Source organism: Mauremys reevesii, linkage group 8 (genome assembly GCF_016161935.1).
Source record: "Mauremys reevesii isolate NIE-2019 linkage group 8, ASM1616193v1, whole genome shotgun sequence".
NCBI classification, from domain to species: domain Eukaryota; kingdom Metazoa; phylum Chordata; order Testudines; family Geoemydidae; genus Mauremys; species Mauremys reevesii.
Genome location: NC_052630.1, coordinates 21,357,006 through 21,429,094, shown reverse-complemented (window position 1 = coordinate 21,429,094; position 72,089 = coordinate 21,357,006). Strand labels below are relative to the sequence as shown.

At 41.3% G+C, this 72,089-nt stretch overlaps 2 protein-coding genes across 6 annotated transcripts in view; both read left to right on the top strand.

Annotated features, from left to right (window-relative positions):
• LOC120369761 (toll-like receptor 13) overlaps positions 1-839 on the top strand; it is a 4,824-nt gene extending 3,985 nt beyond the window's left edge. The window contains exon 1 of the mRNA XM_039483415.1: positions 1-839. This exon is cut by the window's left edge and continues 3,985 nt beyond it. The gene's annotated coding sequence lies outside the window, so the exon portion shown is untranslated.
• A 12,278-nt stretch (positions 840-13,117) lies between these two features.
• On the top strand, positions 13,118-63,338 carry CSNK1A1 (casein kinase 1 alpha 1). Of its 5 annotated transcripts, none has more exons than XM_039483629.1 (11): positions 13,118-13,693; positions 14,480-14,586; positions 32,126-32,252; positions 34,163-34,261; positions 36,791-36,874; positions 42,084-42,223; positions 46,310-46,388; positions 47,399-47,473; positions 48,906-49,012; positions 50,305-50,453; positions 57,005-58,980. In XM_039483629.1, the coding sequence occupies exons 1-11, from the start codon at positions 13,571-13,573 to the stop codon at positions 57,031-57,033; spliced, it is 1,119 nt and encodes a 372-aa protein (XP_039339563.1). In that variant the 5' UTR covers positions 13,118-13,570; the 3' UTR covers positions 57,034-58,980. The 5 variants fall into 5 exon arrangements, with proteins under 5 accessions (XP_039339563.1, XP_039339565.1, XP_039339566.1 ...); XM_039483632.1 differs by lacking the exon at positions 57,005-58,980 and adding an exon at positions 61,389-63,338 and having other exon boundaries at positions 13,120-13,693; positions 50,305-50,417; XM_039483630.1 differs by lacking the exon at positions 57,005-58,980 and adding an exon at positions 61,389-63,338 and having other exon boundaries at positions 13,121-13,693.
• The last annotated feature ends 8,751 nt before the right edge of the window (positions 63,339-72,089 follow it).

The window sequence follows — 72,089 nt, the reverse complement described above, 5'->3', positions numbered from 1 at the left end:
GTACCACTTTAGTTATAGTGATATCATTAAAATGGTACAACTTTTGTGTGTACATAAGACCTAAGGCTTAAATGCAGTAAAGCATTTAAGCACATGCTTAATTTTAAACAAGTGTTCAGATACTGTGGTGATGAGCGAGGTCTGAGAACCAATATAGAATAGAATAGAAGCATGTGACTAGTCCCACTGAACTAGAGCTGGATTTTCAACAAAACAGTTTAGTTGGAAAATGCCAATTTGTTGAACTTGAAATATTTCACGAAAACATGAACAACACCAGCTTGGGGGCCTGCAGCTCTGAGCAGTCTCACTATGCGGACTGCCCTATGGTTTCAAGGTCTCTGCTCTGGACCCAAGAGCCTGAAAGGCTTTAGGGGCTCTCAAGACTTCCAGGCCCCCAGCCACAGAACTGGAAGACTGGGAGCCCTGGCTCCTAACCAGCCTGATGGGGAGTCAGGATCCTAAAAGCCCTGGGAACCACAGTTGAGCTGGAAGCTCAGGCTCAATTTCACGTAGAAATGTTTGATACAAAATGTTTCGATTATTTCAAACTGATTTTTTCCCCAGATTTTCCCTTTTGCAGGGAATTTCAAAATTCCATTTGCATTTCCAAAAGGAACTTTAATTTTTTATTTTGGAATTTCCCACAGAATGAAAATTCCGACTTTCAAGCAGCTCTAGTCTTAATGGCTTTGCTAGATTGGGCCCTTACTTCTTACTCTGGCATAAGCAAATGGATTGTGAGGGATTCTCTGTTGTTACAAGAAGACACCTTGTGATAAATGAAGGGGGAGTGGAGCTCCCTTTTCTGGACACCCAGCCAGCCAGTAGCTATAAAATCCCTCTTAGCAGCTGTTCTCCTATTGCTCTACCTGTAAAGGGTTAAAAAGTCTCACTACTATGCATAGGTAAAAGAAAGTAAGTGGGCACCTGGCCAAAAGAGCCAATGGGAAGGCTAGAACTTTTTAAAATTGAAACAAGACTCCCCTTTTGTCTGTCTGTTGTTCTCCCAGGGAGAGGCAAACAGGACAGAGCTATGATGTAAGAGCTTGGGCCAGGTATGAAAAAATCATCAGTATCATACCTAGAAACTACTCATTTAAAATCCCAGATATGTAAGTAGATCAGGAAATGTCTAGGAAGACGCAATTAGGTTTATTCCTTGTATTTCATTATGGCTTGTGGATTCCTCTGTGCTAACCCCAGGTCCTTTTGTTTTGCTCGTAACCTTTAAGCTGGACCTCAACAAAGTTATTCTTGATGCTTAATCCTTGTAGTTGTTTTTCTTTTTAAATCTAGCAAATGCCTAAATTCCCAGATGTATTTTCTTTCCTTTCTTTTTATTAATAAAATGTACCTTTTTTAAGAATAGAATTGGATTTTTGTGTCTTAAGAGGTTTGTGCACATGTTGTTTAATTAGCTGGTGACAACAGCAGATTTCTTTTTTTTTTTCCTTTCTTTCTCAGCTCTTCCCAGAGGGGGTGTGTGTGTGTGAAAGGGCTTGTGGGTACCCAACAGGAGGGAATTACCACGTGTGCCTTCCTGGGTTATCAAAGGGGTTCTGCACTTGGGTGGTGGCAGCATCTACCAATCCAAGGTCAGAGAGAAGCCGTACCCAGTGGGAATGGCCAGTATTGGGAGTGGCCAGTATTGATTTTTAGAATCCTTGCGGGCCCCCACCTTCTGCACTTGAAGTGCCAGAGTGGGGAATCAGCCTTGACACACCTAGACAGTGTGAGTTAACTGGATGGTTTTGGTAGTCTAATTTGGTGATATACAGTAGTGGAGTCTGTGGATATTCTCGCTATAGCTCAGCATTTAAGAGTCACTACAGGATGTTTTAAATGAGCCCATTCTGTTGCATTTTGCTGAGTATGTTTAGTAGCTGCTGTCTTAATTCTTTAGCATATGTTAGAAGGGAATCTTTTAGTAAAACAAGGTGAATGATGCAGTATTTATGAAAAGATGAATGAAGGACACTCTGGGTCACATCCACCACTGCAGTGACTTCAGTGGAGCTGTTCCCGTACTCTAATACTCTGCCAATGTCTAATACTTGGCTCTTGGCCTCAGTGATCTGTTGTGACAGTGAGATCCACAGATCACTGTGGGTTGTGTAAAATGATTTTCTTGTACTAGTTTTAAGTTTGCTGCCTTTTCCTTCCATTGACCATCGCTTTGTTTTTATATTGAGAGGGCATCAAATTTGCCTTCTCCAGATCAGTCCTTATTTTGATGCTCCTTCTTCTTTGTTTCCTCTCAAAAATAGTCCCAGTCTTGTCAATTTCTTTTCTTACTGAAGCCTCTCCAGGCATCTAGTTACTACTCCCTGACTCTGAACCTGCTCTATTTCTGACATATCTTTTTTAAGATGGGCTGATCAGAACTGAACACGCTATTCCAGCCAGGGGAAGGTGTACCCTGGATTTATCCAATGGCATTAGAATATCTCGAGCAGTATTTCCTGTCCCCTTCCTTATGCACCCTGATACTTTTTTTTTTTTTTTTACTGCCATTTCACATTGGCAGAGGCTTTCATTGAGCTGTTCACAATGATACCCAGACCTTTTTCCTGGTTCATTAGGGTCTGATTCTTCCACCTTTACTCATGCTGAGTAGCTCCTCACACCATGAATAGGACCACTGGAAACCACCATCCCAGTGGCACCAGTTGACACTTTTGCTGACAGTCCAGCAGAGAGCCCAGTGACTGAATGGGCCACAGGTACTGAATTCCCCTTACTTTAGGAGGGATCTGTTGTATGAATCTCTGTTGCGTTGCATGCGGGCCGGATAAAGCACAACAACCAATATGATTGCAAGCTAAATCATTTATTGTGTACAATGCATCATATTATATAGGCTTCTCCATATTAGCAAACGTCAGACACACCAACATCACATTGCTGCTGATTGGTTCTTTATCCGATACACACGCTTTTCACATGCATGGCCCTTTGCTCACTGATTCCCCATTTCCCATGCAATCCATCTGATTATGGTCTTGTTTATCACCTTGAAACCGATCCCAGCTAGGCCACCTGGCGTCTGCCTCCTCCGGGCTAGCTCCCAACTTTCTCACAACAACTTTATCTAATCCCTCTGTTCTTGATGTGCTGCTGCTGTAACTTTCCACCAAGGCAGCATAGGGATGATAAATCCCCACAAATCTCCAGGTCAGGGTTGAGGCACATGGACCAGAAGCAGAATTTGGCCTATTGAATGTAACAGCCATTGTATGGGGGGCAACTGCTGAACTCTACATCCTGTCAATAACTTCAGCAGCCTGGTATTCTGGGCGTCTGAGTGGCTATCAGAGCAATAATGCGACCTCCGGTTATGTCCCGGTGCCTTGCCCTTGGCTGATGTGTGTCTGATTTGGCCCCTAGCAGTGCAAGATTCTTGTCTACAGCAGCAGCCCAAAAAGCTGAGAGCAGCTCTAAAAATAGATCAGTAAACAGCCTACTCTCTGCTGTAAAAAGCCCCCAGCTGACGCCATAGAAAAGCTACAGACCTGGCCACCCTGCTCAGAAGGAAAGCCACAAGGAAGCTGTGTCCTTGTCTCAAGGACATGCTCCTGACATAACAGCATGGGCCGTCGGGAAAGCGCTGAGATACTGAGGCAGAATGGTGTCTTGAAATGAATATCCCAGTGAGTCTGCAAAACCATTCATCCAGATCTAATCTGATGCATAAATATTGTGGCAGTGCCAATAACACAGGCGCTGGCCCGTCTCTAATGCAGAAGCACGTAGATGTTAGCCGTGTTCCTGCTCTTGTATTAACAACCTTTCCTAACTGCATCAGACAGGTTGTACTGCCTATGACTGGGTGTATGCTATTTCATAGGTCTCTGCAATCCGATATTTAACCCACCAGTCAGATGGAGAGGCAGTGTTGTTTAATAACTAGACCAAAGTACTTGAAGTCAGGTGATCTGAGATTTATTCCCAACTTTGCCAATGACTTCCTGGGTGACTTTGGGCAAATCACTTAAGGCTTAGGCTTCCTTTGTGCCTTTGAAAATCTTTCCCCACAAATGCAGGGGCCCTCAGTTTCTGTGAAATGAGGTATTGCTACTTGTCTACTTCACTGGGTTGTTGTGGAATTAAATTCATGAAAAGTTGTAATGTGATTGGAGATCCTCAAATGGCAGGATCAATACAAGGACAAAAGGGCGGATCCTGATCTCATTTACATCAGTGTAAACTTTGAGTAATTCACTGGACTTGTGTCAGGTTAACGGACGCTGACATACCTGAGATCAGATTCTGTCCCAAAGTCTTTGTAAGTGTTATGCTATTTGTGAAGTGCTCCACCCTAACTCTGATGTTAAACAGTAGTCCAGCAAAATTGAATCTAGGCTCTCCTCTCTGACACTATAGTATCAGAGGGGTAGCCATGTTAGTCTGGATCTGTAAAAGCAACAAAGAATCCTGTGGCACCTTATAGACTAACAGACGTTCTGCAGCATGAGCTTTCGTGGGTGAATACCCACTTCTTCAGATGCAAGTGACACTGGGTCCCAGCCCCCTATTGCCAACAACAGCAAGGAGAGTGAATCCCAGCAGGGGGCTCAGAAATAATTATTTTAATTAAACACCCAATCATCAGCACTCACAGGCCACCCATGAGGAGACGCTTGACACTCTCTGACCTTTCAGATCACTGCATGGTGTAGCTTGTCATTGGAGGGCTTCCCTCCAGTGCTGCTTGGCAAGAGCAGGGGGTATCCCTGCTGCTCAGAAGGACGATCTGGTCCCTCTCTCTCTCTCTGATTTCATAGTGACAGATTCACTGGCATTATTGCAAGTATGCTGCTGGATCTGTACTGTATAGAACAGCTGTTTCATTATGGTGTGCACAGCCCCCCTCCCTACCCTGGGATCAAATTAAAAGCTTTGGGGACATTCAGTTGAATAGAAAGAACGACTGAAGTGTGAGCAGTGCTGGGATCAAAGTGATATTGAGCTAATTGTATGAGAAAGGTTCTCAACAAAGCAGGAAGTTCAGTGTATCTAATGGAGAGAGAAGAAAGGGGATTTATTCCTTTTGCTTTATCTGGTGATATAGATATAAACATCTCTTCCGTGCTTCATTGCCCCCTGCAAAACAATGAAATACATGAGATTAATAAAGCATTTCAGAGCCTTTAGACAGAGAAAATATTAAAGGGCTGAGGCTAGAAAGTGTGGCGTATTGAAAGTGTGTTAAAATTATAGTCTATCATTTTAAATTCTCAGTGGTTTACCTTACCGGTGCTGCTTGCTGGCGAGGGTATTCTCTCGGGAAGCGTGCAGTAGTAGTCAGTCTGCAAAGATCCAGCCTACAGCAAGATGAAATGACTTGCAGAAGGTGAGGTCACTGCTTAAATTGCAGCAAGGGAGGTTTAGGTTGGACATTAGGAAAAACTTCCTGTCAGGGTGGTTAAGCACTGGAATAAATTGCCTAGGGAGGTTGTGGAATCTCCATCATTGGAGGTTTTTAAGAGCATGTCAGATAAACACTTGTCAGGGATGGTCTAGATAATACTTAGTCCTGCCTTGAGTGCAGGTGACTGGACTTGAAGACTTCTCAAGGTCCTTTCCAGTTCTACATTTCTATGATTCCATCAGATTGATTTGTCTCAGGCAATTTTTTTATTATATTTTGTTGATGGTGGTGTGTAGGCTGATAGTTCCCAATTTTAAGTTTGAATTAAGCAATTACTTTTTTTCTCTCAGTTGTTTGCAAAACCACCTTTGAAGCTGGGAACGCACGCTTTTTTGCTGATCGGATTTGTCCATCTTCCTCTGACACACAATACAAATCCCCTTGCAACTCATATTTACAATGCCATTAATGCTCCCTGTGGCTTACATCTTTTAAAAAAGAAACTCAAAGTCAGAAGTGTTCATCAATTCATTTTTCAGAGTAGCAGCCGGGTTAGTCTGTATCCGCAAAAAGAACAGGAATACTTGTGGCACCTTAGAGACTAACAAATTTATATGAGCATAAGCTTTCATGGGCTACAGCCCACTTCTTCGGATGCATAGAATGGAACATATATTGAGGAGATATATATACACATACAGAAAGCATGAAAAGGTGGGAGTTATCTTACCAACTCTGAGAGGCCAATTAAGTAAGAGAAAATAAATTTTGAAGTGATAATCAAGATAGCCCAGTACAGACAGTTTGATAAGAAATGTGAGAATACTTATAAGGGGAGATAGATTCAATGTTTGTAATGGCTCAGCCATTCCCAGTCCCTATTCAAGCCTAAGTTGACTGTATCTAGTTTGCATATCAATTCCAGCTCAGCAGTTTCTCGTTGGAGTCTGTTTTTGAAGCTTTTCTGTTGCAAAATTGCCACCGCAGGTCTGTCATTGAATGACCAGACAGGTTAAAGTGTTCTCCTACTGGTTTTTGAGTGTTCATTTTGTTTCTGATACTGACAGGCTGTGAAAATGTTAACATCTGTGTAACTTGTGTTTTTTCTGAAAGTCTCAGAGTGAGAACATGGATTTTCTGAAAGGCCTGGATGGCTTTTGGACTGTCAATATTATTCACAGCTCTTTAAGCTAAAGACCAAACTCCACAGTGTAGACCATGTTTATCCATGGGAAAGCTAGAAAGTTATTTCTCCTATAGGGCACGACAGCTGGAAAGGTGCATTATGAAGAGTGTTCATCTTCCTCTGAGGTATCAGATATTGGTCACTACTGGAAGCAGGATTGCAAAGTAGATGGATCTATGTGTCTAATCCAGTATGGCAGATGGTAGGGTACTATACTAGACATACCTGTGGATCTGATCTTATATGGCAAGGGGCAGAATACCAGCTTAGGCCTTTGAGTCTGATACATTGTGCCAGAGCTGGAAACAGGACTGGATGGACCTACAGATCTGATCTGATATGGGTAAGGCATGGGATACCTGAATGGATAGCGCTCTGATGTTCATTCAGATCCTATGTCCTTACTAATGCCATTCACTTAATGTGTTTAACTCCTGCCCATCCAGAAATTCATTTCTTGTACTTGAGAAAAATATTACCTTCTTGCTATTGTAGAAAGATACATACACGAGTACAGCTCATATATTGCCAAGACCCAAATCTTAAAACTGGCATTTATAATGTGGACAGAACAGTAGTAGAAACAGGAAATGAGCCGAGGTCATTTCAGTATCATACATCTAGACTTGGAAGAATTAGATTTTTTTTTATAATTTTGATGGATAATATGGATTTTTAAGCATTTTTTTTCAATTTGTATCAATTTAAATCTTCAGTTGTGCAAAATTATGGGATTTAAGCATTTTATTTTTTTACATTTTCACGGTCGTAGGAAAGTTGGGGGGGAATCAGAAATGATTTAATGATAGTAGACATTGAGATTTCAAAGGTTAAAGCTTTATAACTGTTAAAAATTGTCAGCATCATGCGTCAAAATATACAATGTAAATATCCTTCAATCGAATTCTAATAAGTTCTCAGGCAGCATTTTTCTTACTTTGCCTATTTGTAAATTTCAGTTATTATCTATGGAAATATTTTTGCAGAGGTTTGTGTGTGTGCAGTGAAATTGACATACACTGATAAAAGTTGAATCCTTCCAAGCCTACATACAGTCTATGATATTCCTTGAGCCTCATGCAGATGGATGGCATGGTGGAATTGTCCCTGTGATCTTGTGTGCACGCATGCATGGAAAGTGTATGTGAGTGCATGTGTATGTTTAAATAGTGGGCAATGCAGGTGTTTGTGTGTGTGCATGCACATGAACACATGTGTGCTCAGGAGTAGGAATCAAAGGGTTACCTGAGGGGATGATTGTATTGATGCTGATGCCTTTGCTAACTAGAAGCATAGATAGCTAGATAGATCTCTTTTCTTTCTGTCCAGACAGCCAAAACTCCCATCCAGCTTTCATCATCTCCCATTTTCGCTACTGTGGCCTCCCTAACACTCATATCACCATACAAAATGCAGCTGTTAAGATCATCTTCTGTGTTTTGACCAAGTCCCTTTGAATCTCCTCACTGGCTCCCTCGGTTTCATGGCATCAAGTTTAACCTTCTTGTCCTCACTTTCAAGGCCTTTCAGAACTCTACTCTCTAAATGTATCAGCTCTTGTCTCTTCTTGTATTACTCTTCCTCCATTCCAGCATGTTCGTCAGCTTCTCACACACATTTCTGTGCCTTCTTACTGGCTGCCCTCTATGCCCAGAACATCCTTCCTGAACTGATCCTCTTTCAAATCTTTCAAAACCCATCTCTGCTGTGATGCCTGTAAGAAGTTAGCTAATTAGTAATGGCTTGAGGACAGATGGGGATAACTGGCATTGACCTTATATATTTAAAATTATCAAGAGAAAAAATAACAAATGTCTATATGTATATTATAAATTGTGTATATTTGATCATATCCCCCTTCATATGATACTTGTCTTCTTAGATTGTAAGCTCTTCAGGGCAGAAACAGTGTCTTCATGGGATTCCAATCCTGATTGGAGTCTCTGGGTGTCATTGTAATATAATATTCAGGGGTGCTGGAACAATTTTTATAGTGAGGGTCCTGAGAGCCATTGAACCAAACTGAAACTCTGTATATAATGGAAACCACTTTGAGCTAGGGGCTGTGGCAGCAACCCTAGTTCCAGCCCCTATGAAAGTATTAGTTTTATACAGTAATAATAGCAGTAACTTTTCAGCCATCAGATGGCAGCATTGCACAATTTTGCAAATCTAGAGCAGAGCGGACAGCAGCACTCAGATACACCCATATATGGTCTATTTATCGGACAACCTGTTTTTCCAGCTCTTTCAGATAAATGTGACTCAAGTCAAACAGCTTCCCAACTGCTCAAATCCCTTCAAGAGCAGCTATTAAAAATCCCGTAGAGCTTTAAGTGCTTCTCAGTCCCTGAGCTGTTTGCACATCACGATCAACAGTAACAACACCGGCAATTGGGGACACAAAGCTCCTTATTTAGAAATGAGTTGAGGGAGTTGTTCTGAGACATCTCAAGTGCCCTTGAAAGTCCAGTTCCCTTCTCCTGTGATATGTATCCATACTCCTTGGTACAAGATCAACATTCACTTTCAGTGAGAGACCAGTGCAGATATTCTTACTTATGCAAAGAATCAATTACAGAATTTACATGGGAATGAATTTTGGGATGACTCTAACTTTGGGCATCCTTATTGATTCTCAGGTATGTGGATTAGTCCAGAATGTGATCAGTGTTGATTCAGATCAGTTTTATTTTCATTGTAGGGAGAGATGGGACCAAAGCAAAACTCAGATCCAAATGCCCTGAAGCACAAGGAAGTTTGGATTTGAACTTTGCAGTTCAGGATCATTGCTAACTGCAAGCTTTATCCCTTACTTGGACTTCCTCATCCTTCTTGGTTTCCTGCTTTGCAGCCACCTTATAGATAACAAGTGGAGACCAAATGAATTTAGGCAAGTCTCAGAGTTATCACATAGTCACAGCCAAGACTTGGGGCTTGTTGACAGAGATTTCTTCTACCACTAGACCTAAAGCCATTTAGAAACTAATATATAAAACAGTACAGTCCCTAGTATGGTTGTAGATATATCAGGGGAATAAGCTGTACTGGTATAAGCACCTTTATACTGGTATAATTGCATTCAGGGCTGGCTTTAGCAAGTGCGGGGCCCGATTCATACTCACTCAGCGGCGCTCCGGGTCTTCGGCGGCACTCAAGGACCCGCCGCCAAAATGCCGCCAAAGACCCAGAGTGAGTGAAGGGCCCGCCGCCAAAATGCCGCCGAAGACCCGAAGCACCGCCGGATGAGTAAAAATTAAAAAGGCACAGGCGCGGAATCGGGCGAATCGGCCTAAAGTCGGCCCTGATTGCATTCACACTAGAGGTTGTACGCTTTAACCATATCAGTATAAAGTCACAGTCCTAAACAAAGTAGTTAAATCGGTACATAAACTGTGTGTTGACTAGGCCTTAAATTAGGCTCCTCATCATTCATAAGCATGTGGTTAGCAACCCCACCAGCTGAGCTGAAAGGGAGCTTCTGTGGCTGATCCAGTTAGCAAGAGACAGGCCAAGTTGGCATCTAATCATTCATTCATGCCCGTCACCCCAACCGGGGCATGGGCCGCCAACAACAGATCTCCATAGTCTTCTATCCTGGGCCATTCGCTCTAGCTGGTTCCAGGTATAGCCCATTTTTTTGCTATCAACCTGAAGGTCGCGTCGCCAGGTATTTCTTGGGCGGCCTCTTTTCCGCTTGCCTTGGGGGTTCCACTGCAGTGCCTGTCTGGTGATGTTGGTTGGCTGCTTGCGTAGTGTATGTCCTATCCAGCCCCACCTTCTCCTTCTAATTTCTTCCTCTGCTGGGAGTTGATGGGTCCTCTCCAAGAGGTGGATGTTACTGATGGTGTCTGGCCAGCGGATCTGGAGAATCCTTCTGAGGCAGCTATTAATGAAGGTCTGGATCTTCCTGGTGGTTGTTTTGGTTGTCCTCCAGGTTTCAGCTCCATACAGTAAGACTGATTTCACGTTGGAGTTGAACAGTCGAATCTTTATTGCCAAAGACAGCTCTCTGGAGCTCCAGATGTTCTTGAGCTGTAAGAAGGCTGCTCTTGCCTTACCAATCCTTACTTTGATGTCTGCGTCTGTGCCACCCTGCTGGTCGATGATGCTACCTAGGTAGGTAAAGGACTGCACTTCTTCCAGGGGGCTTCCATTCAGTGTGACTGGGTCGTTGCTGATGGAATTGATCCTAAGGATCTTGGTCTTGTCCTTGTGGATGTTGAGGCCAACCTGTGATGACGTGGCTGCCACTACGTTGGTCTTCTCTTGCATCTGCTGTTTACTGTGCGAAAGGAGTGCAAGGTCGTCGGCAAAGTCCAGGTCATCAAGCTGGGTCCACAATGACCATTGGATTCCATTCCTACGCTTGTAAGTGGATGTCTTCATATGGCATCTAATGGATGCTGCTTTTATAATTTGGCTGCATTTCTTTAGGTACTTTCTCAACAGGGCTGGAGGCCTAAATCTTCTCCCAAATTTAGTCTTGCGCGGTGGAGCCCATCCTGACAGTGAGTAATAATGAGTCACAAGGAATTCTCAGTTTCATGCTCTTGCAAAAGAACAATGCCGAGAACGGATTGAGAGGACAAAGAAGGAAAGAACATTTAAAAAGGCAGAAAGAAACAGCAGACCCAGAATATATCTAGCTGACACAAAGCAGCTGCTTAAAGAACTCCCAGCAGAAATTTGCAAGGCATCTCCAAGAATTAGTGCTACACAATTTACAATCCAAAAAGACTCGTAGCTGAACCAAGGTTAGGAGGTAAATCAAATCATGTCAGACCTACCAAAGAAGGATGATAAAATAGAGCTTGCACAAAAGCACAGGAGAGCTCCACTCCATTCTTAATTCACCCCTATTGTGCTTCTGGGCCTGAGATACTGCAGCAGGCATCTCAGAATAGCAGGAGGACCTTAGGTGCCACATGTTACTCTGAATTTATTTTTTTATACAATGAAGTCAAGCACTTAACATTAATGTTTCAAAGGTTTTCGGATTTGATTTGGGATCTGATAAGTTGTCAGCAGAGCTTGGCTACCATCCACTTTGGGCCATACTCAGAGCTGATGTAAAAGGTGATGTGAATTACAGGTCATGTGTGTACTGGTCAGAAAGATGGTGTACATGGGTGTAACTGACACACTGAAGATCAAGAAGGGGGTATGTAGCAGGAAAAGTGACTAAGAGGATGGGTACAAGAATCAGATCTATGAATACTGCATTTAAGCACAATGTAACATTACTACCTATTTTACTCAATGTGACCTCAAAGTATTAATTTATTATTTATAAAGCACCTAAGTCAGGTGCCTGCTCCAAAGAGGTTCTAGAGGAAATCCATTCACTTATAAAAAGGTAAGCTGTTGCAACTCCTTTGACTTCAGTGGGAGTGGACCCATTTACACCTGGTCTGACTTTTAGGCCCTTTATATCTTCAAAGTATTCTTCACCTAGGGTCCCGTCAGCCACTTTACAAAGAGCCAAACAACCGCAACATTTAGCAGATTGGTTTGTGGGATGGACAAAAAGCAGCTGTGCATGCGCAGCCAAATTTTCAGAAGTGGCCACTGATTTTTGGATACATCTGGTTTTGGGTACCCACGTGTTGCCAGCTCTCATGACATTTGGTGTTTTTCTAAAGTCCCAGCACCCAGAGTCACATGATTAATTGAGGATCTCAGCTTCGTTAAAAAATTGTCTCTATCCTTCATGTCTGCAGAGAAAACTTGAAAAAATTAACCTTAGAGGCTCAAAAACAGATGCCAAACAAAAAAACTCCAAATTTAGACTTTTAAAAATCTCATAATTTTTAAGCCATGCTCATGATTTTTCTGGGGCTTGACTCATGATTTTTGAATACTCAGCATGAGCAATACTGCCAGCTAGACACATTGTGGGCTCGATTTTCCAGTGCTGAGTGTTGAGCACCAAATGAGCAGCTCTCACTAACTGCACTGAATGCTGCAACAGATGCTGAAGATCTCTGAAAATCAGGCTCTGGCTGTTACAAGCTGGGCACCAAAAACGGAAGCACCCGCAATCAGATGGCCCCCATCTGAAGGTGACTGACTGACTGATCCGATTGCTAGCCCAGGGCCCTGGCTCTGCTTCCCCCAAAGCAAGGCTGGCTGCCAGAAACAGAGATCTGAGTCTCTGGGGTGACTTGGGGGGGCTCAGCTGCCCTGGAGCAGGGCCTAACCCGCTGCGTGTGCTCTTGCTGCAAAGCCCGCGTGCCCCTCCCTGGCCCCATTCCCACCAAGCTGGCCATGTCAAGTGACAGAGGCCCCTGGTGATTTTGAAAGGCCACTGGCCCTTTAAGGATGTGTGGGACGGAAACAGGTGAAGAAGGACGGGCGGGCATGCGCCCTTTCTTTTCACCCTTCCCCTTGGATTCCGAATAGGGTAGTGCGCATGTGCATTTGCGGAAGCTGACGCTGCGTGAAGAGCCAAGCTAGTCATTGACTTTGATTTAACTCCGTCTACACATGCGCGCTGGCCCAACGTCCTCGCCTGCCCTCTTAGCTTGCACATGCGCGTTTTGTGTCCTGTCGCACATGCACAGTAGCTGCCCCGCCCCGTTCCCAGAGTGCCCTGCGCGGTGAAGAAGCGGCGGCCGCAGAGTGGAGGCATTTTGTGTCCGTGATAGCAGCCGCGCGATATACAAGATGGCGGCGGCTGCTGAGTGAAGGACCAGCGGCGGCCGGGATCCGGCGGTGCCAGCTGCGCTCGGATCCCCAGAGTCTCCCGGTGCCACTCCCGTATCTCTGGAGCGGGCAGAGAGTGTAGTGGCGCCCGGCCGGGGAGTAGGGCAGAGCCGCGGAGGAGGACGCCCGCCGCAGGGGCCCGGCCTAAGCTGAGCGGCGGGGACCAGATTCCTCCTCCGCTGCCGCTTCCCACTCCTCCTCCCGGGCGGCGCAGAGCCCTCCCCCCCAGGCTCCTTGCTTCAGCGTAGGACCCCCACCTCCCTTCCCCTCAGCGCCGGGAGGGCCGCGAGCCGCCCCTCACCATGGCGAGCAGCAGCGGCTCCAAGGCCGAGTTCATCGTCGGGGGTAAATACAAGCTGGTGCGGAAGATCGGGTCGGGCTCGTTCGGGGACATCTATCTGGCCATCAACATCACCAACGGGGAGGTAAGGGCGCCACGTAGCCCCGCAGGGAGCCCCGGGACTCATCCCTTCAGGGAGTCCCCGCCCCGGGGCACCTACCCAGTGACCCTCATCGAGCCGGGGTCCTGTCAGCACAGGGAGCCCAGGCCCCTGCGCTTGGTTTCACCAGGAGATTGGGCGATCAGCGTACCCGCCGGGGTGGTTAGTCCGCTACCAGAGGGAGGCTGGCCCTTCGCAGGAGAAACTGACCTGGTGATAGTACATCGATTCGGGGGATCTCCACTTACCCTGGGGATGGGTGGTAGAGTTAGGCACACCCTTCAAAAAAAGGGGGGATATGTCCCTTGCCTTCAGCAGCGCAGGGGTTTGTCTTCCCCTCCCCCAGTCATCCATCCCTTTCCACTTTGAGGGAGCACACACTTACCTGGCACTCAACATATGGGGAGAAACACAGAAGACCCCCTACTCTTCGGTTTTCTTCTTTTTCCTCTCTCCATCCCACATTTTTCCGAGCCACGAAGGAACAACTCCCATCTCGATTAGTCGTATGGATCTGAAGACTAAACATCTCTAGTCCTATTTCCCTCCCAGGATGGATATTTATGCACAAATCAGCACCGTGTGGATTTTATTTGCAGAGCCTGCTGCTCCTCCATATTGTGGATACTGAGCTAGTGTTGTGAGCTCTAGAAAATTTTCCCATATTCCCAAAATCTACTGCAGTAGAGCTCTGAATGGGAGTGGAGTGCTGTGTCCTCCTAAACCCCTGTGCTTGGTGGATGCTCTGATCCCTGTTCCCTCTCACTGCAGGAAGTGGCCGTGAAGTTGGAGTCTCAGAAGGCCAGGCATCCCCAGCTGCTGTACGAGAGCAAACTGTACAAGATTCTGCAAGGCGGAGTTGGCATCCCACACATAAGGTAAGAGTCAAACAGGCTGTGGGACATCAGTATGGACTCTTGTCCAGTGCATCGTGTGATGGGGCTCCATAGTTAGAGAAGGGTTGAGTGTTTTTACTCAGGATTGATTTAGGAGGTGGAATAGTGTGTGTATGGTAGAATTAGCAGGATCTCTCCAACCCAGCCTTCCCCATTTCCCTTACTGCCCTGTAGATTGTAGCCGTTTATGCAGCAATCCCTGAGGAGGTGGAATTCCTGCAGGATTTGTGTTTGGGAGTGTAGGCTGGCTTCCGGGGAGGCAGCATTGGAAATGGCTGCTCTCTTTTGTTGTGTTTTTGTTCCAACATGTCTTCCTTCTCTGCTCAGAAAATGGCGGATGGACGTGACTAACCCTTCCCCCATCTTCTGTTGGGACATGGACATGCTCTGGCATGTACCTCTCTTCCTTCCAGCACATTTGTGTGTCCGGAAGGCTCAGGTCTGTAGAGAACCTCCAGGGGGAATGAAATGGCAACCCCCTTCTGTTGCCCACAACAGATGCGTCACTGAGCCCTCTAGAGATACAGTGCCAAGATTATTCTCCTCCCCCCCCCCTTCCCTTGTTATGCAGCTTCCTTGTTTCATGCTAGTTATGAAAACTTGTTTTAATACATCGGGGAGGCTTAGTCAGAACTATTTTTAAATTTTCTTAGTAGTGAAGCAGACTTGAGAATTGGATTATTGTACTAATACTGGTAGGTCAGCCAGGTGAGCAAGAATAAATAAACTGGTGGGTTCCCCTTACCTCAGTAAGAGATGAGCTGAAATTTAACTATCTTTATACAACTTTTTATAAGAGTTGTCACTTTTCAAGAGCCTTCATTAGAAGCGTATCACATTTAAAATTCTGTGAATTGTATTTAGCATCTGTTTTGTGGTCAGTGTGAAGAAAATCAAAGCTATGTTATTGGAGTCAATGGCTACATAAACAGAACTTAGTGGTTTGCAAAGGGTAGGGTACTAGCAATAGTTAGGATTGGAAGGATTAGTTTTTTATCGGTAAATCTTGATAAACATCTATTTCACCATGTACACACAAACCAATGAAAAAACATTTCCATCAATAATAGAAATTTACAAATAGGCAAAGTGAGAAAAGTGCTGCTTGAGAGCATAGTTTGATTTAAATTTTGAGGTGATGTTGACAGTTTGTGCTTTAATGATTTTGAAGCTTTAACTTTTTGAATCTCAACATCTGCTGTCATTAGATTACTGTTGTCGGATCCCCCCCAAAATTCCCTTCAACTGTCAAAATTTAAATTGATAAATATAGAAAACATTTAAAAATCAATATTAGCCATCAGTTGTTAAAAATATATTAAAATTGAACTGACAAGCCTAGCTATAGTACATGCTTTGTACCCCTTCTTTTTCTTGTTTAATGTACGTAAAGGATATAACCCCACAGATTTTGTAGGACATTTTGACTGGACTCTGTTATTGTAGGACATGTTATTTTGTAAACCTTATTGAATACTAATTAGTTTAATGCTTTCAAATAAGGACACTTGTGTGTGCCTCCAGTTATGAGCAGTAATATCTCCTGCACATATACCATAACTATGTTGCCATAGGCTGTGTTGTCCTTTGCAATGCAAAATCAGTATAGCCTTATGTAAGGGTAGAACAAATATAACTGTATGAAGCAAAAAAGCTCTAGCTTTAAGTGTGAAACCAGACCTGCATACACTATGCAATTTCAGCATCCTTTTCACAGTTTAAAAAAATGAATGAAATTATCTATTGAAATGCCACTACTGAAATAGTTGCACATTAAAACGATGCTAACTTGGAAAAACTGCCAAAGCGAACAGATATTATTTAATAATTCATGACCAGTCTGAAAAAGCAGGTATTTTTAGGTAAATGTAAATTGTTTTTCACTTAAAGAATAACATACCTATTATTCTACCACCAAGTCCATACATAACATAGTATTGTTTCCATGTAGCAAAAGCGAATTACAGTTCAAAGAAATGTCCTCAGGCTTAATAGTAATAAACTTACTTATTACTGTTTTTTCCAAGCTGATATGCTAAACGTCAACTTAAGTAATATTCTTGTATAAAACGTACCTACTCTTTGAAACTAACTAGATTGATATCACTGAAAGAAAAAACTTGTTTTTAGTATCTTTTTTTTTCTTTGTGCATTGGACAGTATTTTTATATATCCCATTTCACTGTGTATTGTCAGCATTTTCCCCTTTATTTATTTAAAGTTTTTTTTCCACACAACAATATGGGAATGAACAACTGTTTTAAAGAATAGGAAATGGTGGGTAATACCACAAAAAATTGGTTGGGAGATTTGGCAACTGATAAGGTCTCTGAAACTACTCAACTCACTCTTTTAAACTGACAAGAGTTCAGGTTAAGCAATCCCTTAGATAACCCTGACTGACACAGAGTCTGGTCAATTTCACTTTCAGATTCTCACAGTGCTAGTCCTAACAGTCTGTGTTCTGCAAAATGCTGCCTTTCAGAACATCTGCCCTAATTTGAAATCCTTCCACAGCACTTCTGCTGGGTTTAAATCTTGGTGGTGGTGGGGAGTATACTCTACCAAAATTTGAATTGACAGTCTCTAACCACATATTTCTACTTTTGGCTGGCATCTATCTTGATGATATCTGGTGACAGTTGCAGTGGGAAAACCTAAATTAAAGGCTTCTTATTTTCTTATTTTGTTTCCTACTTTAACATCAGAGAAGGGCAATAACAATTTGTACAATAAAGTTCTTGTCTACAAATATTAAGTATGATGGAATTTGATTTGGGCCAAATACTTGTGTTGCTGTGAATGAAGATGAATAACCTGACTTACAACATGGACTGTGTCACTAGAACACCCATCAAGGATATGTACATTGTACAAAGAATTAATTTGTGACCTTGATCCTGATGATGTCCATACATTGTGCATATTGTGCTTGATTTTTTCCAGTATGTCTCTTTAGATGCATGTGATCTGGTACTCTTTAACTGCACTCTTGTCGGGAAAATGTTTGGCTTTTATATTTAGCTCAGTTTTCAGTTAAATATTCTGACAGTACACCATGTCAATACTACGACAGAATGTGTGTAATATGAACAGTTCAAATAGAATTGAGTTGTGCTCTGCTGGAGGAGAATATTAAGGAAAATTTAATCCTTTTTTCTTCATAAGTCAGGCAAGCTTTAAAACTGTTATAAAACCTTACAGCTGCACTCTATTAAAGTAGTCATAGCAGGAGGTATTGTGATCCAGTGGATAGGACACTTGACAGGGAATTGAGAGCTCATTCTTGGCTTTGCCACTGGCTTGTTGTATAACCTTGAAAAAGTCACTGTGTCTTTCTGTACTTCAGTTTCCCCATCTGTAAAACCGAGGTAATGCTTTACAAAAGAGTTCGACAAACGGAGGAAAATTTTAGACAACGTGATCTATGAGAAAACATTGAAAAAAATGGGGATGGTACATCTGGAGAAGAGAACATTTGGCGGGGGGGGGAACATAAGTCTTCAGGTATGTAGAAGGTTGTTACAAAGAGGAGGGAGATAAATTGTTCTCCTTACCCACTGAGGACAGGGCAAGAAATGATGAGCTTAAATTGCAGCAAGGGAGATTTAGGTTAGACATTAGGAAAAACTATCTAACTGTAAGGGTAGTCAAGCACTGGAACAAATTATGTAGGGAGGTTGTGGTATCTCTGGTAGTTGGAGGCTTTTAAGACCAGATTAGTCAAACGTATCGGTTGGGCAAACTATAGTCCGGGAGCCACATCTGGGCCTTCAGATGTTTTAATCTGGCCCTTGAGCTCCTGCTGAGTAGCAGGATCCAGGGTTTGCCCCAGTCCGCTTGTGCTGTGGCTCCGCGCAGCTCCCAGAAGTAGCAGCATGTTCCCCCTCTGCCCCTTACTCATAGGGGCAGCCAGGGGGCTCTGCATGCTGCCCCTGCCCCAAGCGCCGCCCCCACAGTTCCCATTGGTCGGCAACCACAGCCAATGGGAGCTGCAGGGGTTGCTCCTGTGGACGGGGCAGCACGCAGAGCTGCCTGTCCGTTCCTCTGAATAGGAGCCAGAGGGGGGATGTGCTGCTGCGTCCGGGAGCTGCTTGAGGCAAGCACTGTCTGGAGCCTGCACCTCTGACCCCCTCCAGGACCCCTACCCTAGCACTGATCCCCCTTCCCACCCTCCGAACCCCTCGGTCCCACTGTCCTGCACCCCAGAGCCCACACCGTCAGCTTGAGCCCTCACCTCCTCCCCTGCACCCCAACCTCCTGCTCCAGCCTGGAGCTCCCTCCCACATCCTGAACTCTTCGTTTTTGGCCCCACCCCAGGGCCCACACCCCAACACCCAATTTCATGAGCATTCGTGCCCTGCTATATAATTTTCATGCCCAGATGTGGCCCTCGGGCCAAAAAGTTTGCCCACCCCTCGTCTAGATAATACTTGGTCCTGCCTCAGTGTAGGGGACTGGACTTGATAACCTATCGAGGTTCCTTCCAGTCTTATATTTCTATGATTCACTGTTGAGACCTGTGTATAAAAACCACTAGATAACACCTTTGTTATGCTGTATTTATACAAGAAATAAAATGGTACGCCTGAGTTACTAATGTAAAGATTATGCAGGCTAGCTTTTAAAAAACATGTTGGGCCTTCTTAGGCCTGGTCTGCACTAGAAAATTTGGTTGATTTTAAGTGTGTCCATTTGGGTGAAAAAATCCACACCCCGGAGTTGCATTGTTAAGCCAACCTATGTGCCTGTGTAGACAGTGGTAGGTTGGTGGAAAAATTCCTCTGTTCACCTAGTTACCACCTGGGGAGGTGGACTACCTGTGTTGACAGGAGAACCCTTCCTGTTGCCATAGGTAATGTTACACTGAAGTGCTACACTTAAGTGTAGACATACCCTACACATATCAAAGCAGTAAACACGGAAGTGCAATTACTAATACTTTTGCAATAAGAGAGAGTCTCTGTTGAATACTCAGCTCTCTTCCCCCTTAGATGCAAGCGCAAAAACACGCTTAGATACGTCTAGTCTAGTTATCTTGGTTTTACTGGATCTTCCAGATATGTTAAGATAAATTAGCCAAAAAAACCCTTACATGTGTTCATAATGTATAAAGAAGCAAAAGCGCAAAATCCAATTTTAAAATACATTTTTTGAATGTCACCTCAAAGAGCTGAGAAAGCTGACAGTACATGAATCCTCAGCCTTCACTGTAAACAGGACAGGTTGGAGACTTTGCAATCCTTATGTTTAAGATAAAAAATACAAACAGTCAGATTTAGGCAGGAAAGGTTTTGCTTTATGGTGTAAAAAAAATCTTGAAAAAAGGGCACAGCTATTATTCCATACCCCCACCATGCAGACCCCTTTAGATGATTAAGAATTTGAAAATAGTTCTGAGTACAAGGAACTATTTGAATGCACTAGTAGTTAAACAATGTAATGTGTGTTCTTGACATGTACATTTATTGTGCAACATGAATTTCATTTTTGGTTTGACAGAAAACTTGAATCAAGGTTACACTTCTTTAACTGATTTTGTGCCCTAAGGCAGCTCTGATGGACTGAATGAAAAGTCCACATTCTTCTGGCAGATTTATTCTGATGGTTCTAGGGCATTATGTCAGTCCCCTTCTTGTACTGGCAATGCATTTTCATCTGTTACTTTCTTGTTTAATTGATCACATTAATTTGGGGTATTTGAGTTTGTACCAGATTCCTTGGTTCTGGCTGGCAGTATATTTGGCTGGTGGCTTGTTCTGAATTTTATTTCTTGTATTAATTTATTGTAACTTAAATGTCTTTCAAGATGCACTTTCTACATATTTTTAAGTAGGTTTTCTTTGGGTAGAGATTTTTCTTGAGGATTAGCTGTTCAGAAGAATTGCCAGGATCTGGCCGTATTTGGAATGAGTGATGTATCTGCTCCTTGGTTACAGCTAATCATGTGTAACATATTAAATGTTGCATTTATTTGGGGGCAGAACTAAGGCTGGGGCTACATGAGGAAGCCATTGCTCTTGTGTAGACACGGCATAATAACACATACACTGGTAGGTGATAATGGCACTAAAAATATACCATTGATTCTTTGAGTTCCAAGGCTACTGAAAACATATGTATTGTGTATATCATAGTTTTCTTTCCTCCAGGCTTAATGTTCAAATCTGTTGTATATTGTACAGGTGTGGAGGCATGTTTATGCCAATTTTCATATTCCTTATTGCAGGGGGAGTGGAGGGAGAAGGGTGAAGCTTCTTACTGCTTCCCACCATCATCTTGGGAAGCAAAGTCTAGAAGACTTATTAATCTTATTCTCCTGATATGACCTACAAGGTTTAAAGCAGTCTGCCCTGTGTTCTCACTGTAGGAGTCTTAATACCCCACTAAGCATATGAAGCTGACTAAAGTGCCATTTTAATTTAGTTGTGAGTAGAATCACGCCATTGTATGGAGCTATTCAAATTTAACAGTTAACATGGGTCCTTCCTAACTTCCAAAATGAGTAAAGCCTACTCTAGCATTAAGCGTCAGGAGTGCAATATGTGCAGTTAGATGAGTAGTGATGTAAAGGACACTTGAAATTTATTAATTTAAAACCATTCAAATTTATAAATATTATAGCTTGTGATAAAGCACCCTTCAAACAGTGTCCTGAAATATCTTAAAATGTTAAAAGGGTCTTTTGGCTTTACTGTTCACTAGTATCTCCAATAATAATGGACTATTCAGGGAAACGGTGAAGCTGAGTTACACAGAGTGCTGCAGGAAGCACAAAGTAAATTGAAAAAATAGGTACTTAATAGTAATCCTAGGATTTTGTTAGTAACAATAGATTAATAATTTTCAGACTTCATTTCAAGTGAATGTCCCTTTAAGCAGTGTTTTATACAAGTTAAATATTTTAACTGGTGAGATGCATTCTCAGCTTCGAACTGCTTATTCAAGATCATAAGACAGGGCTTGAAAAACAGACCTGCTAGCCAGATACTAATATGAGACATGGAGAGGGCACAACTGTAACTTCCATCGGCAGCGCTCTGGGAAGTTGCCGGAACCAGAGAGGGTCCTGTCAATGGATTGTTTCATATTTGTAGGTGTGTGAGACTCCCCTGCCACTTCTTTTCCCAAATCTCTTCTGTTGAATAGGGATAGCTTCAATCTTTTCCAGATCTTCTCCTATACTTGGTTCTGTCTACCTCTGCTCACAGCTTTATCTAGCGGAAGCAGATACCAAGGTAGCCACCAGTTTTGTCCGTTTCAGTATATGTGGCATCCTGTATGCAGTAGTTAAACTGACCAGTTTTTTTCGGGTTTTTTTATGCTGCTTGGGAAAGCTGAGCCGCACTAGAGCAATCTAAAGACTTGGGATGAAAGCACTCCCTGGGTTCCTCCTTATATTGGAGGATTACCTTTGCAATCAGAAAGGCAGGAAGACTTAATTTCTATAGAAACATGTAGAAACAATTTACCAGATTTAGATTTTCTGCCTTAAGCAATTAGTAAAATAGTAAGTCAATCACTTAGAAGTGCATATGCAGCATAGAGAGTTCTAGTCAATTTAAATGATCAGGCTGCATGTCATTTATGGGAATGAGTTGCACTAACATACTTTTATATATTAGTTTGAAATCTGTTTTAGCTGTACAAAACAGTCACAATATTTTATTTATAGTCGGGTGTTCACCCACAAAAGCTCATACTCCAATATGTATGTTAGTCTATAAGGTGCCACAGAACTCTTTGCCGCTTTTACAGATCCAGACTAACATGGCTACCCCTCTGATACTTGATTTTATTTCTGGTAACTCTAACTTTCTTATAGAAAGTGTTTAGTTGTCGATGGTTAATTTAGTACTTGGGTGGCCTAATTTATAACTAACGTTAGTTTCCACAGTGAGTGACCTCTGCTAAATATTTCACTTGACTATACCAGTTATCCCATATTATGTTAATTGCATTTGTATTCCTGACTCCTAGTTGGTCTACAATTAATTGTTTTTCCAGCTTTATGGCAGAGAACACACAAGTCAATATGGAGAAGCTAACACATATGTAAATTGTAAAATATGTAGGCAATTCAGTCTCAAATATCTCATGGTGACAGGCTCTATTTTTTTAGATATATACTCTGTGCATTACATTATCTCTGCCTCTGGAGGGGTTGAATTAGCAAATGTAAAGAATCTAAACTCTTGGTGCATAGGCATACTTGTTTGCCATGAAATTTTCCTCCATCTTTAATAGTTGAAAGGTGACTGCCATAATGAAACTGTATATTTGAAACAGAAAGATATTAAGGAACCAGTTACTTGGTGCCAATTAGAATAATTGTAGGCTAGAGCAGTACAGGATATTGAAAAAACATAGGGAACCAAGAAGAATAAATGTGTGTAATGTCCCAGGTAGACGTATGAAATCCATATGTGCAGGTTGTGCTGGTGTCAATAAGTTATCACTGATATTTTCAAATAGTCCATTTTGTTAGATGTAGTCTGAGATAAAACGCATTTCTAGTTGAGTAAACGAGATCTAAAGCTGTAGTGATATGTTTGAACCAATAACAGCTTTGTCTGCATTTCCTCATAGACTTAAATGCACAGGTGTGTTTCCCGTGTCTAAGACTGCTACCATGGCTACTTTCTGCTTCAGTTTTATTGTATTTAGTAACATGATGTACTTTGTAACTGTCACTAGAGTGCCTTTTATATTGCTTTGAGATTATTCCTTTGAATCGTTTTTGCCAGTGTTTGGGTTTTACGTTTGTGCCCCAGTTAAGGTGGATCTGTATGTTTGGGAACTCTTAGATAGGTATTTATCTGAAGATGTAATGGTGTTTTCTGCTCGCAGTTATGTGACTGCTGTTTATACTTGCCTGATGATTTGGAATTAAGCTCTTAACTGCGATTTTGTGGAACAGTGAAAGTGGTGCAACATAGTCTGAAATCAGGCCTAGAATCTCACTGGCTGTTGGGCTAACATAGAAACAAGTGGTCTCATCTACTTCTGCTCCTACACGTGGCTTTCTTCCTTCTCCCTCTGTTAAATACTCTAGTGAGTCCTTCCTTATACAAGATTGAATGTACAGTCTACTTTAGGAAGTAACATTTGACCATAAAGTTACTGCTTCGATAATTGAACAAAATTAGTCTTTTGTTAGTAAACTTGCTATTGTTAGTCTAGTTTCTGAAGATGTTCTATATATTAATTTGTCACTGGCCATATTCTTGTAACATGTATTCACTAACATCAAGGTTTTGAAATTGAAAAGTTTGAAAAAATGTATGTTATAGCTATAGCCTTACCAAATTCTCTGTCGTGAAAAACACATCACTGACTGTGAAATCTGGTCTTTTGTGTGCTTTTACCCTATATTATACAGAATTCATGGGAGAGACCGGCGTTTCTCAAACTCGGGGTCCTGACCTGGAATGTGTGTGTGTGGTGGGGGAGGTTTTGCAAGGTTATTGTAAAGGGGTTGTGGTATTGCCACCCTTACTTCCGTGCTGTCTTCAGAGCTGGCTTGCCAGAGAGCAGCAGCTGCTAGCCAAGGGCCCAGCTCCTGAAGGCAGGGCAGAAGTAAGGACGGCAGTACTGTGACCCCCTTACAATAACCTTGCAACCCTCCACCCCCATTTTGGGTAAGGACTCCTACAGTTACAACACTGTGAGGTTTCAGATATTAAATACCTGAAATAATGAAATTTACAATTTTTAAAATCCCATCACTGTGAAATTGGCCAAAATGGACCATGAATTTGGTAGGGCCCTAGCTCTAGCCAACTTAAAAGCAGTTGCTGTTTAGAGGATGATGCCTTGGTGGAACTAAGTACAGTAATTGTGCACCTAGCACTGCAGTATCAACACTTTCATTTGCTTTCCTCAAGGTTAGTCATTAAAGAAATAAAAACCATGGGTTTGCTGAGTAAACACTAAGGTGAATCATGTGACTTGGCAGAATGCCTGCTTGCCCATCTGGGAGCTGCAAACCAAATGTTTCTCACACCACATGACTTAATTCCCCAGCATAGTGACACAGACATTGAAATGCAGGCGGTTACAAACAAGTTTTCCAACTCTGCCTATGTATGTCACACTGCTTTACTGCAGTAAAAATGTGCTAATGTGCACATATGACTGGAAGGTTTGTCTATTTTTGCATGTCTTTGATGCCATGTAAGATTTTTTTAATTTGAAAGTCTATGTCCTTATCTTAAGACCTTTAGAATAGTTCATTTTAATTAACATGAAATTTTTAGCCCATTGGAAAGCAGGGATGCATATAGTTGTAAATCTAATTGCCTACTGCCCCAACTCTGCAGGCCTAAAACTGTGAAGGCTACCTCAATTTCTGATCTCCCAGATTTCTTACCCCTATAAACAAGGAGTACTTTACTAACTTGAGTGTGGCCTATATCTAGGCTTGGCAGAATTTGATTTTTTCTTTTTTGATTATTTCAACTGCTATCAATATCTGTTTTTAAGTATTTTAGATTTTTATCAATTTAAATTTTCAGTTGTGGGAAACTGCGGGACCAGAAAATGGGGAGGTCAGACAGTAACTGTTTAATGACAGTAGATGTTGATTCAAAAAGTTAAAGCTTTATAACTGTTAAAATGCAAATTGTCAACATCATGTCAAAATATACAATGTAAATATCCTTAAAGCAATCTAAGTTCTCAAGCATCATTTTTCTTTCTTTGCCTGTCTGTAAACTTTGATTATCATTGATGAACATATACTTTCATTAGTTTGTGTGCATACGGTGACATCGCCATTTATTGACACTGATTAAAAATCTGATCATTCCAAGACTCCCTGTAAATCCTTAGCCATGTCCTGAAGTAATGGCTGTTTAGCTCAGAATGCAAGTTATTTCACAATCAAGAAGCATCGAGTTACCTTTTTACGCAATAGTATGTTTGCTAGTAATTTCGCAACCTCTGAGATATGACAAACACCATGGTATGATGAAAAAATTAACATGTTTGTGGATTAATGAGCAAGGATGAGTGAGCATCTGATGTGCCAAAAACCAGAACATGCACATCAAATTTTTAGGCCACATAAAAAATAAATATCTTGTGTGAGGCTGAGTAATCTCTATGAGGACGTTATATAATATGAATTTTTACAGGCTAGGGATCTCAAAGGACTTGCGTATGTATATTCCATCTTTCTTATTAGTGTGTGTATAGTGTGAGTGGCTAATAGTATCTTAAAACAAAGTATTAACTTCTTGACTTTGTTCATCATAAACTTTTTGCCTTGCCTTACTTCAACACATCCAAAATGTATTGATGCTTCTTAACAGTAAACCTCAATCTGAGATTTAAACAAACAGTGTAATTTCCTGCACTTCCACATCCAAGGCAAAATCAGCAGTTAATCTCCAATAGATAGCTGGAGAATTTATAATCTGAGATGCTCAAATAGCATCTGATATCTGGCTAGATCTTTAAATATCCTTAATTCACCCCAAAACATAAAATTTGGTGTGTATTGTTTAATTCTGCCAGCTGCTGTGGAGCTGGGCCTTTGAGAGAAATCATGGATAGAGGAGGGGAGAGTTTGTGGGAGGGGTCCCCTAGGTAAGAGAGATTTCTTTTTTGTAAAAATCTAATTTTCTCATAACATAAATGGTAATGCTGATTTTAAGTCTGTATAACATTGTCCTTCTACATGCCAGCTAACATTGATTCAATGAATATAGAAGTATAAACTAGACTACTTGCCAGATCTTTCAACATTATAAGTATATTTTCCAAGGGTTTGCTTGTGAGAGCCAAGTTTCTGCATTCCTTACTATTAGTTTCCAATAGTAGCAGCTACCAAACAAACCTTGAATGGACAAGATGTAGCCTAACTTCTTAATCCAGTTTTTCCTGGAAACATTACAGGAAAATGAAGTCGTTGATTTGCAGTGTTTAGCAAAGCAAACACTGAATATTTCAGATCTCCTTTACCAAACCTTTCAAATTAACTGGTTATGTGAATAGACAGGAATTATTTCTGACATGCAACAATTTAAGAAATTAAAGAGGTGGTGAAATACTACAGCATTTTCCAACATAAATTCCTTTTGGTAAGTTGTTGCAGAACTAGCTTTGCTTTAGGCCATGGAGACTAAATATTACAAGCCTGTTAAGAACTCTTGATAAATATTGAAATCCTTTATTTTAGAATTGGTTATGAGGACAGGGATTTTTCTGTATTTTAAAAAATCCCCAAACAATCTGCCGTAAGGGACATCATCCACCCAAAACATAGTTTGTTTTGGTGGGAGGGAGAATACATTGAGATGTTAGCAAAAATCTAAAAATAGACTGTTTTTAGTCTGGGTGAATGATGTTCCTAGTCCACTCCTTGATAAGTCTATTTAAAAACAAAAAACCTGTCTTGTTAGAAAAAAATCCTACCTCTTTCAACAATTCATACAGCTCGCTGAGATATACCTGCACAGTTTGATTGGAGTCAGTTACCTTTTTTTTGATAGCAGAAATAGAGCATATTGCTTCCTTGCTTTGTATAATCCTTAATTTAACTTAAATTTTAAAAAATGGCTGAAATTTGCATTCGCTTTCTACATTTGAGGTAGACCTAAGCATTTAATGAAACATGTTTGGGCAGAAGTGAGGTGGAACTGTCATAGTGAATTGTCTATTTGTTCATAGAATGTATGGGGGTTGGATGAAGGTATTGAAATGCTTTTCAAAGCAAGTAGGAAACAACTTCTCTGGAAGGTCTGCTCAAACGCTTGATCTCTCTAAATATACACCCCAAAACACACTGACCTCTTATTTCTTATGTTGAATTAAGAAGCTTTTTTAGTTCTAAACTGTTCATCAGCTCCATTGTTAATGTGCTCATTTCCTGTGTTAAGTTTTAAATCATAGAAATGTAGGGTTGGAAGGGAGGTCATCTAATACCTAGGAGTCCTGGTTGATCGCAAGATGACTATGAGTAGGCAATGTGATGTGGCCGTTAAAAAAGCTAATGCGGTCTTGGGTTGCATTAGGCGAGGTATTTCTAGTAGGGATAAGGAGGTGCTAGTCCCGTTATATAGAGACCTCATTTGGAGTATTGTGTGCAGTTTTGGTCTCCCATGTTTAAGAAGGATGAATTCAAACTAGAACAGGTACAAAGAAGGGCCACTAGAATGATCCGAGGAATGGAAGGCCTTTCGTATGAAAGGAGACTTGAGGAGCTCGGTTTGTTTTCCTTAACCAAAAGAAGGATAAGAGGAGATATGATTGCACTCTTTAAATATATCAGAGGGATAAATACCAGGGAAGGAGAAGAATTATTTCAGCTCAGTGCTAATGTGGACACGAGGACGAACGGATATAAACTGTCAGTCAGGAAATTCAGGCTTGAAATTAGACGAAGGTTTCTAACCATCAGGAGTGCAATACTGGAACAGTCTGAAACAGTGGACCTCCATGACTTTAAGATTAAGCTAGATAAGTTTATGGAGGGGATGGTATGATAGGATAACGGGCTTAGTCAATAGGTCAATTAAGTGCCTGGTATGATATAACCTTTTCCAGAGGGTTTGGCTGGAGAGTCTTGCCCGCATGCTCGGGGTTCAGCTGACCGCCATATTTGGGGTCGGGAAGGAATTTTCCTCCAGGGAGGATTGGCAATGGCCCTGGAGGTTTTTCATGGGGCAGAGTGGGTGGATCGGCTTATGTGGCCTGCATCTTGCAGGAGGTCAGACTAGATGATCATAATGGTCCCTTCTGATCTTGAATTCTATGATTCTATGAATACAGCCCCCCCCTGTGCTGAGTCAGGGCCAAGAACAACCTGGTTCTCAACCTTTTTTAAATCTGGTCCCACCTTAGCATTGTTTTTCCTAGACTCCTCCCACCCTACCCCCTAAAATTGTTTTTGAATGAGTAACATTGCATCCTGGTGCTTGCCCCTGTACCCTCTACATTTACTATAATTACTGAACTATTAGAAGATTTGTCACGCCCCTAAAAGTTGGACCCTCTCCCCAGGTTGAGATGATCTATCCAATGCATGTTGTGACAGTGGCTTTTGCCAGGTGGAAGGAGCAATAGCAGGAAAGTCTGCTCTACCCCTGCAGCATGCCCATTAGAGAGAGAATCTTTGGAGAATGTAGCTGCCAAACTAGATGCTGAGACTTTCAGAAACTTATAACTTGGCCAAATTTCAGTTGCTTATAACTTTACAAAAATTTAACTGTTTGGGTTGAAAATGGTTTTACAATAGACAGTGGTGGGTAACTGTGTCTATTTTAGACTGTGCAGGGAGCAATATCTATAATGCAAACAAAATATAGTACTTCTTGAAAGGGAAACTGGAACCTAAAGCCTTCAGGGGGGCCAGAGCTCTATTGCTCTTGGGGTCGGGGGTCAAAGCCTAATCGCTTCAGCTCCAGGCAGGGGGTGTGTAATCTGAGGCTTCCCCCGCCCCCACACACACTCAGGGCTGGAGTCCAGCCTTGGCCCCCAGCAAGAGTAACGTCAGTCCTTGGCAACCCCATTAAAACGGGGCCTTGACCCACTTTGGGGTCCTGACCCACAGTTTGAGAACTGCTATTCTAGACTAAAGAGCCTTGTACACCTTCTCCCTGTGTATGTACTTTAAGAATGTGATCAGTTTTTTTCTTTTAACCTTCTGGTCCATAAACTATAAATTACACTCCCAGTCTCACTGTAAGGCATGTTTTTCTGACATTGAATTATTCTTGTGGCTCCTGTCTTAAGTCCTTTCAGAGTGTTGACACTTGCCTGGTGGTGGTCTTGTCAATGCCACATACAGTGGGGATATTGCCTCCTTAATCCTTGTATTCGTATTGGTCCTCTTTAGCTGTAGCATCACACTGGTAGCCTGTGTTCAGTTGGTTACCTACCACAACCTCTAAAGTCCTCTTCAGACTCTGCTTTCCAGGATATAGCCCCCCGCCTGTCAGCGTGGCCTATACTTTGTTCCTAGATGTAGGACAATGGATTTGGCTGTACTGAAACTCATGACCTGGATTGATGGAGACAGTAGTGTTGAGGACAGAGCAATCTGTGATACCTTACTTTCCTAGAGTCCTCTCCTTAAGTAGGTATTTGCTACAGGAGTTACACAGACATATGGTAGCTGGGGCTTAAGTCAGAACTTGATATAGTCTTCTGTTCACCTACCTTTACTTTTGGGATATTTATTGCTAGTGCTATGGCAAGGGCCATATTAGTCAGATCCCAGAAAAGTTAATCTTATTTTCTTCACTTTGTATGATCGAAGTTTCCAGTGTCTGACTGTATGTCCATTGAAAGACCTACATATAGAGTTACAGTAGTCAACTGTGAAGGTCACAAAAGTATGATTACTGTGGCTAGGTCCATCTTTGATAAGATGAGGTGTAGCCTCTGGCTAGTTAGATGGCAGAGGGTTTTTGTCATGACCATTTTGTCAAGCAGTAATGAGCAAGGAGGAAATATGTGCTGTAAACTGCTGAATCCTGAGAAGAACCTTTCAAAGCGTGTCCTTTTCCGGACTTTCATCCAACCAATTATCTTGATTAGGCATTATTTGGAGAGGTGCTATTTGAACTGGAGAGAAAGCATTGGTGGTTGTTCCTTCTTGCCTCTCTTCCCTTCCCCTCTCCCCCCAAAAAAGATGTTAAATCTGATGGGAGGGAAGTATTAAGCTTTGTGGGACTTCACAGTTGAGCACTCTCAATGTAGCTGAGCCCACTGCCATACTGAGCATTCTGAAGGGAAGAATTGGAGTTATTTTAAAGTGCTCCCATCAACCCCTATTACGGGGAAGGCAACCTGTGGCACGAGTGCAAAAGGCGGCACGTGAGCTGATTTTCAGTGGCACTCACACTGCCCGGGTCCTGGCCACCAGTCTGTGGGGGGGGGGCTCTGCATTTTAATGTAATTTTAAATGAAGCCTCTTAAACATTTAAAAAACCTTATTTACTTTACATACAATAATAGTTTAGTTAATATATGATAGACTTATGGAAAGAGACCTCCTAAAAATGTTAAAATGTATTACTCGCACGCAAAACCTTAAATTAGAGGGAATAAATGAAGACTAGGCACACCACTTCTGAAAGGTTGCCCACCCCGAGCCCTATTACATCTGGTAGGATAATAGTATGCATTGGTATGAAATATCACAGACACGTTAGTAGGAATACTGTGGATGGGAAGAGATCTTCCGTCATTGCTGAAAGAATAGATATGCTTTTTGTAAGTCGTTCCTTCCTATTTCTCAATGCCTTTGCTCAGAATTGTGAGATTAAACATTCTGGTGGCTTGCAAGATATGCCTGGGCCAGAGTAGTGTAATTTAGTATTGTATTTTAACAGTGCCTTTAGATTTCTGCTTTTGGAATTTTAAACTTCTACTTTTAGTAAAATCTTAGTTTTGCTTTAAGTATACCAAGGATCTCTCACTAGATTTTCCATCAGCTTCTTCTGCTAGACCAGAATGTATCTACTAGGTGCTCAAGTGCTAGAGAGATCGATGCCAATGAAAACCTGGATGAATGTGTAGTGAGGGAATGTCTAACTCCCTCGCCCTGTTGTGATCTAGTGAAAAAAATAGTCATAGCGTGAAAAAACCAACTGTACGGCTCTTTTATATATGTGAACATTCTCTGGGGTGAAATTGGAAACTACAAGAAGCAACACCAAAAATGAGGTGATACCTTTGAAAGGTGCCAGTCCAAACATGATTTGAACCCTACTGTTCATATAGCTGCCTCTGCTTTGCTCTGTCATTTTAATTTGGTACACTGGTATTTTTCAAATGTTCTTCCGTCAGAAAGTGGCAGACATCTAGTTGAAGACTGAGAGGGATGTGAGAGTTGCAGGTGGAAACTGACACTCCTTTGTTTGAAGTGAAAATTGAAGGCACACCTTATTAAAATACAAACAAAACCTTTTTGCTCAATGTCCTATGAAAGTTGAGTGATTTTTCCAGAAAGTAGGGTGACTCAGTAAGTTGCTACTGAGCTTTTTGTTGCTGCTTGCTTTACAAAAAGATATTCTATTTAATAATAAAAAATTAAACTGTATCCAGCTTGTAAAGGCCAGCTGCCAGTGGGTCGTTTTTAGTCAGTGCTTTTGGTGGTTAATAAGAGAATGGGAGTTAACGTAGTTAAAGGCCAGCATTATGTACTGCTTTCTGGAAATCAGTGGCAGGAAGAACAAAATGGAGCTGATCCAATTAAGTCCTAAACAAAATGAATATTATAAAAGAAATGCATCATTGCCACTAATCTACATCAAAATAAATTACTGTCACAAAAATACTCCATGTCTAGCAGTAGCCAAGGCTTGCTTATAAATACTGAACACTTTGTAAAACAGTCTAGTTAACTGGATTTGTGCATCAACAATCTCAGTTGTTGTTTTGAAGTGGGGGAAAATGTATTACTTGGCATCTTCTAGAAAATATTAACTGGCTGCCTCATTGTTAATACTACAGATTGTTAGTTTATCTTAAACAGAATGACAACTTAGACATCTCTGCTTCGTTACAGGTGGTATGGTCAAGAGAAAGATTATAATGTTCTAGTTATGGATCTTCTGGGACCCAGCCTTGAAGACCTCTTCAACTTCTGTTCCCGCAGGTTCACAATGAAAACAGTACTTATGTTAGCAGACCAGGTATGTGAAACTTAACTTTGCATTGTAAGGAAAATGAAGCAAACAGTGCTCCTTTTAAGTATGTCAGAATGTGTGCAACTCAGTACTCCAAATACTCAAGTGACTAATTGACCCACATAGAAGCAAAAAATACGAACAGTGGCAGTTTCGTGGTATAGTAGAGCATAAGATTAGCATTGTAGAGAACTAATAATGCAACACAAATATTAGTATTCTACCCATGCTAGTGTTAACACTTTCTAAAATCATGCTCTTAATTTTATTTTACTTACATCACAGCTGTCAAGTATTGGTAATGGTAAAAAGCAATCCTCAAAATTTTGGGTTAATTTGATTAAATGAAGCACTATAATAGGCTTCAGCCAAGCATATTGTTGGCAGGCTGTATATAGACTTTTCTGCCACTGCACATCAATGTATATCTGCTACATCCTTGTTATCCTGACTTTTAGTCTTCTCAAATTGAATGGTTTTGGGATGTCTGCTTTCCATTAGGGAAAAGCATGGGGATGCCAAACTCCTATTTCATAATTCAAATCTCTAGAGTTTGAGGTTACATACTTAGTGCTGAGTACCTTAGAAATGCTGTATCTTGCCTTGCCTCTCTATTTAGGCATGAAATATTCTATCACAGAATCTAGGGCTTGGTCTACACTTAAAAATTAGAACCACCTAGCTGAGTCACTCAGGGCCGTGAAAAATGTTGTGCCATGAGTACCATGGTTAGATGGACCTAAATATAGGTGAGTTTTTAAAACTTGTATTGAAAATTATCCAAGATTATCAACTGATGTTAGTACCAACTGTCACTTTGCCAAATGTCATGAAATCCCAGGCTGTCAGCCAAGGAAGCTTAGAGCATTTCTGAGTGGAGATAGGTGTCAACTGTCCTTGTTCTCAGCTGCTTTTAGTCACCGATGCTCACTTCAGAGGGAGAACCACTCTCTTGGCTGCTGTGGTGGTAACAAGGAAAGGTTTTGATTCTTCAAGAGTAACCTAAGTATCTGTGGGACAATAGGAATGTCTTTAAACGCCCCACTGGATAGGATGTAGAACTCTAGTACAGTAAATTTAAAGATGGGCACTGGGGCATAATCCACTGGGATTGTTACTAGCTTAGAGAGATGCTACAGTATTGACACTTGTAGTTCACTATGGCCCGGTCTACACTTAAAATTTAGATCAACATAGCTGTCGCACTCAGGGGTGTGAAAAAATCCACATGCCTGAGCACCATAGCTATGCCAACCTAACCCTCTAGAGTAGGTGCAGCCAGGTTGATGGAAGAATGCTCCCATTGCTTGGGAGGTGGTCCTACAGCAACAGGGAAAAACACCTTTCATCACTGTATGGGGTTATACCAGCATGGTGATGGTGTTGTAGCTATACCACAATAGTCCCCGTAATGTAGACCTCACCTAACAATAATATTATTATCCAGCAAATTAAGATAACCAGAATAGCTAAAAGGCACATATGAAGTAACAAACTGTTAATGAGTTAGTTCCTAGTTAAACAATATCAGGAAAAGATTTCTAAAACAGTCCTGTAGTAAACAAACTAACTACTGTTAGATTGCTTGGGTTTCTGAAATTCGTGGATAACTCAATTGTGAATACAACTTGTGCTATTTATAGTGAAACAGTTGGACACTTACACTGAAGACCTGTAGTATTGGTCAAGTGATGACAGACCAGTGATTATCTTCATCAAACTGTTTGTCGCTTCACTTGACAAATCTATTTTGAGTACATGTTAAAATGTACTTGGCGAAATACGCAATTTATAACTCCTTCATTATTAAGGAAAATGAACTTGAACTAAAACACTGGACTTTTTTTCTAATATCTTTGATCTTTAGCTTTCTCTTTTTAATGTTAAATTCTGATTATTTTTTCTTGTATTTACAGATGATCAGTAGAATTGAATATGTGCACACAAAGAATTTTATACACAGAGACATTAAACCAGATAACTTCCTAATGGGTATCGGGCGTCACTGTAATAAGGTTAGTCTAATGCTTTCTGCATGAAAGAACAAGGAGGGTAATGCCTCTGAGAATGGTTCTGATAAACATGTAGATTTTGAAAAAATCTATTCAGCTTGAGTTAACTGTTTGTCATTGCTGAAATGGATATGCTAAAGAGACTAAATCAGTTTAATTCTTTGATGCCAGGTGGTGGGATCCATGTATTGCTAAATGCAGTGCCATGAACATTTGGGCCTTTGATCCACCTCACAAGGAGGATTTTAATGACAGATTGTTTTTAAACATAAAAATCTGAAGTGTAAACTAATTTAATTGATTACCTAAGCGTGCTCTGTCCAACTATGGTGTTTCATTATTCAAAGTTAGTGCATATCAGAATAGCTTAATTTTTTTTCTTTAATGTTAAAATCAAATCTTAACTCTTGGCTCCAGGGCTGATTTCTTGATGCAAAATGTGTTCGCACCAGCTTAGGAGCTCCTGACCTACCTGTCACCAAGGTGTTAAAAATTTGCGATGATTGGTAATGAAACCTTCAATCTTCAGGATTATGCATACCAAAATAACCGTCTACCTATAGATGGTAGCATTGTTGACTTAAACTATATTTGTAACTGAATTTCTGAAAACCTGTCAAGTAGAAGTACAAAAATGTAGATTAGCTGAATGCTTGAAGATCACACATCAAAACTGACCTTACTGAATCTTAAATATTTTAAGTTAAATTGGGGGACTTCTAGTTGCTAACTTTAAACTTGTGGGTAGGGGCGGGGGGTGGGGGTTAACTTAGCCAGAGATGCATGCTTCCAGTTGGATTCTTTGCATAGAGAAATACTGTTTTCAATTACTAGTTCTGTTGAGTGAAATGTTTAATTCTCAATTGTTATGTTGAGCTCGGGCAGACAGGCAGCATTGGCAATGCAGTAAGCATGCTATTTAATAGAAATTTTTAACTTCAGGACAAACGTACATAATTAAGCTTTTTATTGGAAGCAAGATTCCCACTTACGTTCTTTATATGCTATCTGAGGATGTTTACTATCTTTCGGCACTATTAGCTATAAAATGTTTACCTTTGTTTGCCTGTATGAATGCCAACTTGAAGCCATTAACATTAGAAACAAAACTGGTTGCTAACATGAGAAACATCAGAGTTCTGTCTGAAGGGGTGCAGTGCACAATGAACATTTAGATTTAACTGTTTTTGTTGGAAAATCTTTTGTAACAGTCAAATTGAAAGGTAAAGTCTTCATGTAATCCTGTTGCTGTTAAACCTTGCTCATTCCCAAGTTTCATACTTTTACTCTATAGAGCTCTATTTTTCTCCGCTATAAAGCAGTCAGGTTCTTTAATTTTCTGGCAAGACCTGGCAATATAATTAAAACAAGCTATTTTAATTTTTTTTACTAGTTTGTCTCTGATTTCCAACTTCTTTCGTTTTTGGCCGTTTTCCCACACTTTTTTGCACAGTCATGCTGGGTTGGCATTGTAGCTCCTTGTTCTACCTTGATATGGAATAATGGCCTAGAAAATACTGCTGTGCTCATTTTATTAGATGAGCATGTTAGTCACATCAGCTGAGTGGAAAACCTAAATTGCCTGCAGACCATGAATTTTTAGTCAATGCCACTTGCTATCTGTGTTAGGGAGCCATGCAATGAAATGGTCGCAGACACTTGTTGAGGGCATGAGTTTTATTAAAGTTTAACAACTTAGATAGTTCTTAATGTAAGAATGTAAAATTGTTGCTTTACCTAAGCAGAATTGAAAAGGGACATTTTGGTTCAGTTTTGGACTAATGGCTGCTCCATTTTAGAAACATTTGCTTCCAGATATAATACACTGTTTTGTTCCTTTTCTTCGTAGCTAAGTGCAGCTACATATTGAATAGTTTTGTACATACTACTTGAGGACATGCCAGTCACAAAAAGACTAGGGTGCCATGGTAATCTTGTTCCAGTAGCTTCCTGTCAATTATAAACAATATATTTTTAAAAAATGTAGTCACAATTTCAATTTAAGTGATCAATTTTTAAATTATTCTCAATTTGATATTTGGGGGTAACTTTGTTCCTACCTTAAAAGGTGAACTTTCAGCTCTGCTAGAAATAAGCCCTGCATGCTTATGAAAGTAAACTTTAAGGTGACTAAATGCCTTCTACCTCTTCCTTACTGAAGATTTACTTTTTCTGAATGTCTTTTGGGGAAGGGCAGTTTGTGGTACTAAAGAATGCTTTTGTAAGCAAAGCTTCAATTTCCCTTTTTGATAGAGCCAAATGTCACCATTGCTATCCCTGTTTAAGGCAGTGCCATTATGGAGTGGCTCGTATTCAAAATTTATCTTGCCACATCTTTCAAAATTTTCTCTTTAAAAAACAAACCAAAAAAAAACAACCTATTTTGGAAAACTACAGTGCTTGGTGGAAGAAGGATGGCATTTGGCTACCCTGTTCTTTCTCTAACGCCTCGGTGTTGCCTGTCTGCGCCGGCCATTGTTGCAATGTAAGCAATACTGTTTGATGCACTGCCACCCTCTATTGTTTGTTCAGTGTTTAGAATCTCCAGTGGGGAAGAGGAAAAGAAGCATGACTGTTAGTACTTCTCAGGACCCATCTTTCTCAGGATTAAACCAGGTCTGAAACTGTCTCCTATTCCAACCTCAACCCCAAATTCATGTGCTTTATTTTTTTTTTGTTTTGTTTTGTTTCTGGAGAATGTAGACCTTGCAAAAGCACCTCTTATGTTGGCATTATTCAGACATACTTGGCAAACATGTAACATTTCTAAGATGTTTTCCTGTGGCGCTTGTCTAAACTGTAAAGTGTTTTCTGTAAACTTAAATGTGAAATGGGTTATATGTACATGCCTTGTATTCAAATGCAGAAATTGGTTTTAGTTTGGTATATAAAATTTTGTGCAATTCGTTGCATGTCTTGACGTGGATAGGTTACCCCTTCAAACTGGTAGAAATGTAGCAGCAGGACTTGCTCATAGGGCTGTATACGTATGCCCACTAGCAGAGTTCATGCTGTATATCTGAATGTGTTCAGAGATGGGGAATCCTGCTGACCACCTCAGTCAGTCTCCTTTCCCGTGCAGTTTTTGCTTGGTAAATCCATTTCAAATGGTGGTGTGAGGGTACTCATGACTTAAGACTATGTGCTCATAAAATGAGGGTGCCCTGATAAACCTGTCTCTTGGATAATCCCATGTTGCCTGTTGCTTTCAAATCTTAAGTGTAGGGTTCCTTGCTGCTAGGAGGGAGGACATGATTGGAAAGAGAAAGCAAGTCTTGTGCCTGTTTCTAACCAGGCAGTTGAAACTAAATGGAAATTAATCAGTAAGCAACTTATCAGTTGATTTTGTGTACTATTCTGGTATGTAGCTTGCAGAAGCAGTCATCTTCACTGCTTGTACTACAGAACAACTACCTGTGCTGCACCTGACCGACAGAGTCATTAGGAGTCTAGTTCTGAAAACCTTTCAGTCAAGGCAATCTTTATTCTACATCTGCAGCTGCCCTACCCTTATACCTCAAATTAAGTTAAGGTGCTATTGAACTTGTTTCTGTGATGGCTTTTCTGTTAGTGCTGACTGGCATCTGATGAAAGAGTCTGTCCATGTTGAATGTGGGTCAGAGGGTGTTCTGAAGAGATCCCAGCCTCCTACATTGAGAGATACTACTTTACTCCATTTACTGCCTTAGTTGTCTAGAAAGGAGGTGGCTGAACTTGCTGTCCTGCTCCTGGAGACTAGGTTAAGTCCCTGAGGGGGGAAAAGTTGCAGTGGAATACAACAGATTCCAGTTACTTGATCAGTGTAAAAATCACTGGATTAGGCCATTTTTAAATAATTCATATCTGTACATTTTAAAAAAGCTGTTGTTCCCTACTCATAATCAGCCCAATATGCAATTAAGCATGTCTATAAGAGTTGTAGCAGGAAGCATGGAGTATCACAAAATTCCTGCAACTAAGCTCTTTTTTTTTTTTTAAAGAGGCAGCAGCAGGTAGGCTTTAAAATGCCATGTGGAACAAAACTCCAGGAAAAATACAGACTTTGCCTAAAGAACTATAAAGACTGCTGTTGTGTGTGTGGTTATACCTTTTATTTTGATCAATATCATGAGGCTGGGTTTCTTCCTGCACTTAACGATTAATGGCAGACCCTGAGGATTACAAAAGTGCCTGTCATATCAGTTGAGACTTTGAAGTATTTAAAGTACTTTGTAAATTCCTTGTGTAGTTTAAATGTTCTGATTAAGTGAATGTATGTAGTCATTGAGGAAGGTGGCTTTTCTTTGAGGCATAAAATACTTATTTGTTATTACTGGAAGGGGGCACTCTAACAAACAGCTTTTGTGATCAAAGCAACATATTGGTGGGGGTCATGTGATCACAAAGCTTTAAACGTTGAACAGAGGATGGGAGTCGTCTTTCTGTGTGGAGGTCAGCTATAAATTTACATCAGCACTTAGTTTTTCCTATGTCAAAGGTAGGTAGCACTTGTAGCATGCTAATACAGGTGTAACCTTACAGCTTCTACTTTAGGACTTATTAAATTGTCCCAGTAGTTCTAAGAATTTGATGTTTCTGCTCAGCCTGTGAGGTGTTGTCTCTGCCAGTTGTATTGTGTGGCTAAGAATGGATATCTTTCTGTCTGCTTTTTGAGACTGGCAGTGGCTTCGTCTGGTGGAACAGCCACCAGTGGAAGAAATTTCAGTAAGGCAAAGCTTTCCCTTAAGAGAAAAGGAAGAAAGAAATCTCATGCAAATTTGTGTGAAAGCAGGTTCTTAAGATCATGGTCTTAAATATAAAACAAGTATAAAATATGGCAAAATGTCCCCAAGTTTTTCAGCATCAAACATTGCCCCTGATCTCGGCCACCGTAAGACCTGTCTTCAGGCTGTTAGAGTACAGTAATTCCCTGCTTAACATCCTCTCGCTTAACGTTGTTTCGATCTTAGGTCCCTGCTCAATTACAGAACATGCTCCATTTAAAGTTGTGCAATGCTTTGCTATAACGTCGTTTGGCTGCCTGCTTTGTCCACAGCTGGCAGCCCCCTATCTGCTCCCCTATGCCCCCACCGCCAGGGCCTCCTGCCCTCCAGGAGACCCCGTGGATTAGCGCCTTCCCCCCCCCCCCCCTTCACCCCATGGCAATCAGTTGGCTTGCAGTGTTCAGGAGAGAGCGGGGAGGAGCGAGGACTCAGCGTACAGGCTCCCCCTGCCTCCTGAATGCTGCAAACCAGCTGATTGCTGCAGCTGGGAAGGGGGCGGGGAGCCTGCTTGATGAGTCCTCGCTCCTCCCCTCTCCCTCCTGCCCCCTGAAGTTGCAAGCCAGCTGATTGCCGCAGGGACGGGGAAGGAGTGAGGACACGGAGCACCCCTCCCCTGCCTCCTGCAGGTGGCAATCAGCTGGCTTGAGGTGTTCAGGAGAGAGGGGGAGCCTGTACGCCATGACCTTGCTCCTCCCCCTTCCCTGTGGCCAGGAGGCAGGGGGAAGGAGTGAGGATGCCACATGCGGAGTTAAGGAGTGGGGAAGAAGAGACGGGTTAAGGGTGGGAGTTTGGGGGAAGGGGTGGCGTGAGCGGGCTGAGGTTTGAGCCCCTGGTGCTTGCAGAGTAGGTGAAGCTGCCACTGCGCAGCGTGCTTCTCCTAGCCTACAGCACCTTCAGCCTCCTTGCCTGCCTCATTGTCTCCAGTGCCAGTGGGCTGTGCCTGTGTGGGGTAAGGCGGGGGCACCTCCCAACTATAGTACTGTACTGTATGGCAAAAAAAATTTCCCCTGGAACCTAACCCCCACCCCAACCCCAATATTTACATCCGTTCTTATGGGGAAATTGGATTCGCTTAACACTGTTTCGCTTAGTGGCATTTTTCAGGAACATAACTACAGCGTTAAGTGAGGAGTTACTGTATTCTGAATTTGATTGCTCTCCAAAAGCAACTATAGTTAACAAATCTCCACCAGCCAGCTACCCTAGAGTGAAGATTCCTTGCACAGTAGAAACGTTGATTTTAATTTGTGTTACTATCTAGATGTACAGAGGCAGACCTCTCTCCTTATAGTATGGTAAAACTATCCCTTTGGTCTTTTTTTCTTTTTCTTTCCCCCCTTCCTACTTGTTGAGTGAATTTAAGAACCACGTCCTCTCTCTGAGTTACCTGGAATAATCTTTTGAATTTAAGACCTTGAGTGTAGTTCTCCTGCAAATTATTTAAGAGTTGCAAAAGCACCTTTTAATAGCCTGACACTCAGCCACTTCAATCCCTTGTCCTATGTATGGACTGAGACCCCAACCTTCTCTTGGCCTCTGGATCTAATCTATGGCAGTGGGGTGTCACATGCCATCAGGCTGAAACTTGAAGGTTGAGCTAAAAAATTATCTGAGTATCTTAATGGAAAGAAAGGAACAGATTTAATTGTTCAACACTGAGACAAAAACATGATATTCCAGATCTATAACTGAAAACACTTTTTACATACCTCAGTCTCATTCTTGGCTACCAAATTCTGCCTGAAGTTTTGCCACAAGAAAATACAGTAACAGCACACTAACCGTAATCCAGTTAAACCTACTTGCTGTTTAAGTTTGATAGTTATGGAGGTTTAGTTGACTTGGGCTTTGTAGAAATAAATCTTAATCTGATCCTTTTACTGGGCTAGAGCTCCTTGGCTATGTGAGTATAATCAGCTGGATTTAATAAAAGCATCTCATGGTACTTGGCTTGCTGACTTATCAGTAGCTTAAAAATATGGGAGTATGGCTGAAAGCAATATATCTCATTGCTGTTGAAGTTGGCCTTTTATGCTATGCAAAATTATCTTTGATTGCTGTGACAGTTAAAATGCACAAATGCTAGCACATCAAAATATAATTGAAAGGTTTAAGTTGCTGAGCTGCCTTTAAGTGAATATCTAAATGTATGTAGTGCAGAATTGCTTCAAGATGAATAAATTTTTGATACATACAGCCATACCATATTTTCATTTCCCTTCCTAACTAATAATCACATGTCACAGATCTTGAGTAAGGGCTTGTCTATACTGCCCCAGAGTTTGCACTACAGGGGTGTGACTAGCAGTGCGAATCAGAGTGCTGTTCTGTGACTCCTCTGTGTGGCTGCTGCTGACACCAACTAAAAGGTTCTTAGTGTGCATTAATGTAGTCCTTTTCAAACAGGACTACATGAATGCAAAGTAAGAACCTTTTAGTTCACACCAGCAGAATCTGTACAAGGGAGTTACAGCATGCACTGTTGTTCACACCCCCATAATCCAAACTGTAGGGCAGTGCTGACATAACCTTAGTGTAATACAGATTAGAACAGTAGTAAAGTATGTTTAAGACTAAACCTTTGAGTTGAGTAGCAAAATCTAGTCCCTCCCACCGGGAAAAGGAAAGGCTTGAAATAATTGAATATTAAAACTTTGAGTTTGCTTGTTAGAGCAAGTAAGACTTACTGCCACATTACTTTGCTTCCTTTAAACCAGTGGTCCCCAACCTTTCTCGTCTGGCGGGTGCCAGACGATGAGCCACAGAGAACTGTGGCGGCGGACGAGCATCCGCCGAAATGCCGCTGACAAGTGGCGTCATCCAGAGGTGTCATCGCCGAAATGCTGCCAAATTTCGGCGGATGCTCGTCCACCGGCCAGTATGCGGGCGCACTTGGACGCCTCGGCAGGCGCCATGGCACCTGCAGGCACCGCGTTGGGGACCCCTGCTTTAAACTATTGCCTCTGATTTAACTATAGACCTAATGAAACAAAGTACATATTGGGTGGGGTTTCCACATACTTGCATCTGGAAGCAATAACCTATTTTCATTTCTCTTTAAGTTATTCCTTATTGACTTTGGTTTGGCCAAAAAGTACCGTGACAACAGGACAAGACAACACATACCATACAGAGAAGACAAAAATCTCACTGGCACAGCTCGATATGCCAGTATCAATGCACATCTTGGCATTGAGCAGAGGTGAGTTCAAGGGGATTACTGCCGTGCTCCTGAAGGCTGTGGGCTGACCTCATTCATAAGACTCAGAAGTTTCTAAACTACTTTCACTCAAATGTGTGAACACATCCCTTGGCAAATACTTACCTGTCTGCCTGCTTCTGCCAGAGTATGAAAGCTAATTAAGCTAATTTATTTTCTTCCTTGAAGTAGGATGAGTCTTGCAGGCTAAAGAGACACTTGTTCTGAATAAAATTTCAAAGCACAATTTTTTTTTCATTGTGCTGGCACTTGTCTTGGAAGATCCACTTCCATAGCCCATTTTTTTTTTATTTCAGGAATGGGAAAAACTCCGAACTGGCTTCAGAGGCCTTTTTATACTGACTTTCACTGCTGGTATTTTTCTGTCTTTCCCCCATACGTTACTTGTTAGGTTATGCTTGTGCCCATACCTGCAGGTAAGGTTTTGAGGATCACGGCACCCCTGCTTTCCTCATCTGTTCTAGTCTTCTGCATACTTGGCTGCGGTTATAGTAGTATCCCTGTTCCTGGAAGAGTGAGAGAGAGCGCCACCTTCTCAAAAGCAAATATTGAACTTCATTAATCAATCAAAAGGGTGGATTTGTACCACCTGGAGCCAGAGTGCATCACTTGCTCTGCATGCCTGAGCTCCGCTCCTCCTCCAGAATTCAACTGGAGAGGGTACACCCTCCTCTGGCTGTTCAGAAGCATGTGTTGGGCACACCAAGCCAAACATAAGTTGATGCTGTATTTCCACCCCTCACCCATTCCTGCTAGATGTTGTTATACATAAGACACAGGACCTTTTTTTTTTTTTAAATCCTCCTCCCATATTGTTTCTTGCACTTTTATCCTGCTCCCACCTGCAAAAACTTTAGATTCTGCAAGAGAAACAGATTCCCCCATGCCACTTTTTTTTAAAAAAGCATGTATATGCGCGCGCGCGCACACTTCAGTTTTTACTACTAAAAGAATAAAACAAATCTTGCTTAAACCATGTAAAAAAAAAAAAACTTCACTCCTGTTACAATATACATCAAATCTTTTTATCCCTTGCTTAAATTTCAGTTAAAACCTTTATTTAAATATTTTTTTACTGTTTTCCCTCAACCTACCACAGTTCACATTCCCCCACCCACAACAAAGTACATTTTACCTGCTCCTGCTATTATTGCAGTGGGTCCTGCGGGATCCCAGTCCTGCTGCAGGACTCTAGTATAGAGCCATAATAGGTCACATCCTAAAGTATTAGCCGTTCCTCTGAATTTTTGCTCCCTGAGCTGTAATCAAAGCTTGAACATTATTAAAACATAGCTTGAGCAGCTGTTTTATCTCATCAATTATAGTAAAACTTACAACTGACTATTCAGAGCATGTGGGAAGGGTTTAGTACCATAGAGTTTAGAAAAGGACCATATGTTTCCATATTGACCTCCTTCCTCTATGGCTTTTTTTGTGTAGCAGTCATGAATAGCAATTTAAATATGGTGGTTCTTCCCAGGCAATTTTCTGACATCTTAGACATGTGGGGCAAACAGAGAAGGTGGGTATGAGAACTTCTGATGTGAACACATGCTCTTAACGCTGGTTTTGATACATTGCATCCCAAGTAGATTTGGATAAGCCACAATCTGAAGGTAGAGGCAGTGATCATAAAAAGGACTATGCATTCTTTGGGGCTATTTTTGGTTGTTTGAGTCTGGCAGCTCTCCCATCCTCTACTTTGGTATTTGGAATTCTAGTTTAATGGCAAACTTTCTTTACCTCACTCTCTCTAAGAATTACTAAAACATTCAGAGTCAGCCAGTAGTGAAGCCACTAAGTGATCCCCTGCTGTAAATCAAGAGAAGATGGAGGAGACCTGAAACTTGACAGCAGACCCCTTCATCAGTTACAGTGCTAAATTGAGACTAGTGCAGGGTTTGTGCTGTCAAGTGTAGTGACAGCTGTTACTGAAGTAGCATAAATACCTAGTATAACAGAAGGTGATATCATCTCATCCTTTACAAGCCAGATATCCTGGAGTCCACTTACATGCGTTTCGATTCTAATGAAGCCTTTATTAGGAAATGTCAGTACAAGACTGTAAATTCCAGGCTTCATACTGTACAGCTATGGCATTGAAAAATCCATTTAAAAAAAATTACAGGGGAGTTGCATGCAGCCCCCTCTCTGCCTGGGCTCAGAAAAAAGTCTGCCCCAGAGTCCTACTGCCACCAGCCCCATATAGGCTCTTAAGCACATCATGTCTATGCACGAGGTCACTGGGGTTTGCTAGAGTTTATTTTAAAATGGAAAAAAACCAAATAATTTCAGAACCAGCAAATTTTGCACACTGTGGCCTAGGAAACTGCACAGTCTGACTACTGTCACCCTCATTTTTCCATCCTACCTCGTAAGTACGGTACATTCACTGAGTATTCTCTCAGGTAGTAAGTTCTGCAGGGCAGGGTTGTCTTACATGCACATGTGGATTCTTTTGGAATCTACTTACATAGATGCTCCTTCACTACAGTCTCATTAAATAAACTCCCCTCTGCTGTTTTCTCTCTCTCCCCACTGCTTTCTCTCATCTTCCCATCCCTCTCCCTTTAACCCCTAGTGGGCGGAATGAGGGAACCTGTGGCCATCTAGCTTCCCTACAGGCTGTGCAGGAGGTGTGTGGGGTGAACTGGGGTTTGTGGGTAGACACAGAAAATTAGTTAGTCCAGACCACACTAAATAGGCATCAGCAGCAGGCTGGCATATAGAAGGGCAGAGGCCTTCCCTGCCATTGCAGGGAGGACATTGCCAAGAAGGAAAACTGGTGGAGCAGATACCTCCTTACTGCAGTGAATTGCACCTGGTTTTAAATACACCTCTACCTTGATAGAACGCTGTCCTTGGGAGCCAAAAAATCTTACCGCGTTATAGGTGAAGCCGTGTTATATTGAACTTGCTTTGATCCACCGGAGTGCGCAGCCCCACCCCCTGGAGCACTGCTTTACCGCATTATATCCAAATTTGTGTTCTATCGGGTGGCGTTGTATCGAGGTAGCAGTGTACTCACACAAAAATGATTCAGGAAAATGTTACCTGTGGAGCATGTTTGGTGTGATAAGGTCTGAGGCTGCTTAGTGGTGCCAGAGCATGTCTAATGGAAACAGTGTTTTAGCAGCAAGCTCTTAATGCAGTCTGCAAATGGCACTGGAGCTTCCTCTTACAACATTTCGCGCCCCTCCCCCCCCGCCCCCTTTTTTTTTTTTTTTTTGGATGGTGGTTTTAAGTAACTAAATATAGGGGTCGCAATGGCTCCCTGTCTAGATATGTTGATAGTAATTGAACACCAGAATCTACAGTAAGCCCCATATTAAAAGCAGCATTCAAGGAAAACTGTTTAAAGTAGGTCAAAGATGTAAATAAGGAAGACTATAGAAGTCTCTAATTCAGATCAGTTTTCTGCCTGAATTACTTAAGGTCTGTATATACTCCAGAGACTATAGGCATAGCTCTGTTGGAAAGGGTTTTTTACATTGGTGTAGGGATTTTGTCCCCAAATGACCGTAATTAGGTCGATGGAAGCATTCTTCCGTTGACATCGCTGCGTGTATGCTGGCAGTTAGGTCGTCATAGCTACGTCAGTCGTGTAGATTTTACACTCCGGATTTAGGTTTTTTGACCTAACTATCAAGTGTGGACCAGGCCTTAAATGAAGTTAATGCATCTGTGGTTATCAGATTTTTCACTTTGGCTTTCTGGAGTTCCATGGGAACAAACTTTCATAGATGTGCAGGTGTTCAGTCACAACTGCAACTAATGTCAATAGGAGCTGCATGGGAAAGTCATTTTCCTTGCTTTGAAAAACTAAGTAACATTGGAGCCTTCAGTCTGATTGTTACATGTTTGCCCTAAATTTCAGTATCTCTAAAATGACATGTAGAGAAACATAGCTTAATCCCAGGTTTTTCTTCCATTTTGCTCATTGTTAGAAATAGTATGAACAAACATGACACTGTTTCTAGTTTAAGGATTCTTATGAACACTAAATGGTGCAATCTTAATTTTCTGATAACATTTGCAGTTTTTAAGATTATCTTTTTTTCTCTACAGTCGTCGAGATGATATGGAGTCTCTAGGCTATGTATTGATGTATTTTAATAGAACCAGCCTCCCTTGGCAAGGATTAAAGGTAGGCCATGCAGTCTGCAGTCTTACTGTAGATTCTAAACCTTTAAGAGCTGGGAATGAATGCTCTTTACTACTAGCCTGCATAAAATGATCTGTGCAGTTCTAACTCAGAGCTCTTTTCCAAGTTTAGTTTTACTGGATGTGACAGGAGAAAGCCTCTGCTTTTTCTCATGCAGTATGCAGAATGTGTGTATTGTTTCACTTTTTAAATTTATGCTAAACAATGGCTTGCAAAAGTACTCTTCCTATCCAAGGGTGAGGTCATTTTGGAAAGGGAGACTTAAGATATTAAAGGTTATTTTAGTATTCTCAGTAACTATGTGGGATATGAAAGTATAACTTTAAAAAGAACATGTAAGTCTAGTTTGTGGGTTAGCTGAATTGCTATCTTAATTGAAAGCTTAACACAGGTGTGCATTTGCATTACCCTGTGTCAGAACATGGGGTCATCATGTAAAAGCATGGTCAATTTGTGATTGAATAGTGCACACTTATTCTTTCCTGTATTTTAGTTTTCTTTCTCATATGGGAATTGTGCTGTTCAGGGGGTGTTACTGCGGCACAACCTGTAAGGTTTTTAAACAGGCAGTCTGCTTGTGAAATACTAGAACTTTTCAGCCTCAATCTAATGTAATGGTTGCTCTCTAAAAAGCACAGGCAGTAGTTGAAGGGAGCTCAGGAATTAGAATTAATGGATATTCAAGTATGGTCTGAGTGGACAAAAGCAGCAGCTAGAAAGACACGAGTTGTGCCATGTGATAGAAGCCTTAGACTGCAATAAATGGTATTAAACTGTGTCCAAATCTTAATACCAGATTGACCTTCATTCCCTCTGCAATAAGTATGTGAGACTTGGAGATTTCACATTTTATCAAAAACAAAAACAAAAAAACCCACCTTCTGGTTGACAAAGGGCTTTCCCTGTCAGTTTGGTTTTTATTTTTTGCTACTGTCCTTGTTAATCCAGTGTTGCACAACATCTTTTTATATTGTGACCCACATGTTCCACAGGCTGCAACAAAGAAGCAAAAGTATGAAAAGATTAGTGAAAAGAAGATGTCCACTCCTGTTGAGGTTTTGTGTAAGGTAAGAGTAAATGGAAATAACTTTTTCACCACATGACATCATTCCTTAGAAACTCAAAGGACATGTCCAGTGTGTTGGACATGCAGTCTAAGCACTTCAAATAAACTGCATTCTCTACTCACTTGAATTCTCCTGCTAGCCATTGCTACTTGAACAGCAGGTGCAGCTGGCAATCTAACAAGATCCTTAATTTGCAAATATAAATAAGGCAGGCATAGCCTCGTTTTGGGGGGTCTGAACAACATAAATCTTCACCTTTGCCAGTTCTGCTTGCTCTCACCATGTAAGCACTCCACCAGGTTTATCTGGGTTGAGTGTCATCCACGTTCTTAAAATATTTCATTGAGCTACAAATAGAACACTCACATCACAGGAAAGATTGGATGAGATGGAGCTAGAGCTCATCCAGTGCTGTGAGGGAAGACTCAGCAGCCCATGTTTCCTAATAGTCTCCTATACCTGTTGAATGGAAGAAGCAATAAAATGGACCCCTGTGGAATCCCACTTGAGAGGCCTAACTGCAGAAAAACAATTATCCGATACTGTCATCTGGGATTTCAAAGGACCAGCTCACTGTACCCTCTCTGGGGCTGCAGATGTCAGCACCTCATGGCATCAAAGGCATGGGCATAGATGCCTGCTTTTTACCCATCTCCAGGATAGATGATTTTATTGGTTAGATGTCCTCCAAGAGTCCCTGGGGTCTAACTGCAATCCTGCAAATCCACCGTATAGTGAATGTAGGAAATGTAGTTCTACTTCTTACAGATGACAAATTTTAGAAGTATCTGTCACTGAATTCTCCCTCCTCTTGCTTTTTCTCTTACAACACTAGATCATTCGTTTATGCAAATAGCTATTTTATCCTTAAGAATAGGGTGTTTAAGCAGCACTTATTACACAGAAATTCACATTATGATACCAGTTCTCAAAGTAGGAGACTTTTCATGATTAAGTCCCAAGGAGCATTAAGCAGTAGCTTCTGTTTTTACGTATAATGCGTGTATGAGTAACTTTGAGTTTTCTGAAGAACTGTGACCACTTCTGTTGGGGCAAAGGATTTTTTTAAGAACTAAGCATAACTAGAATAAAAGGGGAAGGGTATAAAAGAATAAAGCATTTGGTATATTTTCAGTTTTAATTAGGTGCTATAGTTTGTAGATATATCTTTATTTTTACTTTACAGACATCATATTAAGGTCCTATGCATTAAGACTGGAAAAGGAATATATTCTTGGGCGTCTAGTGACCAGATGAGCATCCTGAGCAAAATGGGGCCAAAACAGAGACTTAAATTCTTGCCTTCTCCTAAGACCCAAATCCATTTTTTAACTTTGCTGTTAAACATTGGCTATTACTTTTTGATTTCCGAATCCTTACAAATGTGGCTCCTCATTGCAGGTCATAGTTTGACTAATGCTGTTGCTTACAGGGATTTCCTGCAGAATTTGCCATGTACCTGAACTACTGTCGTGGCCTGCGCTTTGAAGAGGCACCTGATTACATGTATCTGAGGCAATTATTCCGTATTCTTTTCAGGTCAGTCTCAAAATGTAGCACAATGATTTAGAAATCTAATTGTGTCAGCACTCAAATGAAAAATAATTTCTTCGTGAATCTTCTTTAGAGCTAGGGTTTTTTTTTGTTTTTTAAACAACTCCTGGAATATGGAGACTTCTAGTTTACTTCAAGAAATCATTTAAAATTAGAAACAGAGTGCAAACTACAATTTTAGAAAACCAGGAAATGTGGCACAACATGAAACTGGCTGTGAAGGAAGAGGATCTTTTCTATTTGACCTGTTCCGCTCTGGCGATGACCTAGATCAGTGACTTTGATTCTTCTTCATCTTCAACCCACAAAATGTCTAAAATTGTCCCACATCTCACCATCACCCGCAACTCTCAGTGGCAAGAGGATTATGGGATTTGGATCACAAGAAGAACCAATGGGAGGCTTTTGGGTGCTGTGAGGATTGGGGCTACATATAGATTTGCTGGTGGTGTCCTGGAAGTTTATTTGAGGGGAGGGAATGGTGTTTAAAAACCCATTAATGCCTTTTACACTGTAAAGAAGCAAACAAGAACACAAGACCAACTGTTTTCTCTGTAAATTGCCTTTTAATAATGCAAGTTGTTGTTGACCCTCTGTAATCTTAGACCTTTGGGATCTTACAAATCATCTTACACTGAAGAGTTATGACTTTATAGCACCACAAATCTTTCCTATAATACAATATAAAGAAAGAATCATAGACTATCAGGGTTGGAAGGGACCTCAGGAGGTCATCTAATCCAACCCCCTGTTCAGAGCAGGACCAATCCCCAACTAAATCATACCAGCCAGGGCTTTGTCAAGCCTGACCTTAAAAACCTCTAAGGAAGGAGATTCCATCACCTCCCTAGGTAACCCATTCCAGTGCTTCACCACCCTCCTAGTGAAAAAGTTTTCCCTAGTATCCAACCTAAACCTCCCCCACTGCAACTTGAGACCATTACTCCTTATTCTGTAATCCGGTAACACTGAGAACAGACCCATGATGTTGGGTCATCATGACTTCAGTGTAGGTAGAAGGAGAAGCTGGGCTATGCAGAAGTACTTCTACAGATGCAGATATCTGTGTGAATGAGGGAAGCAGACATTACCAAATGGCTTTCAAGCTTACTCCAAGGATTCCTTTCAATTATTATTATTTAGCATTTGTACACTACTCTTAGTAGTTTTTGTTAAGTGCTTTGAAGATTAACGTCTAGCTTCATTTCTCAGCATACTGGCTTGAAATTCACAGTAAGGTAGTCATGTGTTGCAGTAAATGTTTCCCTGTCTTCTAGGACCCTGAACCACCAATATGACTACACATTCGACTGGACAATGTTAAAGCAGAAAGCAGCACAGCAAGCCGCCTCTTCCAGTGGGCAGGGGCAGCAGGCCCAAACCCCCACAGGCAAGCAAACTGACAAATCCAAGAGTAACATGAAAGGTTAGTAGCCAAGAACCAAGTGACGTTACAGGAAAAAAATTAAACACTAAATTGGATAATGCCAGTGATTTAAGTGTTAGATCAAGGAGGTGGTTTAAAAACACACATTTGGCTGTTTGTTAAAAAAAAAAAAAAAGACGTCCTTGGAGAATTTGACTACTAACTTTAAACCAAAATGTCCTTGTTCTTCATATCATTTCTTTTGGGGATGTTGGGTCATTTTAACCACTGCATCTTTTGCTCCCGCATTAACCCCTTTTCCAAAACAAGAAACTGACTTGGTGTTGGGGAATGTGATAAATGATACAATCCAAAATCCTAGACCTAACACTTTTAAGGGATAGTTCTCTAACTAGGGCCAGTACCTGGAGACTTTGGGTTCTGCTCTGTTGCAGTTATAGGAGTGCTGTGGGTTTTTCTCTGCTCTGCATCTGTTCAACAGTGAAAATGGAAAACTGTGAATGATATGGTTTCATCAGTTGGCTTCCTCCTAATATTAATAAGTCCAGCATTCAGCCTCACTTATCCCAAAGGCCAGGGAGAGGACCAATAAGCCTGGAATGTCTTGCTCAAATTCAGGTATAATCTTGAACTGCTGTTGTACTTCAAGGTTTTATCCCAGAAAGTCACAATTTTCCATCTTTTCATTTCAAAGTGGCTGGATGTTCTTGGTTTTCAGACTTCTTGGTATAAAACATAAGTCTTTATATGATGGTTTTGTGGGGAAATGTTGTGAAATGTTCAGATGCAATTGCTTTCCAAAACTTCTTTTTGAGACAAAACATGCTTCAGTTTGAACACTGTTGAATTCTGCTGGAAGCGCTCTAGGGACTACTTTGAATATGTTTTCTTGCTGCTTTTAAAACTCAGCTCTTGGAGCAAGGAAATGATTTCAATCTTACCTTCGCAGTGCATGTGCTGTATTAGATTATAATCCATTGATGCAGTAATAGTTACTACTATAGTAGGTCCTTATGCCAAGCACGGTTGAAGCAAAAGAGAAACCTTGGATAATCCTTGGTTAGAATTTAACCTGCAGTGAATCTAGGTGTGAAAGTCAGTAAGCTAACCAGGTTAAGTTTAAGGCTAATAATGCAGGGAAGTGCTGTGAAAGCCACTGCACAATTCTGACTTCCAGCATTCTCTTACTGGTAGGCCAAGCTGGGATATTAAAACTTGTTCTTGAGGTGAGTGCTGCACTTAGCAGGCAGGTCAGTTGAAGGCCTACTTAACCACTATCAAGTATTCCAACAAGTATGGCCTGATGTAGCTGGCAGCCTACCTTTTTAATGCATCAACCATGATGCCATATGTTAGCAAGCCAACTTGAACATACTGGTCACTCACCCTGTTACATGCTAATGCCATCTGTTGGGAAAAGGTGAAAGTTGAGCATCTTGACTGGTTAGAACATTATAGAACAAATTTTGTGTGTGTGTGTTTTTTCTTCTTTATACTAGGCCATCAATGTACATGGCTGTTTATAAAGCACATTAAACAAATTTAAGACATAGTCCCCACCCAGAAGAGCTTACAGTCTACTCTGAACTGACCAAACATAAGAAATTAACTCGGGAGTTGGGGATGGAGTCATTCACAGTCATTATACTTCCTTCCCCAACACACACAGACGCTACACGGCCATTAAACCTCTCCCTAAACAAAGAAAAGAATCTGAGCTATTAACCCCCAACCCCTTCCTCAACAAAGCAAACAGCAACATTAAATGCACGTGTAAATAAACTCCAACTATTCCCCTCTCAACAAAAACTTCCTTTTTAATGCGCACACAGCTAACCCCAGCCAAACCTTACCGATAATCTGAAAAATCCTGTGCTAATGAGGGGGTTCTGACATCACATCTCAATAAAGGCCTCTCCTTTCCTGCTGTGTTTCTCTTGCTGCTGCTTATGAATCCATTGTGTTTGCTGCAGGGAGGAAGAGCTCCCTCTCCCTTTCGTTTGATCTGGAAATCTGTAACGGTCCTGGGAGGGAGAGGGCAGCATGCCCAAAAATGTTTTGATTCGCTGGAATCTTCTGGAGCAGCAGCAGATAGAAACAGAATAGATTGGCAACTGTTTGGTTGAAATACAAGAGATACTTCATAATCTGGAGAGCATTCCAGAAGTAGAGACACATTAGCGACAGTGACATAAATTATGCAGAGTTGGGGAAACCCAGAATCATTTGTATGGAAACTTTTTTTACTAGACATGAACATGGAAAAACTGTTAAAGCTAAGTGCAAGTTCTGTTCTCCTGAGTATGACACGTAGATAGAATGGAGAAACACTTTGATGAATTCTTACGATGTGTCCAGCTACTAGCAAAGATTATTGCAGTCAAAGAGCAAGATAGGGAAAATTGGTCTGCATCAAAATGTTTCTTCTGTGCACTCCAACTTTGTCTCTGGCAGCATCATGAAGCATGTTGGGAATTTCTATTAAGACAGTGATATGACTGAAAGTGAAGTTAATTCCACTTCATCGTCTGATAAGAATTTTGATGCTGTACCTGCTTCAGCACTGAAAACCTAACTTTACTACATTTGGCAGAGGTATTTATGCCAGCAATATACCATTTTATACCATCAAAAATCCTCAATGCTAGAATTTTTTCATAAGTTGTATCCTATTTATGAAGTACCTAGTAGGATACAGTTCATGGGAAGTTTTCTGAATGCCAAAGCAGACGATGTGAAAAAGAATTGGTGTACTTATTGTGCAAGTTCCTCACTTGTCTCTGGTATTTGATGGAGCATTCTGTGACTATAGCTCCATCCATCAACTTCATGATAACTCCACAGTGCTTTACTCGTTTCAGTGCACAAGTGAGAATCACCACATAGCCCAGTATATTGTTGACCAGTGTAATAATGTAATCAGTGAATTAGCTCCAGGGAAGATTATTTTGGTTGTGACCAACAACATGGCTAATACAAAAGCTGCTTGGGCTTTAACAAATACGTGTCCACATTTTCTTTGTCATTTGTGCTGTTCATATGAGGCAGCTTTTCATTGGTGAGATCTGATAACTTTCTCATGATGTGTCAAAAATGAAAAGCATTATCTGGTTTTTGAAAAACCAGCCATTCTTCAACGTTATTGAGTACAGGACTCAGTATCCTCCACACTGAGTAAGCATTGTCCTACACGATGGGCATCTTCTATTAAATGTTTCAAAGATCTTCAAATATGCAAGAAGGTCATTCAATAAACAGCTGTTGGAAAAAGGGGTGGCCAAGTGCTGCCCCCGAGTACTCTACACTGACAGTCTCAATGTCTTGAATGTAAAGTTCAAAGTTCATTTCACTGCTTGTACCCCATAGCTCAGTCCATTCAGACCATGGAAAACTATAGTTGAACATTGTCTGATGCCAAGAATGAGTTGCTGATCGATACAATTTTCTGAGAATACTGAACACAATCCACGTACAAAAGCTGAAGAGGAAAGATAATAGACAAAACAGTATCATGGAAAAACCAAGTGATCACTCATGCACACAATGCTGCCTACCTTCTTGATCCACACTTCTAGAGCCAAGACCTTTGTGGCAAAACATTCATTCAGCTTGTGACCTCTTAGTAACTGTTGCAAATTTTAAAGCATATACAAATGTGCAAACAATTCTGATGGAGGTGGCAAATTATAAAGTAAGAGGTAGCCTGTTCAGTGTTAAAACAATATATGGTGTGCAGTCCCAGCAGGGAATCAAAAGAGCTTGCTCCTTAATCATGGTGGAAAGGGTTGTGTCCTCCTTGCACTCTAGCTACAGTGGCAGAAGTGATTCCCTCTACAACTGCATGTACAAAACAAAATTTGTGAGTTTGGGGAATCCCCATCCATTCAGAAACCAGAAATAAACTGAAGCCCATCAGTGCTGGGAAGCTGGTGACCATGTGTCACAATTTAATGTTAGAGAAGAAAATGGCAGATTAAGAGTTGACTCAGTATTTATCGGATGAAGAGGAAGGAGATACTGATGAATTTGATGGCAGAAATAGATGAAGTAGTTGAAGCTGAAGAAAAAGATGATGATGAAAAGCAAGATGCTTGAAGAGTTGGCCTGCTACCTACCTAGCATAAGTGCATTTAAAAATTACTTTACTTTTACATATGCTATGTGTTTGATTTCAGTTTAATTTTTCTTTTGTGACTGTTCAGTCTTGCATTGTTGTATGCAGTGTTGTTGTAACCCTGTTGGTCCCAAGATATTAGAGAGACAAAGGTGAGTGATGTAATATCTATTATTGGACCAACTTCTGTTGGTGAGAGACAAGCTTACACAGAGGTTTTCTTGCATAACATTCACATTGCTAAAAAAGGTGGTAATTCTTATTTATTAGAATGTTTTCATTCTGCTTCACATTTTTCTAAGTGAAATAACTTTCCTGTCATAATTAGGCACAAGTGTCTAAAGCTAAACCTATTGGAGACCATAAAGTGTTACCTTTTTGTTGTTACTATTCTGATAAATTAGTGCTTTAGTGGTTTTCCATATTTGACATTTTTTTGAAGTCAGTTGTTTTAGACTGATCCAATTCCCAACCCCAACTGCAGTTGATGCAAATTCTTAAAGCTTGATTTGCAAGTTTAATCTTCACTGAGGGAAACACCAAAGGAAAGAATCTTTGACAGTTATTCATGTCACTTGTTTCAGTTAACCGCTACAAAAGAACTGGTCTGTGATTCTCCTTGCTAAATGGTGAATACAAATTTTTTTGAAAAAATACAAAAATAGGATTTTAAAATATTTTAAAAAAATTTCTCTTTAAAAATAAACCTGTTTAAAATGAAGTTTGAATTTACTACAGAATATGTTAAGGCTTAAACTTGCTGTAATCTCTTAAAACACTTAAATAAAAAATACATGAGCCTCTTTCAAAAACGTGGAGTTAAAGGATGCTTTTCTATATAAAATGTTTTTCCCCTGATTCTAAATGCTTTATAAATGACATAATAAATCATGTACTCTAATAGCTTGATCCTGTGGTGGACCCACAGGCTGTACTGCTTGGTGCAAGAGACTGGCAAAGTCGTCATAAGAGTTGGACCAGGCCTCTTAACTTCAGGAGATATGTATCTCATCAGGATCATCCACTGAGCCCACCTGGAGGTCTCCTACTCCTGTTTTATAGCTTGGATTGCTAATTCTTTTGTTTTTCTGGGGCTGGGTAGAGGAGTTTTGTAACAAGGGAGAAGGAGCCAGAAGGGTGCAATGCTGGAGTGAAAACAGGACACTGGGAAGAAGGGATAACGTTCTTCAGAGTGCAGTCTCTAGCGCAGTGTTTCTCAAATGCAGCCACCAGGGGCTTTTCTTGCGGCCACAGCCTCCTGGGCTGTGATGGGGAAGGAGTGGCGAAGTAGCAGCCCCTCCCTGTTGCTCCTGAATGCGCCACCTTGGTATTGGTTGCAGGGCTGCCAGTAGGAGTTGGATCCTGCCCCTCTCCGGAAACACATGGGGCACTATGCTAGAGGAGCAGGTGGCCAGTGAGTTCCCCACCTTCCCGGCACAATGGGGCTCAGGCTTTGGGCTTCAACCCTGGGGAGGCAGGGCATAAGGCTCTGGCCATGTTTTGGGCTCCAGCCCTGGGCTCTAGCTGTGCAGCAGCAGGCTCCAGTCACACGGCTTTGGGCTCCATCCCCAGACCCCATCCCCTGTCTGTTTCAGCAGCTGGACACGGCTTCAGGCCCCAGCCTACAAGTATTTTAGGAAAAAATGAGCAGCCACCAGCAAGAGTTGGTGGCCCCACTATGAGGCCACCAAAAACATTTATCCTGAGAACCCCTGCCCTATTCATTTCAAAACTGGGGAAGGAGGGGCGGGAGAGACCTGCCATGGCTGCAGGACATATTTAAAATAAAAAATTGTACCTCTGGGTATAAAAGGAACATATGCTAAATGTAAGCAATACAACAGAGTTGCAAGGTCTGGTTGTCAGAATGAAGCATGATGCAAAATGCTCTTCAGAAGGCAGTGATTTTGAAGATGATGTGGACATATCTGAACAATCTGGATTAATTGGTTAGTAAACTTATTTTTCCACCATTCTTATGGACTGTCTACCATGTCTTACTATGTTAGTAAATGATAACGTCGTTTATTGTCACAAATTTAGTGTTTTGGGTAGATTGATTACTTACAATTTCAAAGTTCTTGTGTTCAGAATATAATTGGTATATTAAGTGCCCCCACAAATTATCAATTACATTTTTACTGTTGCTGCTCAACTTCTGAAATAACTTTTTTTATTGTGCAGTACAATCAAACATCCTAGGTGAAGATTTCCTGTTTAAAAGTAAAGTTTGATTAGGCATTTATGAATTTTAACATTTAAAGGGGTTTTTCTTTTCACGCTGTCTGATATGTTGCTAGAAATAAGGGTTTTTAAATAGATATGTTCCTATAAAACTAGGTTCAGAATAAATTATTTAAACAGTGGTACAAACAGCTCTAGTAGGATGTGTGTTTCATTTGTAATCTGTCTTCTTATTTATTTTTAAGCAACACTGTGTAATACTGAATGAGTGACTTCTACCATTTTGTTTCAGGGTCCATCTTAGACAATAAGGGTTTATGAACATCCATCTGCAGTGTCTACAACTTCAGAGTCATCTGCTGGTACCAGTAGATTGCTGCAACTAAATGTATGTCAGACAGTAAACTAACTGAATCAAGAAAAGACTTCATCGAGTAAAACCATGGATGTGTTAGTAATCAGGACCAGCCAATTCCAGCCAGACTCCTTTGGTGACAAGATTCCTTGGTTCGTTTATGCAACAAATTCTCCCTTTCATCTTGTTAAGAGCAAACATTTCACTGATGAGGCTCAATCATTATGATGAGGCTACACTCCACTGGCAGAGCAGACAATGCTGGAATGTTACTGGACACCGTGTGAGAATGAAATTGAACAGTGCAAACAAAAAAAATTGATGGGAAATTCATTAATCAGAGTCTTGATGAGTGGAACAACGTACACAGTGATCCAGTAATATGTGCTTGTGTGACAACAGAAGATGGGGTTGTCTGTCTTACAAGAACAATTGATACATCAGGAAATATCCATGCAGAAGAATACTTACCAGTAGCAATAAAAGCTATAACAATTTTGAACAAAAATTCAAGTGTGTAGCATCATAGACAATGCTACACATGTAGCAAAGAGGAGAAGATATTTAGAAGAAAATAACGAAGGGACCCTGAAACTTATAACTTAGGGATGCAGTGCTCGTTTGATCTTTTAGCTAAAATACACCTCCAGGAATAAATGAAAATGTTGAAATTTCAAAATAATTCCCTAACAACCACTTTGCCTCAGCTGTGCTGAAGAGAGGAGGAAGATCCAAACCAATTATCACCCAATATGTACAATGGGATTAGTTGACTCTTGAGGTATTTATTAAGAACTGACCTGTTCTGATGACTATTTGTGAAGCAAATGGTTGGCAAAATAGATGGAACTATCACAGCTGAAGTAGTCAACATCAGACTGAAGAGAAATGTAGAGTGCATGCTGCATATACTGAAACCTCTTTCTGTAGCCTTGGATAAACTGCAGAAAGATGGCTGATGGTGTTGAAATTTAGAAAGGAACATCAAGAGACATTGAAGAAAGGAAATAATGAACAAAGTTAAATTGCAGACAGTAAGAAAGCGGATGGATCAATCATTTACTCCATCTCCTTTTCTTGTCAATATTGTCAACCCAAAGTACCAGGGTAGATGCCTTTAACTGCTGAAGATGCTGCTATAGCATTGGCATCTAATAATCACTCATCAGTTATGCCAACCACAATAAATTTCAGGGCTGGAGGTAAACCGTTCAAGCTGTACATGTTTTCTAATGATTTAAACAAAGACACACCACTGAACTGTTGGCAGTCACTAGTTAAGCGCCTGGAACCAGAATTTTTTTGAAGTGTTAAACCTGCTTTTAACAGCAGTAGCCTCTTGTGCAGGCACAGTGAATATTTGCTTCATTTGAACTAATTCAAAGTTGAGAAATCAATTGGGAGTTGAAAAAGCAGGAAAGCTTGTCTGCCTTATAAAAACAAGGCGGGGAGGGAATTAAATCTTCAGTTTTAAAAGTTTGAAGGATGGCCTAAGAAATGTAGGAGACTCTTCTCATGTTCAAGAGACTTAGGCGAAAAGGAACTTCAGCCAGGTCAAATTTTTTCAAATGTGCCGAAGTGAAAGTAACTGGAGCTGATCTGAAATAATCGATTTAATTCACTGCTTAACACAGTTAATCCCTCTGTTTGCTGAATCATTTAGTTGTAAATGTGAAATATGTTTTGATAAGCAACGTTTTGTTGAATAAAAATGCTGTTTTGTGTGTTTAAATTCCAGTTTTCATCCTAATGCAGCCTGACTCAAATTATGGGCAAAAGTTAATTATCCGGTAAATAAGCAATATAATTCATTGTTTTCTAGCATACTGAAAATGTACAGTTAATCTGAAAATACTAAACTAAAATTGCTTAAATAAATGTACATATTAGGGCTGTCGATTAATTGCAATAACTCAAATTAATTGCGATTAATTGCACTTTTAATCGCACTTTTAAACAATAAAATACCAATTGAAATGTATTGAATATTTTTAGGATGTTTTTGTACATTTTCATATATAGTATTCTGTGTTATCAAAATCCGTGTATATTTTTTTATTACAAATATTTGCACTAAAAGTAAGCAAAAGAAATAGTATTTTTCACTTCACCTCATACAAGTACGGTAGTGCAGTCTTTGTTGTAAAAGTGCAACTTACAAGAATTGTCAAAATGCAGTGACTCTAACAGTGATAGGCGTGTAGTAATAGACCAGGGGTTCTCAAACTGGGGGATGGGACCCCTGAGGGGGTCGCAAGGTTATAACATGGGGAGGGGATCACGAGCTGTCAACCTCCACCCCAAACCCTGCATTGCCTCCAGCCCTTATAATGGTTTTAAATATATAAAAAAATGTTTTTAATGTATAAGAGGGGTTGCACTCAGAGTCTTGCTGTGTGAAAGGGGTCACCACTACAAAAGTCTGAGAACCCCTGTAATAGAAGAATCTGAACAAAGGATATGGTAAAATGGCACTAGTGTTGGACAGTCTCGTGACCAGACTGCTGCGGGACTATGTACATATCAGATTGTGGTTGCCAGTCTAATCAGCATGACATGCCAAAGTACAGCCCCAGTATCTGTAACCAATGCTGAGACTGTAGGAAGCGTTGGTCAACTTAGCTAAGACTGTCGCAACAGAAGGACACAGTCACGCAGGAAAAATGCAGACTGCGCAACAGTAGTTTTTCCTGTAGCTTTTGATGAGGGTGCTTAAAAGAAGGTGGTGTAATTGCTGATCAATTTAAATGCTTTTCAAATTAGGTGCAGTGCACTTCAGACTATTTTACGAGCCTATCAGAATGTGAATAGTCTGAAGCTGGGTAATGATTTGGGGCAAAGCATGTCAGATGGGCCTTTATCTTTCAACTAAAAACATACAGCTGCAGTCATTTGGATAAGGCATATTAAAGATGAGTTGCAAAGAAGAAAAGAATCTTGGACTCTTATCCTTTTTGGCTTCTTTATTTGAAGTTCAGTTTTCTTTACAGATCGTAAAGTATTTTTTGCTTGTTTCCATTAGAAATCTAAGTGCCGTGTATTCTGGAAGGCTCTCTGACTACAGAACTAGTGAAATGGTGACATCACAAGAGCTAAAAGCTGAGCAGTTAAAGGAAAGGGATTTTTTTTTTATTCGCTGCTCTTAAAATTATTTTTTTAAATCTGTTTATGATTGACTCTGGTTAAAGGAAATCTGTTAAAGTTTCAGCATTTTAATCCCTTCAGTAAGTCATTAGTGTTCAGACTTCCCTTAGAAATGCCTGACTTTTTTTGAAGTTCAGAAACAACCTTTCAGGCCTTTTATCCCTTTTTAATAGCAACGACCACAAGTCCAATTTTAAAATACTTATTGGTCACCTTAAAAGGTTTTTGGGGTACCGAAATGACTCCTCAGGGAAGTGATTTGATTGAAGGTTTCTTGTGGCTGTATCTGTTTGAGAACAGAATTAATTGTTCTCAAATGAATTTGAGGGGGAGGAAGTCCTATCAGATGGCCAGAGACATTCATTCATAAACAAAATGCTCCTTGATTTGTGAACATCTCACTACAACACTTCAGTCTATAGTGTTTCTTAGAGTCTGGGGCCTGCCTACAAGTCTTCTTAAACCTGAGCATTCCTAGTAGCACCAATAAAAGTAGACAACTGCAAAGGGCATAAATGGAGCCCTGAGGGTCCACTGGTGTCTAGCTGAAGCAATGGCTCCCACCCAACACAGCACAATATGCCTTTTTAAAATAAGGATATGAAGCAAAACAGCTGATTCGTAGTTGCTTCATAGTGGAGTGAAAAGGCATTTTAAAGTATTTCTGCACCGTTCCAAAATGGTTCTAATCAGGCTGGCCCCAAAGAAAAGGATAAAATCTGCTTCCTGCCACTTGATGCTCCTCAGAGAGGCAGTACATATGTACTGCCATCAGGTGACCTGTGGTGACATTCTGCAAAATACACACACAGGGCATTACAGACAAGTAGAAAACAACTCTGTGAAATTACACCTTGCTTCCTAGTGGCAAGACCACATCTTGTTCTTAAAGTATATGGCTGGCTGCCAAACTGAATGCCCATTTGAAGGACTTTGCATCTAGTTAGTGCATATGTGTACTGTTGCTATACATTGATAAGCATGTGGTGTTCATTCAGAACAGTGATCAGTCAAACCATGTTTAGCTTTAGAAAAGGAAAGCAGGGACCATACCATTCGAAAATGGAACAACATTTTCCCTGTAAATGACCATAACGATTTGTGTTTAACCCTGCCATCCCAAGGGCTATGCCTTTTCTTGTCAAATATCAGTAAGTTCCCTTTGTTTATCTTACAGGTTTCTGAGCATGAAGAGAGGAACAAATGAAGCAGAGCAGATCGGAGCAGGACTTGACACTCCCCAAATCCTAGAAATTTTAGTTCATACGTACACTTGCCAGTGGTTGTGGGCAACCATTTACTTGGTGTAAAGAACTTAATTTCAGTATAAACTGGCTCTGGGCAGCGCTGGTGATGCTGCACTTTGAGTTGTAGCAGCAGCTGTAATTGTGAATTACTGAGATAGTGAAACATGGTGTCCGGTTTTCTATTGCATTTTTTCAAGTGGAAAAGTTAACTAAATAGTTGACACAAAATGGTGGAGAAAATTGTGCATATGCCAATTTTTGTTACCTTTTTACTTTGAACTACACTGCTTATGAGATCTCATTGTTTTGGAAGAATGGCATGAACAGTCTTCAGCAACAGTTGTGATAATTGTAAATGCTCACAATTGTGCACTCTTTCTGGTTATTCCTCCCTGGGTTTTGAAAGTTGTACACTTAAAACATTCTTAAAATTGTTGGCTTCTATGTGCAACATACCAAGCCAGCTGACATGGTAGTAACCAAAGATTCCAGTTTTTAAGCGTATGAAAGACTCTGCCTGCTTACCTGTGCTAGAAATAACAGCATCTAAAGTGAAGACTTAAGAGAAACTTAGCGACTACTAGATAATCTTTAGGACTCTGCATTAACTCTATAATGTTCTTGGTATAAAAGGAAAAACAGCATATTTGTCACAGAAATTTAGTTAACATCTTACAACTGAACCTGTATGTAAGTTGCTTAGATAAATGTAATCACTGTAAACATCTATATGATCTGGGATTTTGTTTTTATTTTGAAATGGGAGCTTTTTTGTTTACAAGTTCATTAAAAACTAAACTTTCTGTAAGGAAATGAGATTTTTTTTTTTAAATTTGCCTTGTTAATTCAGTCTAAAGAAATCAACAACACTCCAGTTTTTTTAAACAGACAATTTCAAGGCCATTTGTTAAGCAAAAAGTCATATTTCTTTCTAAATCATTTTAGATTTAGTATTGTAATTCTTCCTCACTTTTGTTTTTAAATAAATTTTGTATTTTTTTTCCTTGAGGGGGAAGGGAAGGACAGTCTAGCATTTTTTTATAACCTGCTGCATTGATACCCAGCCTTCTCTAACAAGAGATTGGCATCTTTTGAAGACCCCAGTATTGACAACCCACAAGCGTTGCCGTTGTCTTGCATTGGCTGGACTGACTTGTGATTATTAGTTTTGAAAATTTAGAATGGAAGAGTTTGGAGCGTTTTAAACCAAGGCATTTTCTTTCAAGTTCTTGTGAAGTGGATATGATCAAATTAACTCTTGTTCTTGGACAGCCTCACACCGTGCAGTGTTCACATTGGTTACTGCGCTGGGCTTTCCTCCTCACTCTTACTTTAGCCCAGCTGAAAGAAAAGTACTTTTATTGCTGGTAATTCTTTAACAGTGTAATTTATTCCTTTATAGCATGTCAGAATAAATTAAAAAAATCTGAAAATGCTGCCAGATGCCTATTGTGTAAATGGTGTTTTGTACATTAGCCTTTTTAGACTGTTTACATACACATAGCAAAGTTTTTGGCCAGGAGGCGTATTTTTCTTGCTGGAAAAGATCTTTAATTTGAAAAACTTATTATTCCAGGTCTGCATTATATCCTGTGCACTCTTACTAAAGAGACTGAGATCATAATTATAACAGGCTACTGCTGTTCCAAAAAGTGGGCAATCTAATAGGGGGTGGCGGGCGGATAGGCTCATATTCTAGTTTTCCTGATAAGATGTTAAGTTCATATCTGCAGAAACCTTTGTCTTGTGAGCTGGCAACTATATTAATAAACACCACTTCAATCGTTAACATGAGTAAATATCTGTTTGGATGGGCGAGTTTGAAAGTGCTCAAGATCTCAAATATATCAAAATATACGCCCAGTGCTTCTGTCTATGTATATGAAGGGCTTTGTTTTTCTTTTGTAACTTCGCCTTGGAGTAAAGACTGTTTCTTGCAGCCAGAGCAGGGAGGATGCTTAAGATAGCTACATTTCCAGAGTGAATGAGGAAACTGATTTCTTTCATGTATTTCTGGGCAGTTGGGGTAGCAGTGAGGTTCTAGGTGGCATTCCTCTACTTCATATTTTGCCAAAGGAAACTTGAAATTCTAAGCATCTGACAAATCCCAGTCTCAGTAATGGAAACAGCCATATTTCAAAGGCACCATAGCATCTCTAGGCACAAACCGCAGTATGCTACGGTATATCTAAACTGAATGGAAAGTCCCACTTCTTAAGACACACTGGTATAAGTGGAAGACGCTGATCTGAAATGTAAGCTCCTCTTGGACAGCTGTCATGTTTCCAGAGAGGATTAGTTGATCTGAACTTCATAGGCCACCAATGCTATTTCTTTGCATAGATGTAGTTCCCCAAAATTGTGGGGGAAATGCTATCACAGCCACTGTCAGCTACTGTTTGGAAGATATGACAGTTGTAGAAGGAGAGATTCCTTTCCTGTGTAGTTATCTTGTTCTTCAGCTTACAAATGAGTTTGTAATGGATTATTAATGGGGGGAAAAAATTTCAGCAGGTGTGTAGCACTATAAGCGAAATCCATTCCTAGCTGCCTGCCTTGTTCACCTAGCAGGAAAACCTGGATTTGGTGGAGTCAAGAGATCCTGTTAAACTACAAAAGTCAAATTGTGCTACTTCCATGTCCAGGAAAGGATGGAAGCTAATTAGTACTATTTAATACGTATATATCAGGGGTAGGCAACCTATGGCACGAGCTGATTTTCAGTGGCACTCACACTGCCTGGGTCCTGGCCACTGGTCCGGAGGGCTCTGCATTTTAATTTAATTTTAAATGAAGCTTCTTAAACATTTTAAAGACCTAATTTACTTTACATATAACAATAGTTTAGTTATATATTATAGACTTATAGAAAGAGACCTTCTAAGAACGTTAAAATGTATTACTGGCACGCGAAACCTAAAATTAGAGTGAATGAATGAAGACTCAGCACACCGCTTCCGAAAGGTTGCCGACCCCTGGTATATATGGTTCTTGTTTGATGTGAAAACATGAATCTAGCATGGGACATGCTGTCATATGCACATCAGTCAGTATGTGTTTTGGAAGGTACTTCCCACTCCTGCAGCCATCGGGCTGAACAAAACGAGTAAGATAGAATCTTCCAGAGGGTGGGCACTAGCTGAAAGTTGAATGGCTGTATGCTGTGCAATATATACTGTAACCAAAACTTAAAACTGAAGCCAAAGTACTAAACTCTGTGAATCCGGGCTAATGGCTTTCAGTTTCAGCTCTGCCAGATGCGTGTCCTGGGTGGTTCCCTTACTAATATCCAGTGCCCTAAAGGGCAAAGCAAAATTATTTTGCAACAGATTTCCAAGCAATTATAACGTACCTACAATGGTCATATATAAGCAAAGACTAAGACCCCATCCCTTGCGAACTTGCCTCTTAGTGAGAACCAGCGTTCCTGACAATTAACATAACACAGTAAAGAAAAACAGGTTTTAAGCAATTTTGTAGCTGTCTAAATCATTAAGAGCACACTCACGTTGATGCTGTTTTTAAAGTTTGGGCACATTACCAAGTTTGTAGGGCTCCAAAGTTCCGTGCACTTTTCTGCTCATGTTAGAACAAGTGCTCTGCTTACTGCTCTGGGTATTAGCACTGGGGGTTCTGGTAAGTGATTCTAGCTTTAACTCGGACATGCAGGTTTGTTTAAAAGAACGGAGCCTGCCAAATGGTCACCAAACGCATTGAAAGCCTGTTCAATGTATAACCTTGATGTACGCAGTCTTTAACCGAGTTTATTCTCTTGCGGTTGCTTGAGGGTGGTTCTGGTTTTTATTAAATTTTTGTACCTAAACTCAGTTGTTGAAGAGATGTATCTATTCTGTTCTACCATTGTAAGTGTGCACTTCTGAAAAGTTCCCTGGACTTGCATGCGGCTTTGTGGATTGTACACATACTGAAGTGGGAATTTTGCACCAAGGAGCCTTCGGTGTTTAGTTCAAAACTTAATCCAGTGAGCTTTTCACATGGGGTTTTAATTTCCCTTGATACTGTTCTCCAATTTAGAAGATGTTGCTGAGCCAGCCTTTCTCAGCTTCATCTGCTCCTTACTTAGAGTGAAGCCATCATGCTGAATTCATACCAGCCTGATGTAAATGCAAGTTTACAAGCACCACAGACTCCAGCAGAAAGATGGAAGTTGAGCTGTGAGGAAGAGCTCTCTGCTGCAAGCACAAATGTCTCCCGTAATTGTAATGGGGCAAGCAAAGGACTAAAGAAAACCACCTTTTTAGGGCAGCTCTCTTCATGGTGTGCTCCAGTGTGGGACAGTAGATTTTAAAGTTCCATTATGTAGGAATAAACCAATGGGCCTTTGATGCAAATCCTGTATGCAGTGAAGTCTTTTGGGGGCTGGTGGTCAAGAAGTGTAAGGCTGGCCACTGCACAGCCTTGAGGACTATTTGGATGGAAATCTTTCCACACTACACATGAGAAGCTGCTTTGTCCCAAGTTGTGAAGAGAAGCTCTCCCCTTAACCCACACTCTTTCCCAAAGAAATTGGGTCTTTTGTAAAGAGTCTTGCAGGTCCCAAACATACTATTCTTCAGATGAGTGTGAGGCATTAAAGTTTTTATATACAAAAGCTTTGGTCTAGTTGACTCATTGAATGTATGCATCAAATAGCATGTATAAAGGAACTGCACAAGTGCAGTATGCGTAGTATGACTGCCCCCAATAGCCAGGGCTGGTTTCAGATAGCTAGGATTAATTTGTGAAGAAGAGATGAGCTCCAGGTGAAGTAGGTAAATTGGAATCAAATTTTCAAATACTCTAATTATACAGCTAGCTTATTGTATAAAGTCAAAGTACTTTGTATTACTAATGGAAAGCTTTAACGTTTTGCTTCCTGATATTTCTTGAAGGTACTTGACCAAATTTTCAGTAAATATTTGATCTTTGTTTTTGTGTTTTGTTTTTTTTTCCCTGTCTCTAATGTGACCCAATCGCTGCTTCTCCTGGGTTTCAGTCAGAAATATTAATTCTGGTTTGGGGTAACCTTAAATTTCCCATTTGGGGTGGTTGAATGGGGGGAAGGGAAGCTACTTGTACTTCAGTGAATCTTGGTCTCTGCGGTGTCATACAGAATATCAGTATTCATAGCTAAGGAGAGGAAAAGTCTCGGAACAATTTTTTAAACTAACGAAAGGGGGGCAGCATTTTGAATGGAACTAGTAAATATTTCAGAAGATGGGGTAGGAATTTAAGTGCATGCTGTGTAGGGCTTGCCAAATTACCTAAATTTAGACACCTTTTGTTTAGTGGCAGAGTTTTGAACAGAATTTTTTTAAAAGGCACAATGAAAACTAATTCAGGATGTAATAAAACACCTGATCAGAAAAATGATTCCTCTTCTTCCCCCCCCATCCCCCTTCTTAAAAAAAAAAATCACCTTTGACATAATGCATGGACTGGCTCATAAGCTTCCCTGCTGTTGGGGAAGTCCCTTCTCCATGCACGTGTGTAATGACCTATTCCTGGAGACTAGGGTTTTGCTCTGTATAAACAGCATTATCTAAAGCAGCGGTTTTCAAACGGGGGGTATACATACCCCTCGGGGTATATGAGAAAAATCCTGCCTTTCCACAATTCCCTGGGTGTGCCTAGAAGGCCAGACATTCTCCATGGTTTGCTGGAAAAGAATCACAGAATGGCTCTGCTTGTTGCAGTGCTAAGAACCATGGGATATCTCCCACTGAGTCCTAGCACCTCAGGCAAGTGAGTGCAGCATCTGTGTGAACCCAGTAACGTGGGTACTAGTATTTAGGGCTTTGCAATGTAGCTGTTTACACCTAGACAAATCTGGGTATAGGCAGGGAATTTGAAAGGGGACACCAGTTTAGAACTCACATGTTTTCTATAGCTACAAGATCAAATATTTTTTTTTTGGATTGTTTGCTTTGCCTGGACCGTGCTGTCAAATGTTCGCCTCCCCCGTTTGACAGTTTTACACAGCAGCTGAGAGCAGCTCAAACTGGAAAATACCAGAGGGAGGGACACAGGTCTAGGTTCCTTCTAGCCTGGTTACTGGAAGCAATTAAGCTCAGATTTCCATGCTGAACTTATTTCTTTTTCTGTTGGCAGTTCCTCCTGCAGGAGCAGTTGGTATTTTAGAAGGACTACTTCCAAGAGAGTGCTGCTGTTGTGTCATAACATGTAAAAAGGCAAGCCCTGCTGGTTAACATGTCTTAGAAGCATTTCTAGTATTTAGGGCCATTACAAAATCTAGAGCACTCAATAATCCTTCAGGAGAAAGAGCCAGTTCTTCCTTATGTGACTCAGGTGTTTGCCAACTTATGTCACGCAATTGCAGTGCAGTGGTGCTAGTAGGCAACACCTGAAATTCACACTGAGTCACATCCTGGAAATATACCCCACCCCGATTTCCTCCTCACTCTTCACAGGGGGGAAACAAAGTGAACTGCTCTGTTGCAATTAGCCCTAATAAATGTAACTACTTTTCACACTGCTAGGTGCGCTAAACTGGAGTCAGCAATATTTTTAATAGATGTCCTTCTGCTACAGCCACTCCAGAGCCCAACACTTATCCATGTTTTACATAAGTTTATAGGGTTCATTGCAACTGAGCTCTATCTGGCTTGTGATAAGGGCTTTGTGACTAGCACTAACCTGGTAGCAAGCCCCATAAACTGATTACGCCATCCGTTCTGTTGAATGAACTTTCTCCCTGCTGACAACTCTTTAAATTGTATTTCATCTGGCCGTTCCTGTACCTCTTGATAACATTCAGAGCCTCTCCTGTCCGTGGGCACATGTTGAGGGTACTATAGAGGCCTCAGAATGTGTTCCCTGCAATTCAGAGAGACACTTGCTTTTCTTCCAGTATGGCGTGTGCTCTGTAAAATATCTTTGCATGTGCCCAGAAGGCAAAGTGCAGCCTGAGAATGCAGTATCTCTAGCCCTGCTCAAGCATGGCTTGTTCATGTGTTATGCAGCAAAACTTCTTCAGCTCTTACACTTTACACTAAATGTCCTTTCCCCCCTCAGATAGCAAACGGCCGTGTTAAGGATGTCCAAACGTGTGGCATGTCCCATGCACCTCCTTCCCCTCCCTTTTGTGCTTGCATGTTTTCCCTGTGGTGCCTCCAGTAATTGCTTTATGTGGAAGAAGTGCTCTGAGGAAAAGCAGAGTTAGCTGGATCTTTTAAAATGCAATTTAGCAGCTGGCACCAAGGAGCAGCAGCACTGCGGGGGGCTGGCCAGCTCTTTGTGGACCAATACCAGCCATCGGTTTGGATGTTTGACAGCACGAGGCGACGCCCAAGCCTTTCAACACCTTTCTGCCATCGTGAGTTTATCTAATGGGTGTGTGTTAAATTTAAAAAAAAACAAAAAAACATTCACCTCAACAAAAGCCAGGGTCCATCGCCAAGCTCACATGAGCAGCTGCCTGCTTCTGTTGGACTCTGGCTGGTATAGACTAAGGAAGTCAGAGTTTAAGGCCGGGTGGGCCCAATCAGTCACCTAGTCAGTGTGGGATTAAAGGCCATTGCTGTTGGTTTCCTCTCCCTGTTGGGGTGCTGGTCAGTGCCAGTGCGCTCTAGAGGAGAGGCACCGCTGGCCTCCGGGCTGCCTCGTTACCTTTAAAAGGGGGCAGCAGGAGGGCAGCTTGTGAAAATAGAGCACCACAGCATTCGCCTGCTTTGCGGTTGCCAGGAAACGGGTAAACAGCAAGGGATGACTGGAGGGGGTTGCGCTGCAGTTTTCCTTTAACTGGTGCCCAGCTATTGCACCTTATTTCTGCGTTACTCTTCCTCACTACGGTGGGGGAAGGCGCTGGGGGAGAAATGAAGTCACTGGGCCGCTAGCGCTTCATGCTGTTCCAGCTGAGCCCATCAGAATTCAAATTGCCCTGTCAATGTGTAAGTGCAAGCGAGTATTAACTGTATTCCAGGGAGACTTTGGATGGGCATGGAGACTTCATTACCTGCAGGCGCTTGAAGTAGGTCAGAGTCAAAGCAGGCAGAGGAGTGTGGAGAGAGACTTCGTTGTCCCAGATTGTCTAGCACATTTTGCTAACACTAAAATCACTTCTGACACTGGAGGGGGGAAGTCCTTGATACTGATCAACCCTGCCGGTCCGATCCGGAATCCTTCATGTAGGCAGCAGCTGATTGGCCCTGTTCGCAAGACTCGCAGTATGTAAGCCGAGGCATTTGGCCTCCTGAGCCAGAGCCCTCTCTGAATCCTAGGAGTGCTTCTGGGGCTCTAGTGCTGCTTACATGGGGCATTTCTTCCGTTTATTGCAAATAACCAAATTGCAACAGTTTTCTTAATGGGCTACACACAAACTCTCTCAAGGGAAAAACACGGCTGTCGCGGCATGCCCAGCTCTTCCCTCTCCAAAGAGCAGTTGGTTCTTTGGAGCAAGTTGACACCTCCTCCTGGGTTGTGTTGGAGCTGAAGCATATTGAGTTGCAGCAGAGCTCAGCTTTCCTTTTGGTTAGATGTTGGCAGTCTTTGCCTTTGGCAGGAGATCATGGAACTGGGAGTGAGGAAACTAACACATACCTGGCTAATGGCTGGCAGGGAGAGATCCCGCTCCTCCTGCTGAGTGACATTCACCAGCTGCTGCTGTTTGTTTAGTGTGTCTGGGATCATGGTCCCAAGGGAGAATGCCGAGCACTTGGGATCTATTTGGAAAAAGCAAGGAGAGGGTGGGGGGAGAAATAGTAAACCCCATGAACTCTTTCCAGTAAAGAACTCTGTGTATTGCCTACATGGGTTTCTAGAAGGGCACAGATATATGCAGGAACAACTTCCAGCAGCTGACACCATATGGACGCTGCCATCTGCATTGCCATAAGTGTGAACTAGAGCAGAAGCTCTGATCTTGGTCCAGCCTTTATTGCTGGGATACCAGACCTTGGCAGAGGTAAATGGTCTCCCGTCGTTACAGAGGAAGCGGTTCCACTTCATGGAAGCAGGAGATGCTGATCCTTATGGCAACACTTTCCAACAGCCCTACATAGAGTCACTGTCCAATGGCTGAGAAGGAGGGTGTCTACCAACGGTGGCAAATAGGATGCAGTAACTGGTGTAGAGGAGACTGGCTATCTACTCCAACTACTAATCAGGGGCTGGTGGATGCTGGAAACTTACACTGGCCTACTTACATCCGCCTACCTGAGAGACATAGTTAAGCCAACCTAACCCCCGGCATCAAGAGCGCTAGGTCGACGGAAGAATTCTTCCACTGACCTTGCTACTGCCTCTCGGGGAGGTGGGTTAACTACAGTGACAGGAGAACCTGTAGTGAATGTCTATACTGCAGTGTTATGGGGGCTCAGCTGTAGCATTTTAGGTGTAGACACAGCCTAGATTAAAAAACGTTGGCAAAAATAGCTTAAATTGGAGACAAGCTCTTGATTTCCCCTCTTCCCCCCCCCCTCCAATAGTCTGACTGGCTCCATAGATTATTGTATGGGGAATGGTGATTAACCATATCTATAAATGCTGAGGGGGTGGGGGAAGCAGTAGGGGAGCAGTGACTGGATTAGCTTTGGCAACACTTGAGTGAGAAGCTTTTGTCCTCGATTCCAGTCTGCCCTTTGGGTGTGGCTGAGATGCTCATGGTGATAGTGTGGGCTTAGTGCCCTATGCACCTGAGGGCAGAGAGCTACCTTGGCTTCTGTACCGTCCTCTGCATTGCTTCTCTAGCACTGTGCAACTGGAGCCAAAGGCCGGGTCAGTCAAAATGTTCCATTGGGCAAATGGAAAAGCCTCCATCTCAAAAACTGTCCTTGTAAAAGGAGGCTTCAGCTGTTCACATGTGCATTTTAATCAGCCCCTGCGTGTCTGTGCCTGAGCTTTACTAGTCTGCCTACATCCGAGTAGCCAGCGGCCTTCCTCCGGCAGAGCCAATAAACTTCTTCCCAGGCACCGGCTGGAGCAGTTTGAGGAGGGCTTTTGAAAAATGCCTTGTCCTTGTCTACTCCCAGGTTTGGGCTGGTGTAGCTGTTAGCTATGGGTAGGTGCTTACAGCTGTAGTTATAAAGCAGCTGTAGTTAGTACAACCGTATCTTATACTAGCCCCGTGCATGGGCAGGGGCATGAGCTGTACGGTTATAAGGCACCTTTATTCTAGTAAAAAAAACCAGGAGTACTTGTGGCACCTTAAAGACCCCCCATTACAGGGGGTTGTGCTCTTAAAGACTAACAAATTTATTTAAGCATGAGCTTTCGTGAACTACAGCTCACTTCTTCGGATGCATAGAATGGAACACACAGACAGGGGATATTTATACATACAGAGAACATGAAAAGGTGGAAGTATGCATACCAACAGGCAGAGTCTAATCAATTGAGCTATCAGCTAGAGGGAGAAAAAAAACTTTGAATAATTAAGATGGCCCATAGAAGGTGTGAGGAGAACTTAACATAGGGAAATAGAGTCAATTGGTGTAATGACCCAACCATTCCCAGTCTTTGTTTAACCCACAGTTAATAGTATCTAGTTTGCATATTAATTCAAGTTCAGCAGTTTCTCTTTGGAGTCTGTTTTTGAAGTTTTTTTGTTGCAAAATTGCCACCTTCAAGTCTGTCACTGAGTGGTTAGAGAGGTTGAAGTGTTTTTGTTATTC

Bases quoted from the DNA above. Each gene is read 5' to 3' on its own strand.
- CSNK1A1 (XM_039483629.1), top strand. From the start codon at position 13,571: ATGGCGAGCAGCAGCGGCTCCAAGGCCGAGTTCATCGTCGGGGGTAAA. The intron at 42,224-46,309 runs GTGAGTTCAAGG...TTTTCTCTACAG, and splicing joins CATCTTGGCATTGAGCAGAG to TCGTCGAGATGATATGGAGT. The intron at 50,454-57,004 runs GTTAGTAGCCAA...ATTTTGTTTCAG, and splicing joins ATCCAAGAGTAACATGAAAG to GGTCCATCTTAGACAATAAG.